The 72,089-nt window shown below is 40.4% G+C and overlaps 1 protein-coding gene across 3 annotated transcripts; it reads left to right on the top strand.

Moving 5' to 3' along the window:
- The first annotated feature begins 26,990 nt into the window (after positions 1–26,990).
- On the top strand, positions 26,991–52,507 carry IDO1 (indoleamine 2,3-dioxygenase 1). 3 transcript variants are annotated; one of them, XM_054499158.2, is made up of 11 exons: positions 26,991–27,006; positions 38,114–38,234; positions 42,036–42,131; positions 42,249–42,368; positions 42,964–43,082; positions 44,159–44,173; positions 46,631–46,730; positions 47,549–47,666; positions 48,800–48,851; positions 49,302–49,450; positions 51,895–52,507. In XM_054499158.2, the coding sequence occupies exons 2-11, from the start codon at positions 38,148–38,150 to the stop codon at positions 52,248–52,250; spliced, it is 1,212 nt and encodes a 403-aa protein (XP_054355133.1). In that variant the 5' UTR covers positions 26,991–27,006; positions 38,114–38,147; the 3' UTR covers positions 52,251–52,507. The 3 variants fall into 3 exon arrangements, with proteins under 3 accessions (XP_054355133.1, XP_054355134.1, XP_054355136.1); XM_054499159.2 differs by lacking the exons at positions 26,991–27,006; positions 44,159–44,173 and having other exon boundaries at positions 38,083–38,234; XM_054499161.2 differs by lacking the exons at positions 26,991–27,006; positions 42,036–42,131; positions 42,249–42,368 and having other exon boundaries at positions 38,083–38,234.
- The last annotated feature ends 19,582 nt before the right edge of the window (positions 52,508–72,089 follow it).

The following is a 72,089-nucleotide window of genomic DNA, read 5'->3' on the forward strand; positions in this document are numbered from 1 at the left end:
TGACTTCAGGAGTGAAGCCGCAGACCTTTGCAATGAGTGTTACTGTTGGAAACAGGCCCCCCAAAATCTGGCCATTAACTGGCCCCAAAACTGGCCATAAACAAAATCTCTGCAGCACAGTGACATGTTCATGATGGCCATAATGCCCACACTGGAAGGTTGTGGGTTTACTCGAATGAGGGCAAGGAATGCCTAGCCCACCCAGGGCAGAAAACTGCTTAAAGGTGTTGTTAAACTACAAGTAATAGCATGAGCGATCTGTGCCTTAAGGACATGCTCCTGCTGCAGATAACTAGCCAAAGCCATCCCTTTATTTTGGCCATCCTTTCACTTCCCATAAGGAATACTTTTAGTTCATCTATAATCTATAGAAACAATGCTTATCACTGGCCTGTTGTCAATAAATACGTGGGTAAATCTCTGTTCAAGGCTCTCAGCTCTGAAGGCTGTGAGACTCCGATTTCCCACTCCAAACCTCTATATTTCTGTATGTGTGTCTTTAATTCCTCTAGTGCCACTGGGTTAGGGTCTCCCTGACTGAGCTGGTCTTGGCATGTTACAGCTCTTAACTGTGGCGTGTCCGGAGTTGTTTGTTCCTCCTGGTGAGTTTGAAGCCACAGATCTTCTCAGTGAATGTTACAGCTCTTAAAGGTGGTGTGTCTGGAGTTGTTTGTTCCTCCTGGTGGGTTTGTGGTCTCACTGACTTCAGGAGTGAAGCCACAGACCTTTGCAGTGAGTGTTACAGCTCATAAAGGTAGTGTGGACCCAAAGAGTGAGCAGCAGCAAGATTTATTGTGAAGAACAAAAGAACAAAGCTTCCACAGCATGGAAGGGGACCTGAGAGGGTTGCCACTGCTGGCTTCAGTGGCCAGCTTTCACTCCGTTGTTTGGCCCTACCCAAGTCCTACTGATTGGTCCATTTTACAGAATGCTGATTGGTCCATTTTTATAGAGTGCTGATTGGTGCATTTACAAACCTTTAGCTAGACACAGAGCACTGATTTGTGTGTTATTACAGAGTGATGATTGGTGCATTTACAAACCTTTAGCTAGACACAGAGCTCTGATTGGTCCATTTTTACAGAGTGCTGATTGGTGCATTTACAAACCTTTAGCTAGACACAGAGCACTGATTTGTGTGTTATTACAGAGTGATGATTGGTGCATTTACAAACCTTTAGCTAGACACAGAGCACTGATTGGTGTGTTTACAATCCTGTAGAAAGACAGAAAAGTTATCCGAGTCCCCACCCAACCCAGAAGCCCATCCGGCTTCACCTCTCAATCCCCCCTCTAAACAGGACAACCCAACTGCTGTTGGGAATTGGGTGATGACCAGTCTAGCTACTTCCTGCTGGATAGTTGCAAAGAAGGTGCCCTGCAGTTGTAGTGTCCTCCAGAAGGGAACTCTTTAGGCCAGTGAAAGGGCCAGTGGGTCAGTCCAAGAGTCCTTGGTAGAAGTTGTTAGTTGAGCTCATTTGGCATTCCATTTGTGAGATCATCTGTAGCTTGATGGCCTTGATCCTAGAGGAAACAAATTTGACAAGGAGGCTAAAAATACAGGGCCTGAAGGTGAGTAACAGCAAGGTGGCTGCCATGGGACCTAGAAAGGGGAGAAGCCATGTTGCCAACCCCAGAGGTTAGTATAAGAATTTGAAAGGCGTTGTCTGATTTCAGAAGCATTTTCTTGTGAATGCCAGGCAGCATCTCATGCTATTCCTGACTGGTTAGTGTAAAAACAACACTCTTCCCTAAGGAGGTGCAGAGTCCTCCTTTCTCAGCAGTGAGGAGGTCTAGGCCTTGGTGGTTTTGGAGAGTCACTGCTACCAAAGAGTCTATTTGGGATTGTAGAGTAAGGATAGATTTCGTTATTTCTTGCAAACCGTCTGAGAAATCCTTTGAGAGTATGCGGTAGTAGGATAATGAAATAGATAAACTAGCTATTCTGGTTCCTGTAGCAGTAGCCATTCCCAACCCTATAAGTAGGGGTATTAGTTGTATGGCTCTGCACTGATGGACTTGAGCTTTGAGGGGTACCGATAGGGTCTGATTTCCTGGGGCAATGTTAATGTTGGGACTTAGAAAGACTAAGGTGCAGGTGCCTGTCCAGTTAGTGGGGAGGCAGATATGGGTCGACGTTCCACATAAGAATATACCTTGGCTGGGTAGACAGAACTGGTTGTGTATGTTAAAAAGGTGTGTGACTTTGTTGTTTTCATTTTCCCATACTCCTAGAGTACTTGCCAAGGTAGCTCTGGTGAGCAGCTGGAAAGGAGGGTTGGGAGCAAACTGAGTGGCTCCCTGTGTTCTATTTTCCCATTGGAGAAAAAACTGTTTTGTATCTACTAGGAACCATTCAAGAGAGTGATTGAAAGAAGGGATGAGAAGGCATTCATTAGTGGTGGGGATGCTGCTGCAAGGGGTCCAGGAGTGAATGTTCATGCAGGGAGTAGGTTTGCCATTATAAAATCTGGACTGTTTCTTAAGCAGGGAGGAGGTGATGATTTTTGGGGGCCCTGAGAAGCGGACAAGCCATCTGAATGGAGCTCTTTGGGTGACTCGGAAGTTACTATGATCAGTTGGGGCTTGAAGTTGTAGAGTGTAATTACACTGATGGGGTAGTAGGTGCCCCAGGGGCGGCCTGATAACAGGTTGCGTTGGATGCATAAAGGGGCTTGGAAAGTTAAGATGGTATTCGTAGTAACAGGGCCGTGTATGGGCTTTTCATTGCTTGTGTAATAGGTGAGTTTGGAAATGTAAGAATGTAAAAGTTGGATTGCACATCTTGTTAGGGTATTCTTGGCCCTATCAGAGATGGGGAAGTTGGCTAATGATTGCATATTTAGAAGTCAGAAAGGGTCTTTTCCTTCATAGTGAGGGTGGTAGGTTAAGTTGGTAAAGACCCAATTTTTTGTGGGAATGGGAGTGGCAACGTAAGCAGAGGTTGATAGAGAGATACAAAGCCAACAGTCATTTGCCAGGGAAGGATTGGACTGGTTTAACAGAGAGTGGGTTAAGTTGAGAGTCTTGTAGACGCAATTAGGAGCTAGTGGAAAGGGAGGGGTGATTGTATGAAGTATCCAAGGAAGCAGGAGGGATAGGTAAGCAAAGAGTAAATAGGAAGGTAAAGAGGGTGCTCTGGAAGACGAGATCATTTTATCCAGGCTGAGTTAAAAGTAGGAGTAAATTACTGTCAGAAGGAAGGAAGATAGAAATAAGGTTGATGTGATTAGGATTTTCATCCCAGCACGAACTACAGTATATAGCCCTATCACAAAGAGTATGGTTAGTATGCTGCTTAATAATATAATGAAATAGTAAAAGGATTCCATTAAAGGGATAAGGAGTGGTGTTAAAGATAAAGATTATGTAGGTTTTCACTTATCTTTTTTAAGGAGGATGGAGTTTTTCTTCAGGATCAGTGGTAGGAGCCTTTTTAGTCTGGGATGTTTCCTTCTGAAACAGGAGATGCAAGTCCTCCAATGGTTCTCAGGTTTATCGAGGCTGGTCTGGCTGATCTTGGGACTCCTGAGCTGACAGTCCTATAGGTTCCTCAGGGGGTGTCCAAAATTTAACTCGGGTATGGTGAATCCAAGACTCCACTCCTGCCACCTTAACTGCAGTGGGGGTAGAGAGGATTACCGAGTATGGTCCTTCCCACAGAGTCCATAGATGGGGAGGTAGAGGGGAAAGATTTGACCTACACTAGATCTCCTGGTTGAAACAACTCTGTTCCCTTTTCTCTGTGACATCCTTCAGGTAGGTTTTTAAGGTTTTGTTGATATTTTGCTGAGGAAGTTATATCTTTGACCAAGCTGGCCATTTTCTGATCAAGTAGGAGGTCATTTGTGAGAAAAGGTCGTCCATACAGCATTTCATATGGACTGAGCCCCATTTTGTGGGGAGAATTTTGGATTCTCAACAAGGCCATGAGCAAAAGAGTAGGCCATAGGAGATGAGTTTCTTGTGTTAGTTTCCTTAAGTGCCTCTTGAGTGTTTCATTGGCCTTCTCAATCTTGCCTGAGGATTGTGGCCTCCAGGCGCAGTGAAGGTGATATTCTATCCCAGCGCCCTGGAAATTCCCTGAGTTATTGTGGCTTTAAAAGCTGGACCATTGTCAGTCTGTAATCTTTGAGGAAGCCCAAATCTAGGAATTATTTCATGAGTTAGGACTTTAATCACTTCCTGAGCCTTCTCTGTCTTGCAGGGGAAAGCTTCTATCCAATTTGTAAAAGTATCAACACAGACAAACAAGTTTTGAAATCCCTTTGACTTAAGCATATGGGTGAAGTCTAACTGCCAGTCCTCTCCAGGATAGTGACCTATTGTTTGCTCCCCCAAAGGGGGCTTATGATGCACCAAGGGATTACCCCTTTGGCACATCTCACAGGCTTTGACTACCTGTCAGATAGTCCGGAGGAAATTTGGCCCTGTAAATAGGGATTTGGCCATTTGATGAGTGTTTTCAATACCCATATGAAAAGTTTGGTGGAGGGTTTTTAAGTATTTTCCACTGGCTGGCTTTGGGTATAAGTACCTTTCCTCCTTCTGTCATTAACCATCCTAAGGGGAGAAAACTATGCCTCCGCGAAAGTCCCCATTCTGCTTCAGTTGGGGAATACTGGGGCTTAATCTCTTGGAGAGGGTTGTTCCATACCAAGGGTCCTTCTGTAGGTATTTCTAATGGGAGGTTCTTCCTGGCAGCAATTTTGGCCTCAGCATCTGCCCAACGGTGTCCTTCTGCCTTTTCTCCTTCATCTTTCTGATAGCTTTGGAAGTATAAGACTGCCACCTCCTTGGGTTTTTGCACTGTGTGCAGTAACTCCATAATTTCCTCGTGGTATTTAATGGGGGTTCCCCCAGAGGTTGGGAACTCTCTTTCTTTCCATATTGCAGCATGGGCATGTAGGATTAGATAAGCATGCTTGCTATCTGTATACACATTTATTCTTTTTCTCTTTCCCAGTTCTAAGGCTCAGGTAAGTGCCACTAGTTTTGCTAACTGGGTGCTGGTCCCAGGGGGCAGAGGCTTACTTTCAAGTTTGGTTACATCACTAGCTATGGCATAACCTGTCCTTCATATCCCATTCTCCACAAATGAACTTCCATTGGTATATAGGTTAAGGTCAGGATTAGCTAAGGGGACTTCTAAGAGATCATCTTGGGTGGCATAAATCAGGACTATGATTTGTTGGCAGTCATGCTCGATGGATTCCCCATCCTCTGGGAGAAAGGTGGCAGGGTTGAGGGCCATGCACATATGTATTTGAAGCACAGGTCCCTCAAGAAGTACCGCCTGGTATCTAAGTAAAGGTTGTCTGATAGCCATAAACTTCCTGTGGCACCTAGTGTGCCATTTACATCATGAGTAGTCCAGACAATGAGATCCTTTCCTTGTATTATTTTGATAGCCTCTGACACTAAGACGGCCACTGCCACAACTACCCATAAACAGTGAGGCCAGCCTTTTGCTACTGCATCAATTTCCTTACTTAGGTATGCCACTGGTTGTGGGGTTGTCCCACGAGTCTGAGTAAGGACTCCAAGAGCTATCCCTGCTCTCTCTCTGACATATAAAGAGAAGTTTTGTCCTGTGGGAAGGCTTAAAGATGTAGCTTGTACTAGGGCCTGCTTTAAGGTTTTGAAGACTGTTTCTGCCCCTGGTTCCCATTCTACTAGATAAGTATTTGCCCTCTGGGTCTCCTTGATTAGAGTATAGAGGGGCCCGGCTATCTCACTGTATCCGGGGATCCATAGTCGGCAAATCCCCATGATTCCAAGGAACCTCCACCACTGTTTTAATGTCTTAGGGTGAGGATAAGCCAGTCTAGGCTGTATTCATTCCTTGCTGAGCACCCTGGTCCCTCTGGCTAAGATTAGGCCTAGATATTTGACCTGCTGTAGGCAAAGCTGGGCCTTTGACCTAGATGCCTTGTACCCTTGATTAACTAGAAAGTTCAAGAGATCTAGAGTAGTCTGCTGATATGAGGCTTCTGAACTGGTAGCCAAAAGTAAATAATCCACATACTGAAGGACCAGATTGCCTGGACTTAAGAAGTGGCCTAGATCTTGGGCCAGTGCCTGACCAAACAGATGAGGGCTATTCCTAAACCCTTGGGGCAAGACTGTCCATGTAAGTTGGGATGTGTGGTCTGTGGGATCCTCAAAGGCAAAGAGAAACTGGGAGTCAGAGTGCAGAGGAATACAGAAGAAGGCATCCTTGAGGTTCAGAACCGTGAATGATTCTGCTTCTTCTGGTATTTGAGAGAGCAGGGTATAGGGGTTGGGTACGACTGGATACAGAGGAATTACTGCCTCATCGATTAGTCTAAGATCTTGCACTAGTCTCCACTGACCATTCAGTTTTTGTACTCCTAGAATTGGGGTGTTGCAGGGACTGCTGCATTTCCTTACTAAGCCTTGAGCTTTTAAATGTTTAACAATATCCTATAATCCTTTATGAGCTTCAGGCCTTAAGGGATACTGCCTTTGATAAGGAAAAGTGGTGGGGTCTTTTAGTCTGATTTGGAATGGGTGGGAATTTTTGCCCTTCCAAATTGTCTTTCCAATGCCCAGACTTCAGGTTTGATTCCCTCCTCAAGTAAGGGACAACAAATGGGTAACTTGTTCCCCATATTCATGTAGATAATAGCTCCAGCTTTGGCTAATATATCCCTCCCTAATAAGGGTGTGGGGCTTTCAGGCATGACAAGAAAGGCATGTGAAAAGAGCAAAGTCTCCCAATTACAACTGAGGAGTTGGGAGAAATACCTGGTTACAGGCTGTCCCAGGATTCCTCAGATGGTAACGGACCTTGAGAAGAGTCATCCAGGACAGGAGATTAACACTGAGAAGGCCACGCCAGTGTCCAGGAAGAAGTCAATTTCCTGGCTCTCAATGGTTAAATGTACCCGGGGCTCAGTGAGGGTGATGATATGAGCTGATGCTTGCCCCAGACACCCTCAGTCCTGTTGTTGGATCATCTGGTTGGAGGCTTCTGGCCCAGAGAACCTTTGTTCTCTGGGGCAGTGTGCCTTCCAGTGATTGCCTTGGCATAGTGGACATGGGCGAAGGGGCAGCTTGTTTCTCATTGGACAATCTTTTTTAAGGTGTCCTTGTACACCACACTGATAACAAGCCTTACTGGGTGATTGGCCTGCTCCATTTTCTGTCCCTTCTGAACCACCAAGGTTTGTTTGTCTGAGGGCCATGACTAAGGCTGCGGCCTTTCTCTGATTTTGCTTTTCCTTTTGTGCCTGTTCCTGTTGGTCCCTATTATAGAACACCGAGGTTGCCTGGTTTATTAATACCTCCAGATTTTGTTCAGGGCCCAGGGCTCACTTTTGGAGCTTTCTTCTGATATCTGCAGCTGATTGGGTAATAAACTTATCTTTTAGAATCAACTGACCCTTGAGTGAGTCAGGTGACAGGGGAGTATATTTTCTTAAGGCCTCCAGTAGCTGCTCGAGGAAGTCAGAAGGATTTTCTTCCTTTCTCTTAGTTATGGTGGACATCATTGAATAATTCATGGGCTTTTTCCTAATTCTCCTTAGTCCTTCTAGAACACAGGTCAACAGATGTTTGCAACTCCAGTCCCCATGATCTGAGTCGAGGTCCCAGTGGGAATCCATACTGGGGATGGCTTGCTGACTGGTAGGGAATTTGTCCCTTTCTTCAGCTGTCATTCTATCATTTACTTGACTAAGATACCAGGTATCTCCAAACTCACGGGCTGCAGCTAAAGCCTCATTCTTTTCATTAAAGGCCAGGGTTTGAGTTAACAATAGCATGACATCTCTCCAAATGAGATTGAAGGTTTGCCCTAGACCCTGTAGGACATCTATATACCTATCAGGATCATCTGAAAACTTCCCCAGGTCTGCCTTGATCTGCTTTAAATCAGAGAGGGAGAAGGGGACATGTACTGGCATTAGGTGAAACTCCCCCCCCCCCAGCTTGAAGGGGACATAACCGATAGCCTGGGGGGTTTTGTGGTCCTTTGGTGATTTCTTTGCTTACTTCCTTCTGGGCAAGGGAGATTAGAGGAGGCTTATCATTAATAGGAAGGGAAGCTATAGGGAAGCTAGGATATGGGGGTAAGCTGAGAGGTCCTCCTGTGGGATGTAAATTGCAAGCTTGGTGTAGTTTTGTATTCTTCAATGAAAAGAAAACTTGGACATAAGGTATTTCACTTTATCACCTTCCCTCTTACAGAAAAGGTCAAGCTGCAGGACAGTATTATAATTTATACTTCCCTTAGGTGGCCATTTTTCCCCATCAGAGAGAGAATATTGGGGCCAGGCCATAGTGCAGAAAAAAATGAGCCACCTCTTTTTCAGGGTTTGTGGGTCAAATTGGTCCCAATGACTTAGGATGCATTTCAAGGGTGAGCCTGTTGATGCCTGAGTGTTTCCCATCTGAAAGACAAAACCGCCCATGGCTTTGGTTTGTTTGTTTCTCCCCCCCACACAAGAACCCACAACGGTCCCTGGACCCTGCTGATTGGAATAGTTGCACTCACCGACACAGCAGCAGAAAGACTAGTTTTCCTCCTAGACCACAAGGAGGACCGAGGATGGTCAGATTTAGTGGCCCTTACTGATGCATCCTTGAAAGCCTGCACCCTTTCCTGTCCTCCTAGACCACAAAGAGGATGAAGAAAAATCGGATTTAGTGGCCCTTACCAACACATTCTTGAAAACCTGTTAGAGTCCTAAGCATTCTCCTGTTGGTATGGGGACTTTACTTGTGTCCTATAAAGATGTTATGACCCAAAAATGAAGTGGAGGGCCATATCCTGAGGGAGGGAAGGGATCTCTAGAGTTGGAAGAGTTATGCCTTTTGTCCCCACTTATATGAATAGGAAGGATATAATTTCTGAGGCTCCCCATATCCTAGCTTCAGAAATAGCTTTTGTTAGGCCTGCTTATCTGAGGAGGGATCCTAAAATTCCAGCTAGTCCCCCCTACAATGAAGCTTTGGGCAAAAATTATGTCTTTCTGATTGGTGAGCCCAGGTGCCTAAAGAAGGTAACAGAGTCCTGAAGTTTATACTAGAAATCATTCTTACAGGAGAAACTAGAAAAGCACCAGAGACAGGGAGTGGTTTTTAGCAGCAGGACTATCCTTGGAGAAAAGAGGCAAGAGGAAGTTTGTCTGACAGGCATTAGGACCCAGGAGGCAAGGGTCAGGATAGATAGGATAGATAGGCGAGTCTCGCTTGGGTGACATGACTTTGAGAGTTCTGCTCATGGCCGCAAGGTCAACCAACTTCTTGTCGGGACCCTGGAGCTGAATGGCTTTCCTCTCTGTCCACCCTCAGCTCAGCCGAGAAGTACAGGAAAAGTGGAAGTTGGTTCCAGGCAAACCAATGCTCCAACTCCGAAGAGTCGGGGGTTGTTAGAGAGCCCTTTCCCAGAAAGCCTGACACCTGTGTCTTTAGTCCAGTGGCTGTGCTAGTTGCTTTTAACTGACCGACAGGTGTTCGGTATTTAGCCCCCAAATTCTAAGGAAAAATAGGGCAGAATAGCAAGCGAAAGGGGTCCGATGGTACTCACTGCTTGGCGATATGCAATAGTCCCTTCGTGGTTGCCAAAATGTGTCTGGAATTGGCTCCTTCCAGTGGGATCTTGGTCTCACTGACATCAAGAATGAAGCTGCGGACCCTCGCGGTGAGTGTTATGGTTCTTAAAGATAGTGTGTTCGGAGTTTGTTCCTTCAGATGTTCAGATGTGTCTGGAGTTTCTTCCTTTCAGTGGGTTTGTGGTCTTGCTGACTTCAGGAGTGAAGCCGCAGACCTTCGTAGTGAGTGTTACAGCTCATAAGGGTAGTGTGGACCCAAAGAGTGAGCAGCAGCAAGATTTATTGTGAAGAGCAAAAGAACAAAGCTTCCACAGCATGGAAGGGGACCCGAGCAGGTTGCTGCTGCTGGCTCGGGTGGCCAGCTTTTATTCCCTTATTTGGCCCTACCCACCTCCTGCTGATTGTCCATTTTACAGAGCACTGATTGGTCCATTTTATGGAGTGCTGATTGGTTCATTTTAACAGTGTGCTGATTGGTTCATTTTAACAGAGTGCTGATTGGTGCATTTACAAACCTTTAGCTAGACACAGAGCACTTATTGGTGCGTTTTTACAGAGTGCTGATTGGTGTGTTTACAAACCTTTAGCTAGATACAGAGCACTGACTGGTGTGTTTACAATCCTTTAGCTAGACAGAAAAGTTCTCCAAGTCCCCACCCAACCCAGAAGCCCAGCCAGCTTCACCTCTCATCATTAAATATCATTAAATAGGAGGTATTATGTAGAGTCCTTGGAAAAATCTTACCAGACCAATAATAGAATCTGAAACCACCTTAATGAGCTTAAAAGTAAATCTTGAAAAAAATAAAAGTTAGCCATTAGGAGCTTAACTTCATGCAGGAAAAACAGTCTAACACCTTTCAAAGGAATACATTAATATTCAGCAGTCAACAACACAAATTTGCAATATCCAGCATTCAATGAAATGTTATGTCTAACAGAGAAGCAAAAAAGTGTGACTTATACACAAAAAATAGAATTTTTTCATAAATGACAAAAATGGTAGAATAGATGAAGACTTTCAAACAACTATCATAAATATTATACATATGCTCAATATTTTAAAAATATGAACATGGGCCAGGTGCAGTGGCTAACACCTATAATCCCAGCACTTTGAGAGGCCAAGGCAGGTGGATCACCTGAGGTTGGGAGTTCAAGACAAGCCTGACCAACATGGAGAAGCCCTGTCTCTACTAAAAATACAAAATTAGCTGGGTGTGGTGGTGCATGCCTGTATTCCCAGCTACTTGGGAGGCTGAGGCAGGAGAATTGCTTGAACCCAGGAGGTGGAGGTTGTCATGAGCTGAGATCATGCCATTGCACTCCAACCTGGGCAGGAAAAGCAAAACTCCATCTCAAAAAAAAAAAAAATACCTCTCTCTCTCTCTCCCTCTCTCTCTCTATATATATATATATGAACATGATCATGAGATAAATGGAAAAAAATCCATCAAATGGAACTTCTAGTGATTAGAAAATAAAACATTTAAAATAACTAAGGAAGATTAACAACATATTAGAAACTGTAGGAAAAAATATATGGGAACTTGAAGATATGGCCATAAAAATGACCCAAAATGAAACACACAGAGAGGAAAAGAAACAATAAAAGAATGACCTAATGTTGTGTCTTAGTCTGTTTTGTGCTGTAACAGAATACCAATCACCAGGTAATTTATGAAGGAAAAAAAGGTATTTTTCACTCTTTTGGAGGCTGGGAAGTCCAAGATGGTGGGGCCTGCATCTTGCTAGGGCCTTTGTGCTGTCATAACATGGTGGAATGCACCTCATGGCAAGAGAAAGAGCAAGAGAGAGCCAAACTTACTTTTATTACAAAACCACTCTCACAATAACAAACCCACTCACATAGGATGATGATATTAATTTATTTATGAGGGCAGATCCCTCACAACCTAATTACCTATTAAACTCAACACTGTTGCATATGTTTTCAACATGTGAACTTTGGGGAACAAGTTCAAATCATCGCAGTCATTAACCTCTAGGACAACATCAAGTAATCAAACTTGAGTAACTGGAGTCCTTGAGGCAGAGGAGGGGAAACAGGAAACATATTTGATGCAATACTGGCTGAAAATTTCCCAGCATTTGAACTACAAACTCCACATTCAAGAACCTCAGTGAATTCCAAGAAGAATAACCACAGAGAAAAATTTTCACCTCAGCCTATCATAATCCAATTGCTGAAAACAAGTGATAGGAAAATGTTAAAATAAGTCAAAAATGAAAATTCACCTTGCTTCCAAATTGCAAATACAAGAATGACAGCAAATTTCTGTTTAGAAAACCATGAATGCCAGAGATGGGAAAAGACAACTATATGAAATCTTAATGGCTAAAAGGAAAATAACTGCCAATCTAAAATTTCATGTTGCAGCCAAAGGCATCTCTTTTAAAAAGTGCACCAAATCATTTACTTTTATGCTTGTGGGCCATATAATCTCTATTGCAACTCTTCAACTCTGTCATCATAATATTTAAAAAGCCACAGACAATACAGAAATAAATGAATGTGGCTGTGTTAAAAAAAAATACAAATAGTAGCCAAGATTTGGTCTGTGAGATGCACTTCCCAAATTTTTCAATTATAAAACAGATATTATCAAAATGAATTAAGAAAAGCAAGACAAAATTGCATGTTTTCTACAAAAAAAAAACCCCTATTTTAAATATAAAGACAGAGAAAGAATGAAAGTAAAAAGATGGAAAAATATACACCACGCAAACAAAAATAATGAACAGTGGTGGCTATATTCATGGCACACAAAGTGAACTTAAAGACAAGAATATTTCAAGAAGTACTTCTGCAATCATAAAGGGATAAATTTATCAAGCAGCCATAATAATGCAAAATGTGCATGCAACTAATAACAAAGCTCCAACATGCATGAAATGAAAACAAAGAGAACTGAAAAGAGAAATAGACAAATTCACAATACTTAGAGATTAATTCCCACATTCTCTCCCAGGAATTAGTAGAAAAAATAGAAAAAAATAACCAAATATGTAGAACATTTGAAAAACATTATCAGCCAGGTGGAGTGGCTCATGCCTGTAAGCCCAGCATTTTGGGAGGCTAAGGCAGGTGGATCACCTGAGGTCAGGAGTTTGAGACCAGCCTGGCCAACATGGTGAAACCCCGTCTTTACTAAAAATACAAAAATTAGCTGGGCATGGTGGCAAGGGCCTGTAATCCCAGCTACTCAGGAGGTTAGGTAGGAGGATTGCTTGAATCTGGGAGGTGGAGGTGGCAGTGAGCCGAGATCACACCATTGCAACCCTGCCTGGGTGACACAGCGAGATTCCATCTCAGAAAAAAAAAAAAAAGGAAAACATTACCAACCAACTTAAACTAAGTGGCATGGAATGAATTAACAATAAGACATTGCATGGATTTAAAAATAAACTTCTTTCTCAGTGTATAACACAACATGTACCATGAAAGACCACATTATGTGCCAAAAAGAAAGATTCAATATCTTTAAAAGGATTCAAATCATACTATGTTTTCTGACTGCAATGTATGAAAAAACTCAAAATATTTTAAAGAAAATCACACAATCCTAAATAAATTACAGCTCGAAATAGAAATCACCAGGAAACCTGGCAACCATTTTAACTGAATAAAACTGAATATACAAGATAGCAAAATTTGAGGCATGTAGGTAAAATAGTCCTTGAAAGAAATTTAGTTTTAAATGCTTATATTAGAAAAAAAATGCCTCAGATAAATGACCAAGATATAGTCTTAAAAATATAGGAAAAGAAGAGCAAAATAAATTGAAGTGAGCACAAGAAAGAAAATAGTGACAAATAAAAATTAATAAACTAGAGTGTGCTCAATAGAAAAAAATAGTGAAACCAAAAGTTGGTTCTTCATCATGGACTTGATAAATGTTTAGCCAAATTAATTAGGGGAAAAAAAAGCAAGAAGATGCAGAATTGCCAATATCAGAAAATGGAGAAGGGACATTATTTCACATCTTACAGATAGTAAAAAAAGATAATAAATATCATAAAATGTTATGCTAATAAATGTGACAACATAAATGTGACACCAAAAGCCACAAATTAACAAAGCCAATTCAGAAGAAAAAGATTATTTGAGTAGCCACTTACTTAATAAATAAATTAAAATCAGTTCAAAATGCCAGCTAGGAAACTCCAGACCCAGGCAGGTGGCTTTATGAATGAATTCCAACATTTATGGAAGTGATAATACCAATTCTACAAAAAATCCTGCCAGAAAATTATGTTAAATGGAAAATAATGATGTGTTTTTTGTTCCCTTTGACTAATAAATTTTGAATAATGTAAATGATGTTGAGGTTAAGGTATGACTACTTTTGGCCCATGTGAAACTTAATGAGAATACGAAAAGGCACTCACTGCAAAGAACAACCATATATGGCTTCAGCATAAACAGCCTTGGAGAAAGCTTTTTTTTTTTTTTTTTTTTTGAAACAGACTCTTTCTCTGTCGCCCAGACTGGAGTGCAGTGGCGTGATCAGCTCATTGCAACCTACGCCTCCCCAGTTCAAGAGATTCTCCTGCCTCAGCCTCCTGAGTAGCTGGGATTACAGGTGCCTGCCACCACACCCGGCTAATTTTTTGTATTTTTAGTAGAGATGGGGTTTCACCATGTTAGCCAGGCTGATCTGGAAATCCTGACCTCAGGTGATCCACCCACCTAGGCCTTCCAAAGTGCTGGGATTGCAGGCGTGAGCCACCACGCCCGGTCGAAAGCATTTTTTAAATGGATGATTTGTTCAATGGACTTTCTACAAATTCCATGTTCACACTATTAATAGGAACAAGGTTATTTGTATTGAATGTTGCAGTGAGGTTTTCCATGAATTCTGTCTGAGACTCTGTACAAAGTTCTAACAGTATTGTACAGTTGTAGAGTTGAAAAGTTGTAACAGAGTTGTATAGTCCTATATGTTGTAAAGTCTGTACAGGAAGCTCCAACAAATGTAGCATTAGCATTTTCTCTGAAACTTATGATAATATGTTATTTGCACTTTTAAAAAACTTTTTGTAACAAATTTTTTGTAATAGCTTCTTCCACAATTTCATAATTTAGCCAGTATTCATCAAATGATGTGTCAAGATCAACTATAGAACTCAAAAATCAGAAAGAAGTGTTTGAAGCATCATTACAATGGAACAAAATAGAAAACCTTAATAATGTATGTAAACTAAGGTTTACAATCACCACAGTGGTAAAGCAAATGTTAAACATTTTTGTCTGTGAATATCAACTTTTCCATGCTGGGTCAAAAGTTTAGGATCATTTTCAATTTGTCTACCTGTGAGGTGCTCATCATATGATTTTGAAACACAGACAAGAAACGTTAATCTCTGAATTTCAAGAGTTAAGAATTTTTATTAATTTTTGTCAATAATTCATACTTTAAAAATTCTTGCCAAACTTCTTTAATGTATGGGCAATATAGTTTGAGACATTCATTGAATTGCTGGGTAGATTCAAATCATACATAGTGTAATACTTCGTGGTTTCAGAATCTCCATTACAAAACAAAACTGCCCATCATCTTTTAAAACAGGTCCTTCATGCCCAACATCTTTTAAAAGAGGTCCTTACAGACTGCATAATGAAAATGTTCACATTTGTATATTTGCTGAAAATGTTAAAACACTGTCCATAATATATCATTTCTTTTTAGTAAGCTTCTCACTATAGTGTTTGCTCTTAAACACACTTTTGTTTATTTATTTATTTTTATTTTATTTTATTTTTTGAAACAGAATCTCACGGTCACCCCAGCTGGAGTGCAGTGGCATGCTGTTGGCTCACTGCAACCTCTGCCTCCCAGGTTCAAGTGATTCTCCTGCCTCAGCCTCCCCAGTAGCTGGGATTACAGGTGCCCACCATCACACCCGGTTAATTTTTGTATTTTTAGTAGAAATGGGGTTTCCCCATGTTGGCCAGGCTGGTCTCAAACTCCTGACCTCAAGTGATCCATCCACCTTGGCCTCCCAGCGTGCTGGGATTATAGGTATGAGTCATCCCGCCCAGCCTTAAAAATGCTTTTGAACTGCATAAGTGGTTGAGCACTTGTCTTACCATGCTCTAAGAGATACAGTAAAGATACACTGATTTGATGACTAAATCCAAAGTAGGCCGGGCATGGTGTCGGGCACCTGTAATCCCAGCTACTTGGGAGGCTGAGGCAGGAGAATCACTTGAACCCAGGAGGCAGAGGTTGCAGTGAGCTGAGATCACACCATTGCGTTCCAGCCTGGGCAACAAGAGCAAGACTCCATCTCAAAAAAAACAAATCTCACCATTAACAAATAAAATCCGCCAGGTTGTGGAGGCCTGTAATCTTAACACTTTGGGAGGCCAAGGTCAGAGGATAGCTTGAGGCCAGGAATTCAAGATCAGCCTGTGCAACGTGGTGAGACCCCATCTTTATTTAAAACAAAACAGGCTGGGCGCGGTGGCTCACGTCTGTAATCCCAGTACTTTGGGAGGCCAAGGTAGGCGGATCACCTGAGGTCGGGAGTTCGAGACCAGCCTGACCAACACGGAGAAACCCTGTCTCTATTAAAAATACAAAATTAGCCAGGCATGGAGGTGCAGGACTGTAATCCCAGCTACTCAGGAGGCTGAGGCAGGAGAATTGCTTGAACCCAGGAGGTGGAGCTTGCAGTGAGCCAAGATCACGCCACTGCACTCCAGCCCGGGTGACACAGCAAGACACCGTCTCAAAAAAATAAATAAATAAAATAAACAAAACAAAACAAAACAAAAAACAAGTAAACACAGATAACTATACAATGTTCATATTTGTTGCACCAAAAGAAGAATACTCCTGCATAAACAAGAAAACATTTGGGTTCATTGCTGATGCCCTGTTACAAATTGGTCCCCCACTCAGCAGGTGTGGCTAGAATAAAATAATACCACGCTTGTATTCCTCAGACAAAACTACTTTTCTCAATCTTTTTCTGAATGGTAAAATCCCATGACCTGTGAAGATCAAATCCTGCCAGATATCAGGTACAATGGGGTTTTATTCTGCTCTAAGAAAAAAAATGGGGCTGCTAAGGAGCATGTTAGCTTCATTATAGTCAGAATCCACAAGATGGCGCTTGAGTCTAAAGAACAGGTCTTAGTGCCCTTGTATCCTTCAAACCAGGCCTCCAAAAATCTTTCCTACTGGGACAGTGCATTTTTAGCACTTCATTACTATTAAGCTCTATTTATCTCAATTAAATTAGAAAAAAAAATCTGGATATTTTGCAGCATCTATCTTGGGATACATTCCCACCAAATTTATGAGAGATTTTTAGGTTTATGAAGAAAAAAAAATGATGATATTCATCATCAGGGATTTCGGAAATGCTTAACATAAGTCCTTACTCTTTCATGATACACCTTCCTATCAGTACTTTTGTTCCTCAACTCTTATATCAGATAATTCCAAACCCTAATGGACCCTTCACTGTTCTCAGAGTTCTCACCCAAAGAACTGCTTTCAAGTATTTTTGCCACTGGAGATACGTGCTTCAGAGTGATCAAAACTACTCATTGTATATTAGGAAGACTGGGGTGATCAGGGTGGTTCTGTGATACATTTCCCAAGGAAGGAAGGGAGGAGCAGGCATGAGTTTCTTTTACAGGGTCTCAGGAGTCAGAGACAGTGATCAGGTAGCACTAGATCTTCAAAAACATTGAGGATGGTGGCTACATTAACCATTTCTGGAAGCTCTACTTAATCATGGGGTTCACTTGGCACCATTATGTTGAATATTATCTTCCCTATCATAAAGGATATCACAGTCTGACTTTACTTTGAGTCTATAAGCAGCTAAATGTTTTTACCTCAAGCCTTAAATAGCCTGACAGTTTCAATCTGTAGTCTTTTATTAGCTTTCTATGTATTGCTATCACAACAACTGCAATTTAAAAGATACATTTTTACATATATTTATAGATACGGCTAACGATATAGGCATAGATATATGTATAATAAATAAATCCATATGATCCACTTCAAATTTGAAACCATGTAATTTTCCTTCTGACCAAGGCTCGTTCAGACAAGTGGGACAAGATCCATTTGCAGCTATGTTCCTGTGACCCATTTCACCAGGTAAGGTTTGTGTCTGTAAGCAACTCCATGTTATGTGCGCTCTCAGATTCACAGAGAGGATTTGGGAGCATTATTGGGCTCTCAGAATTTTTAGTTTTTTGAAAAGGAAAGGTTTAAGGGGCAAGTTTTATTTGGTCTGTGGTTTCCATCAAGACTTGGATTGTCCAAGCTCATGCAAAATCTCTTTGGCTGATAAAATTCTTTAGCCTCAGGGTCAGACTATTTTCCTAACAAGTCCTGGGTAAAATTGTTTCACTGTCCTCTGAATTGATAACTGATAAGGGATTATGACATGTTAGTGAGGTTGTTGAGTGCTCCAACACTTGATGGTCACTGGTATACCAAATGTTTTACAAAAAATAAATAGGGTTTTGTTTTAAAACTCACTCCCCTAAATTACTAGGAATGATAGACTAGGTAGATTTCCATGCTGTCCTATTCCCTGCTGGTTCAAAGTCCCCTGAATTAGTCATGTGGCAAAACCGAAGATTATTATGCCCTACTTGCCATCTGGCATGTTAAACTTACGTAAGTTCTCTAAGTTATTAATGTTTATAAAAATATTTTGCATAATTTGACCTGCCAAACAATAGGAGACTCTTCCCCAGACAACACCAGCAATAATTTATTCCCTCATTTAGAAAAGCGCATATATGCAAATGACTGTGGCTATTGTTAATTGTCGTTTAACAAGGTATATAGGCCTCCTTTTCATTAGCCAGCACAGCTGCCCCCAGAGAGAATTTTACTTACCTGTTTGCACAGGTAAGTAAGTTACTTATTTGCACAGGTAATTATTTTCATAGTTACTTATTTGCACAAGTAACTTATCTATTTGCACAGATAAGTTAAGTTTATAAAAATGAATTGAGATCTACGTTATACTAGGTGTACTTTTCTGTATGCATATTTTACTCCAAGAAAAAACATAGTGTGGAGATGTGGAAATGTTTAAAAAATGCTGAGGAGAATAATTGTATATAATCAATTTGAAAGGTGATTCTGAAACTTCTGGTATAGTTTAAGATATACATACCAAAACCGAGGAATTCCCCTTTTTTGGAAGTAAACCATAGGAGTTTTATTCATACATTTTGACCACAGCCATAATAAGTAAAAATATTTTACGTGGGTCCCAGTACATGCCCATACACATTTGCACATTAGTAAATCAAAAGCTCTATTAAATTATAGTTACCTTTGTATGTCTGGTATACCCTGAAATTTTGTATTGTATTCTATTCCATTTAGCTCTTCAAAAAAATGTTCGTCTCAATATACTGCAGGAATTTTATTATTTATTAATGGGTCTCAACCACCTGTAATCACCCAGTGGGTTCACCTTGTCCACTGCCTAGACAGAGCCGATTTCTCAAGACAGGGGAATTACAATAGACAAACAGTAATTCACATAGAGCCAGCTGTGCAGGAGACCAGAATTTTGTTATTATTCAAATCTCCATTTTTTTAAAAAAAATTTTTGTTATTACTCCAAATTTTGTTATTACTCAAGTCTCCCAGAGCATTCTGGGAGCAGAGTTTTTAAGGACAGCTTGGTGGGTGAGGGGAAGCCAAGAAGCCAGGAGTGCTGATTGGTCAGGGATGAAATCATAGGGAGTCGGAGCTGTCTTCTTGCTCTTATTCGGTTCCTGGGTGAGGGCCACAAGATCAGATGAGCGATCTGGGTGGTGACAGCTGATCCATCAAGCGCAGGGTCTGCAAAATATCTCAAGCACTGATCTTAGGAGCAGTTTAGGGAGGTTTGGAATCCTGTAGCTCCAGTTGCATGACTCTTAAACCATAATTTCTAATCTTATGGCTAATGTTGGGCCTACAAAGGCAATCTAGTTCTCAAGCAAGAAGGAGGTCTGCCTTGGGAAAGGGCCGTTATCGTCTTTGCCTTTTCTGTGCTTTTGTTTTTGCTTTTTTGTTTTTTGTTTTGTTTGTTTGTTTGTTTTGAGATGGAGTCGCACTCTGTCACCCAGGCTGGAGTGCAGTGGCGCAATCTTGGCTCACTGCAACCTCTGCCTCCCGCGTTCAAGCGATTCTCCTGCCTCAGCCTCCTGAGTAGCTGAGATTACAGGCATGCACCACCACGCCTGGCTAATTTTTTTATTTTTAGTAGAGACGGGGTTTCACTATGTTGGCCAGGCTGGTCTCAAACTCCTGACCTCAAGTGATCCACTCGCCTAGGCCTCCCAAAGTGCTGGGATTACAGGCGTGAGCAACCGCACCCGGACTCATCTTTGTTTTTTTTTTTTTTTTTTTTTTATTTTTAATGATCTGATGTCTTTTTATTTTTTTATTTTTTTTTTATTTATTTTTTATTTTTTTCTTTTAAACTATAAAGTATATGCTAAGTTTCTCCCAAAGTTAATTCATCCTACTCCCAGGAATGAACAAGGACAGCTTGGAGGTTAGAAGCAAGATGGAGTCAGTTAAGCTAGATCTCTTTCACTGTGTCAGTCACAATTTTGCAAAGGTGGTTCACCTCTAGTTGGACAAAATTCATAGTTTGGAAAACATTGCTGTAAACATGTATATATTTACTGCAGCATTATTAATAGGAACAAAAAAGTAGAACCACATAAATGTTTGAATATAGATATAAATTATAATATATTCATGCAATGAAATAAATTCAAAAATAAAAAAGAATGCTTTGGAGTTACATTCATTAACTTGAAACATAATACTGAAAGAAAAATACATCCAGAGAATATATATTTGAAATCTGTAAAACAATACTATATAGTTTTTATAGATTCATATCTGCAGTAGCAAGAGAATAAAATTATGTATGGGAATAAGACATTGAAATCACAATAATGCTTTCTTTTATGGAGCAAGGGAGATACATGGGGCTTCAGTTGTGATTGTAATGATTTGTCTCTAATAGGTCTGCAGTGTTCTGAAAGCGTGTAATCTTTCATGTCTTAAAAATATATCTGAAGCCATATGACATTCTATTTTTGCTATTCTATATTGTTCTTTTTGCTAATTTGAAACTATTCATAATTTGGAAAAGAGTAATAAAATGTGGCCAGGCACAGTGGCTCATGCCTGTAATCCCAGCACCTGGAGAGGCCAAGGTGGGTGGATGGCTTGAGCCCAGGAGTTGGAGACCAGCCTGGGCAGCATGGCGAAGGCCCATCTCTACAAGAAATAGAAAAATTAGCCAGGCATGGTGGCACGTGCCTGTAGTCCCAGCTACTCGGGAGGCTGAGGCAGAAGAATAGCTTGAGCCCAGGAAGCAGAGGTGGCAGTGAGCCGAGATCGCACCACTGCACTTCAGCCTGGGCTACAGGAGTGAAACCCTCTCTCAAAATAAAATAAAATAAAATAAAATATTAAAATGTCCTGATTAAATGGGTACCAGAAATATCATTAGCATTAAGAATTACCATAAAGCTTCGGAATTTGGTTCTAGACAAGTTGTTTTTTGTTTTGTTTTGTTTTTGTCGTTGTTGTTTTGTTTTTTTTTTTTTTTTTTTTTTTTTTTTGACAGAATCTCACTCTGTTGCCCAGGCTGGAGTGCAGTGGCGCGATCTCGGCTCTCCACAAACTCCACCTCCCAGGTTCAAGCGATTCTCCTGCCCAGCCTCCCAAGTACCTAGGATTACAGGCGCCCGCCACCAAACTCAGCTAATTTTGTTTTTTTATTAGAGACTTGGTTTCTTCATGTTGGTCAGGCTGGTCTCAAACTCCCAACCTCAGGTGATCTGCCCGCCTCAGCCTCCCAACATGCTGGGATTACAGGCATGAGCTATTGCGCCAAGCTGAAAACAACTTTTTGTTGGTTTAGTAATATCCATCCCATCCGCCATCGGCGCATTCCAGGAGGGATTTATTTGTTCTCATTTATGGGAATTAATGCAAGCATGGACTCATATAGTGAAAAGTGCTAAGGAATCATAACCCACAGCCATGATTCTCACTCAGCTTGTTCTTCAGAAAGGCAACAATCAAGAAGAGAAGGGAATTTGCTAGCATCCGTGGGATGAGAATGGGGAGGAATTATTTGTTCTAGCAACACAGTCTCATCTGGCCCTACCTAAGTTTTAGCTCAAGAAGTTTCTTATTACTAGATCCTCTTTTACAGGTAAGGATAAAAGGATTATAATGTCTCAGTCCCAGGAAAATATAGGGGAAATAACATTTAGAAGTTTTAACTTGGCTGGGTGTGGTGGCTCATGGATATAATCCCAGCACTTTGGGAGGCTGAGGCAGGTGGATCACCTGAAGTCAGGAGTTTGAGACCAGCCTGGCCAACATGATGAAAACCTTTCATTACTAAGAATACAAAGATAAGCCAGGTGTGGTGTGGGTGCCCTACTAAAAATAAAAATTAAAAAAAATTAGCTGAGTGTGGTGGCGGGCACCTGTAATCCCAGCTACTCGGGAGGCTGAGGCAGGAGAATCGCTTGAATCGGGTAGGCAGAGGTTGCAGTGAGCTGAGATCATGCCATTGCACTCAGCCTGGGCAACAAGAGTGAAACTCTGTCCCAAAAAAAAAAAAATAAAAAAAGTTTTAACTTTATTAACATTGCTGGTGGAAAAACCCTGGTAAACACTTTCTTAATTAAAATATATATATATGGATACATAATAGTTGTACATATTTGTGGGGCACCTGTGATATTTGGATACAAGCATACAATGTGTTATGATCACAACTGGCTAATCGGGATATCCATCACCTCAGACATTGATCGTTTCTGAGTATTCAGAGTGAACATCACAAATCTACTCTTCTAGTTATTTTGAAATATACAATAAATTAATTGTTAACTATAATTAGTTAACAATTATAGCTATATAATTATATAGTTATATAGTCCTACTGTGCTACCAAACCCTGGATCTCATTTCTTTTCTTTTCTTTTTTTTTTTTTTTTTTTGAGACGAAGTCTCACTCTGTCACCCAGGCTGGAGTGCAGCTGCATGATCTCAGCTCACTGTAACCTCTGTCTCCTGGGTTCAAACGATTCTCCTGTCTCAGCCTCCCAAGTAGCTGGGACTACAGGGGCCTGCAACCATGCCCCCCTAATTTTTTGTATTTTTAGTAGAGGCAGGACTTCACCATGTTGGCCAGGCTAGGCTCGAACTCTATATCTCATTTCTTATATCTAATTGTATTTTGGGGCCCATTAACCATCCCCTTTGTCCCCACTCCCCACTCTCCTTCCCAGCTTCTGGGAATCATTATTCTATTCACTACCTCCATCATAGAAATTTTTCTCAGTCCCATATATGAGTGAGAACATGTGACATTTGTCTTTTTTTTTCTTGGCTTATTTCACTCAACATAATGTCATCCAGTTACATCCATGTTGTTGCCAAAGACAAGATTTTTTTCTTCTTATGAGGGAATAATAGTCTATTGTGCATATACACCACATTTTCTTTTTTTTTCTTTACACCACATTTCTTCTATCCATTCATCTATTGATGGACACTTAGGTTGATTCCATATCTTAGCTATTGTGAACAGTGCTGCAATAAATATAAAAGTGCAGATATTTCTTCAATACGCTGATGTCTTTTCTTTTGAATATATATCCAGTAGTGAAATTGCTAGACCATATAGTAGTTCTAATGTTAGTATTTTGAGGAACCCTCATATTGCTTTCCACAGTTGCTGTACTAATTTACATCTGCACCAACAGCGCAGGAACACTCCCGTCTCCACATTCTCTCCAGCTTTTGTTATTTTCTATCTTTTTTATAATAGCCATTTTAACTGGGGTGAGATAGCTCACTGTGGTTTTGATTTATATTTTCCTGATGACTAGTGATATTGAACACTTTTTCATTTACCGGTTGGCTATGTGTATATCTTCTTTTGAAGTGTGTCTATTCTGATATTTTGCCCATTTTAATGATTTTTTTACTATTGTCTTATTTGAGCTCCTTATACATTCTAGTTATTAGTCCCTTGTCAGTTGTATAGTTTGCAAGTATTTTCTCCCATTCTGTAAGTTGTCTCTTCACTTTATTGTTGTTTCTTTTGCTGTGCAGATTTTTTTTTTTTTTTTTTTTTTGACAGTCTCACTCAGTCACCCAAGCTGGAGTGCAGTGGCATGATCTCGGCTCACTGCAACCTCCGTCTCCCGGGTTCAAGCAAGTCTCCTGCATCAGCCCCCCTAGTAGCTGGGATTACATGGGTACGCTATCATGCCCAGCTAATTTTTGTATTTTTAGTAGAGACGGGGTTTCAGTATGTTGGCCAGGCTGGTCTCGAACTCCTGGCCTCAGGTGATCCGCCCGCCTCGGCCTCCCGAAGTGCCGGGATTACAGGCATGAGCCACTGCACCCAACCTTGATTTTCATTTTAAGATTAATTTTTCTCTTTAGTGTCAGATTGGATAATTTCTACTGATTTGTATTCAAGTATACTGTCTCTCTCCTCTGTCATTTTCATTCTGATAATGAGCCAATAAAGTACATTTTCACTTTGAAGTATTGTATTTATTTTGTACTCTATATTGTAATTTTGCAGTTGGTTTAATTTCTTTGATGTTAATGTCTTTTTATTACTTTTAAAGCATAGTCCCATTTACCTAATGGAAGATGGTTATAACATGTATAATATTCTCAGGATTGATACCTATTGATTGCATTTTTCCTTGAATTTAGGTCAGGTTTTCATGGTTCTCCAAATGCCATGTTAATATTGGATTATACCTTTAGCTTTTTTTTTTTTTTTTTGAGGTGGAGTTTCGCTCTTGTTGCCCAGGCTGGAGTGCAATGGTGCGATCTCAGCTCACTGCAACCTCTGCCTCCTGGGTTCAAGTGATTCTCTTGCCTCAGCCTCCCGAGTAGCTAGGATTACAGGCATGCACCACCATGTATGGCTAATTTTATATTTTTAGTAGAGATGGGGTTTCTCCATGTTGGTCAGACCTGTCTTGAGTTCCCGACCTCAGGTGATCAGCCCGCCTCGGCCTCCCAAAGTGCTGGGATTACAGGCGTGAGCCATGGCGCCGAGCCTATCTTTAGCATTTTTAATACTACTATCCTTCTAAAATTTTCTAGTGAATGCTGATTTTTAGAATTTGTTTTAGCAGGCAATCAGGCTATTTAGTTTCAGACCACAGTTATTAGCCAAAAGCCTGAGAAGCAATCAGACCACAGTTCTGTCTTGTCCTCTATGGACAGCAATTTACAGTGAGTTCAGCTTTCAAAGCTTTTTCTATGCTATTTGGGTCAGGGACCAGGCAGACCCAAATAGCATAGAAGTACTCAAGGTTTAGTCTGAGACTTGAGCAGTCATTTATGTTATAGTTCATTTCTTGAAATATAGACTACTCTTCTTTGAGTCTGTTCTGTTTACACACAATTTAGAATAAAGCCCAAAACTTATATTAGTTCATAGTAGAATTAGGGGATGCCATTTTTTAGTGCTCTCCTGTTTTTTTATTTCTCCCACATGCTTGAATGCCCTGGGGCCCTTTTTCCAGTTTCTTTGTTCAGAAAGATGTGATAATTCAGAGCTTTAGCCTTCTGCACTGATGTGCGATCATGCGCAACCGGAGTCAGCTTTAGAGTGAAGTGTTGATATAAGACAGAGGGAAATACTGGGCGTTCTTCCCACATTCTTCAGACATTTGTCCTAGTTCCTTCTCCTAGTCCCTCTGACCAAGAGTCCTTCTTTCGGGGCCTTAGGTACCTGTGCCACCACCTGTGTGGCAGAGCAATGCCACAGCTATGGACCTGGCTTCAGAGTGGAGCCAGGAGAGAAAAGAGATGAAAAAGAAAAATAGAGATCTTCTCCCATATCTAATATGCAAGAATAACTTTTTTCAGTCATTTTGCTAGAAAGAAGACCTTTTTACTCAGTACCTATTGCACTCTTCTAGGATTTAGACCAGTTTGAGGTCATAATCAGGAAAGGAAGAAAAAAAAATTGCAAACCTCAACCTCCTATGTGTTAGTATTCAAATTTTGACTTTAATCCTTAAATCCACCTGATATTGTTTACTTTAAGATTTACCAGTAGTTTACCTTTGTATTTTGTCCAGAGGATCTAATTGTGATCAACAGGAAAATAGACTATAGCCAGTTAACTCCATCTTTACTGCAACATGCAAATATTAAATAAAAAATAAATGAAAAGCAAAAAGCAAAGAATTGCCAGTGTATTGTTCTATCTGTGGAAGCCATCTTTTAAAAAGTCGTATGAACTACTCTATTTTAGAATAGTATCTTACAAAGATCTGTACAGAACTGTTGAGCCTGAGTAATCAATTCTCCAAAATATAGCACCCTGGTATGATGACTATTTTATTTTATTATTTTATTTTATTTTATTTTATTTTAGTGAGACAGAGTTTCGCTCTTGTCTCCCAGGCTGGAGTGCAGTGGTGCAATATTGGCTCACTGCAACCTCCACCTCCCAGGTTCAAGTGATTCTCCTGCCTCAGCCTCCTGAGTAGCTGGGATTACAGGCACGCACCACCACGCCTGGCTAATTTTTGTATTTTTATAGAGACAGGGTTTCACCATGTTGGCTAGGCTGGTCTCGAACTCCTGACCTCAGGTGATCCTCCTGCCTTGGCCTCCCAAAGCACTGGGATTACAGGAGTGAGATAGCTTGCCTGGCCCAATGATTATTTTAAATTAAAATAATTTAAAAGCCCTTGGCGACCAACACACACTGGAAGTAAATGTTCTCTGGAGTTACTTTGTCTGCCTAAAGTCTGGAACTACCAAAGAATAAAACAATCACCACTGGTCCTTTTTCTGTGTTTGCATTAACTTAATTCGTATCAAAGGAAGAAAGACACACCTGGACAGACTTTTGTCACAAACCATTGCCTTCTATTTCAGTCTAATTCAGTATTTCAAAGAAAATCATTTCACAGCCATTGTCTGCTCTGCAGGCTCAACAGACCTTGTTCCAGGCCTTTTTAAGTTCTCCAGGTCCATTCATTTCCACTAAAAACTCATTTTCTATACCCCAAATTGTCACATTTACCCCACTTCTTCTTCCCTATGAAAAGTGGCATATAAGCATCTCTACCCCCATTGGGTTATTGGGTAACCGTTCTCCTACAATCCCCCATGCTATGCACATTAACATAAAATTTGCGTGCCTTTTCTCCTATTAATCTGCTTGTTGTCATTTGATTTTCAATGAAACTTCAGAGGGCAAAAGGAAAGTTTTCCCTCAGCTCCAACAGTTTTGGCCCAGTGAACAGGACAACCAAAGCTGCTTTGCTCTTCCGAAAATTGCAGTCAGGGAACCCGGGACCCGGCAAGCCAGCAGAAATGTAAGAAATTCTTTCCAGTCAGAATCTTGGTCTCTGTTTGTCTTTGGAATCTGGATGAGCAGATAGTAAAAAAATCAAGTTTGTCTCTCTTTCCATATATAATATTAACAGGAGAAAATCATTTTTGACTGGTCTTGGGTGTAGCAACTCTGGTGTATTTTATTGTATAGATATTCATACTGTCTTATCTTTTTTCTCCCAGAAATAGATTTTGTTTCTCCATTGTCTTTGTCTTTATGTGTTGTTTTGTCATAAAGATGGGTGTCATAGGATAGAACATGGATCTAAAGTCTCTATAAGCCCCTTGTCTCAGCTGGTCCCCGAGAGACTGGTGATGTTTACAGTTTCATCATACCTATGCACAATTGTACAACTGTGCTGTGAGTCCCTGAAATAAAAACTGGATGAGGGTCCTCTTATATCTTGTTTTGTGTTTTTGAGAACTTGACTTGTTATCAGTGGGAGCACTCGTTCTTGTTTTTCACCGTCTGGGGAGTATGATTTTTGGGACATAACTGGTGGCCAGTCTGAAAGGGCCAGAACCCTAGACACCTAAGATATTAAGCAGCACACTCTTAGGTCTGAATATGCCAGACTCTCAGGGGACTTTGTCCTATCTATAAGGGGCCTTTGTTGTCTCAACACATGTTACCTGGTTAGTTCTGGAAAAGTCCATACCCAGGAGGGTCTGCTGGTGCAACAGATTAAGGGGTCTGTGACTGGCACACCCCACAACTTTGTGGGATAGTGTGGCACTGCTGCACACACAGATAGCACCCTGCGCCATCTGTGGTAACGAGTCTTTTGCTACCTTAGCCTATTTCTGAGAGTGAATTTTTGGGGAATCATGAGGGCTACATCATCTGAACCGATTTTTAAAATGCCACTTACATTCATAGTGTTGTAAACTTGGAAAGTTACCTCTGGGACTTTCCATGAAAAAAACTGATTGGCTTCAGTTGCTTTGCAATAAAGAAACTGGCTATATTTAAATGAAAACTTTTTAGAGGGCTCTTGCCTTAATCAGCTGTGTTATTGGTACTTATATAAGAAACAAAAGAAATGTAGCCTTAGAAACTCCTTTGGCAAGATTTCAAAAAGGCAGAAAGCAGATTGTAAATGTACTTAAAATCTTTTTGCTTCAAACTGCCTGCTTTGGGTTCCCCACTGAACCTGCAAAAAGATACCCCAGCTTGTAGTGTAGGGGTAGGGTTCTACTCTTCACTGCTGTGATCTGGGCTTGGATTCCCATTCAGGAAATCAGACCCTTAGAGATCTAGATCTTTGCAACGCAGGAGAAAAAGAAAAATGTACAACTATTAGCTTGAATTATTTGTTTTGAATTTATGTTTGTGTGACTCTCAACTATTTGGACAGTTACATTACCATTTGATAATTGATCTTTTTCCTTTTATGGACCATTTTTACTTTTCTGTTATTGAAGTCTCTTTAGGGGCTGGCTCCAGATCTTGTGAGGACTTCCTCTTCATGCCACTTTGAGGTGCCTCATATCTGTCCTTTGTTACCTCATAAAGGATTTACTGGCTTTGGTTCTGAATCACTCAGTAGATACCTTTGGTTAGAAAGGAGAAAAAAAGTTCAAAAACAAGGAATACTGGTTTTTTGTCCCAGATGAAATCTGATAATAATAAATTCCAATTTTTAAAAAAAGAACTCTAAAGTCAGAAAACAGCTTAACTAAAAGCTGATATTCAGGCTATAATTTTTACTTTATTTTATTTATTTTTTAAATTTATGATGATGATGATGATTATTATTATTTTGAGACAAAGTCTCACTCTGTATCCCAGGCTGGAGTGCAGTGGCATGATCTCGGCTCACTGCAACCTCTGCCTCCCAGTGATTCTCAAGTGATTCTCCTGCCTCAGCTTCCCAAGTAGCTGAGATTACGGGCACCCGCCACCATGTCAAGCTAATTTTTGTAGTTTTAGTAGAGATAAGGTTTTGCCATGTTGGCCAGGCTGGTCTCAAACTCCTGACCCAGGTGATCCACCCACCTCAGCCTTCCAAAGTGCTGGGATTACAGGCGTGATCCACCTTGCCAGGCCGTACTTTGTTTTATTTTTTACAAAGACTTTTCCCTTTTGGATCTTCTTTCTACCCTGTGTTGGTTTTTGTTTTGTTTTGTTTTGGGTTTTTTTTTTGTTTTTCCAGTCAACTGAAGCTCTTTTTAAAAATTATACATTTGGTCCTTCTTTTTGCTTCCTTTCTTATTAGAATTATTTTTACTGAGAAAAAAAAGTAAAATTTCATTGGTCTTTTTGGAAAAGCTTAAAATATTCCCAATGGGCTTCTCTAAGAGTTGTTTTCCCATTTACTTCTACTTCACCTTTCTTTTGCCACCTTTAATATTACATTAAGGGATCTAACCAGGACTTTGACTCTCATGAGGGGACCCTGTGACCCTTTGAAGAACACACAAAAAAGGTGGCACTGGCCTCTTGGGGCAGGAGGATGTTCCCTGTCTCCATTACAGAGCTCCAAGAGGTGTAGGCAGGTTCCTCTCAGGTCTAAAGCTTTGCTCTCTGTTGTGTTAAGCCCCCTGATGTCTGGCTTTTGGATATATACCTGTGTGTTCTGTATTTTATGTCTGCATATATTTATATTTCTATACATATGCTTGTATATTGTCTAATGGTAACAAATTGACTTGAAAATAAAAACACATATAAATTAAATAAATAGGTTCAATGCTTTTCAAATTCACATGACCTTAAGAATCTTTGCTAAATAAAACTTTTAAAATTATTGGTAAAATAAAATAAAAATGTCTTCAGAATTTAATTTATACATTTTTGCCTGGGGCTACTGCTCAGGCACGTTTGGACTGTCTCTGCTAAATGTAGTAAGGTCATAAAACTATCTCTTCTGTGATATTTTTGGTACTTCTTTGATTCGTCTGTGAGCTAAAGCTACTACAGCTGGTGGCTGGGCTCCCCCAAAGCCTTGCACACATCTTACTGTGGGCCTATGTTTTTGGTTTTGAGTTTCTAGGTCTTGGGACCTAGAAAGATTGCCATGATGAAGCCTGAAGATATATGTGTGTCCACAGCACCTGGGCTACCAGCTGCAGGGCAGAGTCAAACTCAGTAGGGCCCTATCTTCCCAGATCCAGCTCTTCCTCTTGGTCATGCTGGGAGGGGTCAGATCCTCCAGACAGCATCTTCATAGTTCTGTCGTCTGTCCCGGGCTTTACTTGGTGTATAAATCCAGGACCCAGATGGACCCTCCTTTTCATAACCATCGTGGGTGCCCATGGGCATTTGGATCCAGGACAACCTCGAGGATAGAGTATTGGGGAGGATATCTGTGCCCAGTATCTTAAAGGCCTTGCTCAAGATGAAATTGGCTGATTTAGGGTTGACCTGGTTTAGCTGGGGGAAAAAAAACAGACCAGGCACAGTGGCTCACTCCTGTAATGCCAGCACCTTGGGCGGCCAAGGCGGGCGGATCACAAGGTCAGGAGTTCGAGACCAGCCTGGCCAATATGGTGAAACCCCATCTCAACTAAAAATACAAAAATTAGCCGGGCACAGTGGCGGGCACCTGTAGTCCCAGCTACTCGGGAGGCTGAGGCAGGGGAATGGAGTGAACCCAGGAGGCAGAGCTTGCGGTGAGCCAAGACTGCGCCACTGCACTCCAGCCTGGGCGACAGAGCAAGACTGCATCAAAAAAAAAAAAAAAGAAACCCAAACAAACAAAAAGCTTAAGCTTAAATGGCTACTATTGTTTTTCATGAGCAATTCAGACATAATTGTTAACAATGAGTAAATTAGGTAAACAAATAGAGTAAATGTTTACAAATAAATTTATCATAGTTTCAAAAATCTTTTTGGTAATTGACACTCTTAAAGTCTTAAAGTCATGTTATGTTAAATTAAGTAATAGTTAATTGTGAAATATCTGAGTTATTTCTAAGTTAAAATACTGACACATCAATTATTAAGCATAAGTTTAAGTTTGAATACTCTGATAGCTTATTTTGATGTGATATAGAAAAGATAAATATATTTGAATCTCTTGATAAACATGAGAAATTGAGGAAATATTTTTAAGAATTATAAAATGGTTTTCATTTACAAATACTGATATGAAAGAGTTCCTTCCTAGATTTTCACTAAAAATTAAGATACTAAGAGTTAAATTATAATTAATATATGTAATTAAAACCACTAAAAATAAGGTAAACAATTTTGTATGCAAAGTGTATACAGAAAAAGGCAAGATACGTTTTCGGTGAGAACGCTTATAAGGAAGGCATGAGTATGTGGTTTTGTTAAAGGAAAAGTAATTTTGTCTAGTTTAGAGGTTACTTAAAGGTTGTTTCAGACCAGGCACAGTGGCTCATATCTATAATCCCAACACTTCGGGAGGCCAAAGTGGGAGAATTTCTTGAGGCCAGCCTGGGCAACAGAGGGAGACCCTGTCTCCACAAAAAAAAAAAAAATTCTTTTTAATTAGCTAGGTGTGGTGGTTCACACCTGTGGTCTCAGCTACTGTGGAGGCTGAGGGCTGAGATGGGAGGATCACTTGAGCCTGGGAGGTCAAGGCTGCTGTGAGCCATGATCAGGCCATTGCACTACAGCCTGAGTGACAAGACCCTGTCTCTAAAAAATAAAAATAAATAAAAAATAAATAAAGGTTGTTTCAGACTAAGTGAATGGAGGAAAAAATGATATAGGTAAAACTAAATGGATATAAAGACTTTTTAAAAAGTAGAAGAGTAGGAAAAAATTATAATAGGTTATAGAATGTTTATGAAAATTTTATCTTGTGTGCAAAGCTGACTGATATCAGAGAAATTTGTTTATACGTTTTCATAAAAATTAGCTTTAGTATTTAAAGTACACAAAGACAAAGCTAGTGGTTGATTTTCTCTTTTAAATAATATTTTTGCATAGGATTAATAAAAAGAAAAGATTTTTGTATATGTTCTGAGTAAAATGCAAACAAAAAAAAAAAAGCAAGAGAGAGAAACAGATTTTGTGTGCCTCACGTCTTGTCATGCTTCTTCAGAAAGTGTTTTGATTATTTGCAAAACCGAGTCTCTTATCAATCAAACAGCAAACGTTTTTGCTTTTTGAAATCTTCTAATTATCACTTTGGCTAAATGAATGACTATTATTTTTTCATTGGACTTATGATCCTATTTTGATCAAGTATTTGAAACCTTTAACAATTTGAGAGGCTTCTCACAATTATATTTCAAAATCTAAAATTAAGTATTTTTGACCTCAAACTAACTTTGAGATATTCCAAAAAGCTGCTGAAGCTTCCAAAAGAAATAATAAACAAGCTTGTTTGATATGTTCATTATGTAAAAAGATTTTCACATAAGAAATAATGTTTAACCTTTTCAAAATTATATTTGTATTGTCATGTTATTAGTATTTGCTCCAAAATTATATGAGATTCCTAAAAATTGGATTTGTTTTGTTATATGTTATTAGTCATAATTATGAGTATTATGTTAAATTGTTGTAGGTCATAAAAGGAGAAAATGACCTAGTTTTCTTGTTAATTCCCTCTTTAACCATGGCCATTTTTAGTCTTGCTCACAGTTAATTTTTTTATGCTGATCCTTTTTTTCTGAAAGCTCTTTGCAAATCCTAAAGTGTTGTGTCTTCAAGAAAGCTCATGGAAAGGACTGCAACAAGTACTCTTGGCCGGGCGCAGTGGCTCATGCCTGTAATCCCAGCACTTTGGTAGGCAGAGGTGAGTGGATCACCTGAGGTCAGGTGTTCGAGACCAGCCTGACCAACATGGTGAAACCCTGTCTCTGCTAAAATAAAAAAATTAGGCCAGCATGGTGGCAGGCGCCTGTAATCTCAGCTACCAGGAGGCTGAGGCAGGAGAATCACTTGAACCCAGGAGGTGGAGGTTGCAGTGAGCCGAGATCATGCCATTGCATTCCAGCCTGGCCAAGAGCAAAATTCCATCTCAAAAACAAACAAACAAACGAATAAACAAAAACAAAAAACAAAACAAAAAAACAAGTACTCTTGAATGCAAGTTTCTTATAATTTTAAGATTGTATTATAGTACTGAGTAAACAATTTCAGAACTCTAATTTTTAAAAAGTCATAAAATTGTTAACATCAAGCAAAACAAGAACTAATTACATTGGACTAATGTAATTTTAATAACTTTTTTGTTTAAAATATTGCTGATTCTTTTTATGTTTTGCTTTACAGAGTTAAGGAAAATGTTTGTTCTCTTAAGCTTTACAGAAATGCGTAAAGTATACTTTTTTGAACAAAACTGAAACATTCACTTTTCTGTCTACCTGATCGATCCTGAATTTGGAAACTATTTATGAGAATTTCTATTTTATGGCAAAATAGTTATTTGAATAAGTTCAATAAGAATCTGTTCCCTTTTGCCACAGAACACAGTTGGAGATTCTGGTTATTTTACCAAGGCTTTGACTGAAATGCCATATTTTCAGATATGACCAGACAGCTTTAAGAAACTGAGGCTGATATTATGAAGCCCATAGGAGCTTTTGGAAAAACTAGTCTAATATCTTAAATACACGGTTCACATGGTGGGCTTGTGGTAAGTAAGAATGTTACTTTCTGACATCCCAGGAACCTCAAGTTATTTGGGGGACCTTGAGAAAAGATAAATTCACTAATTTGTACAGGTATTACTGACACAATCTAAGAGCAAATCCAATCCTTGGCTTGGCTTCCTAGCCTGAAGAGGTTTCTAGAAGTTTAATCTGAGATTCCTTACGAAAAGTTCCAGCAAAGTGAACTTAAAAAGAGCCTGTGTTACAAATTGATATTCTTACTGCACTTTATGCAAATAATCAGGCCAAGTACAATAAGACGAAAATTTAATATGCAAATAAAATGGCTTTACTTTTGTTTATCTTTGGTGGAAATGGGGGACTGAAGAGAGAAAAATCATGTTTCAGGAAAGAAAAAACCAAAAAAACAATAATTAGATTCCAGTTCATTGTTTGTTTTTTCTTTCTTTCTCAGATTTTTTTTATTTGCCTGTAATCTAAACTAAATCTTAAATTGTTAGTCCTATCAAAATCTGTCTTTGAATCTCCAGGCAAGCATTTTTAATTTTCCTCCTACATTTCTGACTTGGAATCACTAAATGTTAAAATTCCCTTTTTCCTAAGACTCTCAAAGCTGATACTAGCCAACTTGGCTTTGAAGGAAAATCACTGCAACATTTTATAAATGGACAAACTTTGCACACAAGCTACAATCCAGGAAAATCTGTCAGATTGCTACTGATATTCTCAGCTGTCCTCCAGACTTCAGAAGAAACTAGTTTGTAAACTACTCCAAAGATTAACCTTTGTTTTTCTTCCAATTCTGTAAAAATGGCTCTTACTATAGATCTTTTTGTCTGCATTATATATAGAGTCATAGCTTTAAGATCCCATCTACAAAGCCATCTCCTGAAATAAGACAAAACTGGCCTTTTCCCAGAAGTGAGAAGATTAATTAGACTGGCCTTTTCCCAGAAGTGAGAAGACTGGTTTAATGAGCTCCTTTGCCATTCAGCTACTAACTCAGTTTTTCTCTCTACAACTACCAACTCAACTTTTTGGGTATGAAACACTAGGAAAGTTTCAAACAGGGGAATACTGGGGCTCAGAAAAGGACACCCAAAAATATGGCACTCTGATATGCCAGTTACTTCAAATTAAAGGCTCCTGGAAGCCAGTAGACACTGGAAGAAGTTGTTCCCTGAAGTTCTCTTACCTGCCTTAAGTCCAGATCTGCCAAAGAAGAAAACAATTACCTCTGGTCCCTTTTCTGTGTTTTCATTAACTTAACTCCTGTTACAGGAAGAATGACTAAAGTTTGTCAACACACCTGGACAGACTTTTGTCACAAATCATTTTCTTCTATTTCAGTCCAGTTCAGTATTTTATTTTTTATTTTATTTTATTTTATTTATTTTTGAGACGGAGTCGCCTTCTGTCACACAGCAGGCTGAAGTGTAGTGGCACAATCTCTGCTCACTGCAACCTCTACCTCCCTGGTTCAAGCGATTCTCCTGCCTCAGCCTCCCGAGTAGCTGTGATTACAGGCGCACACCACCATGCCCAGCTAATTTTTTTGTTATTTTTAGTAGAGACGGGGTTTCACCTTGGCCACACTGGTCTCGAGCTCCTGACCTCAGGCAGTCCACCCACCTCAGCCTCCCAAAATGCTGGGATTACAGGCGTGAGCCACCGCGCACGGCGCCTGGTTATTTTTTAGTGATTTTTAGATATCTATAAAAACAATATCAGTACTTTGAGGCCTAAGATGATGTTTTCTTCCTTAAGGGAGTATTTAATTTTGTTTTGTTCTGGCAACTAAAGGCCTTAATTAGCAAAATCTGAATCACCTTAATTCCCTTTCAGAGATATCATGAAAGTTTCCTCATAAGCCAATTATAAAAGTAAAATTAGTTACTACAAGCAAAGTTTTTAAAAAATTCCTGACTCTATTAAGTGCCCAGAAAAATGTGAATGTAATTGATTTGCATGAAAAATGCTGGGAAACATAATCACATAAATGTTAATGGTGAATTCAGTGATGTTGGTATTTCCATGAGTTTTTTCATTCTCCCTGCATGCTGTAAATTATTTTTTTAAATGAAAATTCTTTTATTAAAAAAAGTTGCATTTTATAAATTAGTATAACATAATGGTAAAGAGAAATGTGAATGTATTAGAAAAGATGCTCCATTGAGAGGAGACACATTTGTATTTATCATGACCTTGAATGAAGGTCCCTCTGCAGATCTTATCATAATAGTCCTAGTGTCAATGAAGTCCCCTGTGAAACTGGATAACAGGATTTTAAGGTAGAGATGTTCATCAGGCAGATGGAAATGTAGTCTATAGCTGTGAAGATAAGTCAGGCAATACAATAATTATAGGGAAAAAATAATGTAAGCTATCAAAGAAAGATGTATACAAGGGAGACAGAGTCACATAAAGTCTCAGATGTAGGAGGCCATAGAGCAAAAGGCTGAGTTCTGGCTTTCAGGAGTTTTCTAACATAATGACCTGATCACCAGTTAAAAGCTAAGGAGAAAGATGAAGAATCAGTATGAGATCATAAAATTATGATGCTCTTCTAAAAATATGTGAAATGAGGTTTTTAGGGAAGTGTAGGTATGGCTGAAGAAAATCAAGGTGAATGAAGACAAGATCAATTGAGAATGTAGTTTCAGAAATAGCAAAGAAGCCAAAGTTTGAGGAAGTTAAGTGGCTAGGGATAAAATTGAGGCACTAAAGCATTATTGGTTCTGCAGTCAAGGGTAGGATAGATTTTTTTTTTTTTTTTTTTGAGGTGGAGTCTCACTCTGTTGCCCAGGCTGGAGTGCAATGGCGCAATCTTGGCTCAATGCAACCTCTGCCTCTCGGGCTCAAGCAATTCTCCTGCTTCAGCCTCCCAAGTAGCTGGGATTACAGGCACATGCCACCATGCCCAGCTAATTTTTGTATTTTCAGTAGGGACTGGGTTTCACCATGTTGCCCAGGCTGGTCTTCAACTCCTGACCTCAAGTGATCCGCCCTCCTCAGCTTCCCAAAGTGCTGAGATTACAGGCGCGAGCCACCACGCCGGGGGGTAAGACAGATTTAGTGAGATTACTGGATAAACAGAATCAAGAAAATCTTTGTCAAAAACTTATGCTTCTTAAAAACTTAATCCTGGGACAGAATCATCTAAAACTTCGTTCCTTGTCTTCACTTTGACTCACCCATAAAAACTTCAAGTACAAAGAATGAAAAATCTTCAGGTACAAAGAATGAAAAATAACCACATATTTTCTAATGCTCAATATTTTATTTGTCTTGTTGTTTTCTATATAGATATGATAGGTCTTCATGATTTTTTGTTTGTTATCCTTGAACTGATTCCCAAAGTATTAGCCTCATGAATCATGTATTCACAAGAAACACAGTCATTGTATTCTCTTTGCCGTATAATTTTGGTTTCAGTTTTCCTTACATTTCCTATTCAAGCAACATTTTCCTGTAAAACAACATGTTGAAAAAAACAGCCATAATTTAGTAGAGAATAGCGCGAGAGCTATTCTAGACTGTAACGAAAGCCATATGCTTTCACAATTTAACTTATTTCAAGTACTAATAAGCTGATGACAAAACAGCAATGTCTTTTAGTTTACTCACACGAACTATTTCTCTTTTCTCCTTTTGATCATCTAGAGGAACTGGCTACTTGGTTTCTTCTTTAGCTTCCTTGTTCTCATTAAGATTGAACAATGCCTCTAAAGTGAACCACAGACTTGCATGCAAGCTGAAAACCTTTACCAAATGCAGTCTTAATTTGTACTTTGAGAAAAACATTTTCAAGGTATTTTATCCTTTTCTCCAACTTTTGACATATTACAAAGTACCCAAATATGCCAGACCGTTGCCTCATCAGCCCCTGGCAGTCAGGTACAGTTAGATGCAAAGCAATCTTCCTAAAAGTTACTTATTAGAGATGTGAGAAGGGCAAACGCTATCATTGGAAAAACTGACAAAAGTCTCAATAGGAAAAATAAGGAAGTGGAGAGTTACTAAGTTTGTAATTTTTCATGTGCTTCTATTTTTTTCCTACTTCAGAGCCATTGACTAATAGTTGAGTATAACACAGGTTGTGTTTCCGGGCTGCTGAAACATGGCACTATTATTTTCAAAGAACCGTGGAAGCCTAAAAGAAAGCCAATGAGAAATAACTAAATGAGAGTTTAGGATTGTAGCCTTCATTTTCATTCAAAGATTTAAAAGTTTCCATAAAGTAAAATGTTCTTCTCCGGCCACCTGTTTTTATAGTTCTGTGTTTTTCTTCAGGCCTTTCTGGCTTCCCATATGGCAGTAAGAAAATGATGTGCTTAATGATTACAAATTTCCTATGGAATACAAACTTTCAGTTTCTACATATGATGCACAGAGATGCTTTTGTGGTTTTATTGGTTTTCATATTACAAACAAAGAAACTAGAAAATGAAACCATTCCAAAAGTGGAAGTAATTTCTCACTGCCCCTGTGATAAATTGTTGTCATTGGCTGTGGCAGCAACTATTATAAGATGCTCTAAAAACTCTTCAGACACTGAAGGGCACCAGAGGAGCAGACTACAAGAATGGCACACGCTATGGAAAACTCCTGGACAATCAGTAAAGAGTACCATATTGATGAAGAAGTGGGCTTTGCTCTGCCAAATCCACAGGTAAGAGAAGGCAGTAAAATGTGGGAAAATGCATTCTTCTTCTCATTCCTTACCTGGCCAAGTTAACTTCTACTGAACAACTGTGGTTCAGTAACTTCTAGTAAACAAACACATAAAGCAGTGTAAAAATTAGAGAGCTGTAATAACTGCATCTCACTTAATTTGTCTTACATTTTCTCCCTGGAAATGGAGTCATCTATGCATTTCTTACTTACCTAACATGGATATGGAGAGTGGTGAGAAAGGAAACTATAGAAAGTATATCAGCTTTACATAAGAATTATACAGTAAAATACAAGCAATGAGGTTATTACAGTTGTATTTTGAGAAAAGGTGTTTTGAAAAAGCCAGAGTATTAAATGAGCTATGAGTCAAACAGAAATCCCTTTCTTTTAGGGATATAACTTAAATTATGCAAAACATGTGTTTCTAATTTGATGGGGTTTATGAGATTGCACATCAAGCGCCTTCCATGTTATATTATCATTGCTTGCTATTTACTGAGCATAAGATTCAAGTGAGAGTCTGAACTACCTTTTTTCTTGTTTGCAAGTTTTACCTATAAAGTGCAAGGTATGTAGAAAAAAGGTTTGCCTTAAAAACTACATTTTCTCGTCTGTCTTCTAATGAATGCTATGTAAACCAATTTATCATCAAACAGCATTTTTCTAAGCAATTTACAAATTAACCCTTTCCATTCTCATAGCCATCCCAAAAGGTATGTATGTTATTTATTTATTTATTTATTATTATTATTATTATTATTATTATTTTGAGATGGAGTCTCGCTCTGTCACCTGGGCTGGAGTGCAGTGGCACGATCTCAGCTCACTGCAACCTCTGCCTCCCAGGTTCAAGCGATTCTCCTGCCTCAGCCTCCCAAGTAGCTGGGATTATAGGCACCTGCCACCACACCCAGCTACTTTTTTGTATTTTTAGTAGAGACGGGGTTTCACCATGTTGGCCAGGCTGTTCTCGAACTCCTGACCTCAGGTGATCCACCGGTCTTGGCCTCCCAAAGTGCTGGGATTATAGGCGTGAGCCACTGCACCCGGCCAGAAATGTATGTTATTATCCTCATGTTCCTAATGAGAAGTATAAGGCATGCAGAATGTAATTATCAAACTACGTAGCTAGCAAGTGCCAGAGGCCAGTATGAGCCTAAGCAGCCTGTCTCCAGAGTCTATGATCTTAAAACCATTATTCCACACTGCGTCTCTTAAGAAGGGATAATAAGACATTGCTTATTTTCTTTCTTTCAATCTTCAGTTTAACAAGGTACATGGGATTCCAGGAGAAGATTTCTATGAACAAATTATAATAATTCTGTAGACGAGTATATTTTTGTTTGTAGCTGAGTTACAGTCCACATACTGGAGAGCACCTTTAAACACAGCAAATGTTTAGTCAGAGATTCCAATCTAACTGTGCTTAGAAATGAAATCCTATAAACAGTTTGGTGATACTGGCAAATTTAAAGCATCTACCTCCTTCCAATCTAATTTTCCTCTTCAGATTGTTAATTAAAGAAAATGAAAAGTATGCTTTAATTTTATTGCCAAAAGCACTAGTTTGCTTTATTCATGCAAATAAATAATACTCAAACTTGCTATTTGCCCACATATCTACAAAAATGCCAAAACTACTAAACTTTGTATCACGGGTTTCTTTTCTCAGAGATTCGATTCTCCTTAAAATGCAACAACTGTGATAATTATGAATACCTGTAGAACAGATGCCAAGGGGTAAGGCAAAACCCCAAAAGAAAACAAACAAAACTCTTCCTTGGCTACTTAAAAAAAAGATTCTTGGCTGGGGACGGGTGGCTCACGCCTGTAATCCCAGCACTTTGGGAGACCGAGGCAGGTGGATCACGAGGTCAGGAGTTTGAGACCAGCCTGGCCAATGTGGTGAAACCCCGTCTCTACTAAAAAAATACAAAAATTCGCCGGGCATAGTGGCATACACCTGTAATCCTCGCTACTCAGGAGGCTGAGGCAGGAGAATTGCTTGAACGTGGGAGTCGGAGGTTGCAGTGAGCTGAGATCACGCCGCTGCACTCCAGCCTGGGTAACAGAGCAAGACTCCATCTCAGAAAATAATAATAATAATAATTCTGAGAAGGTGCAGTGGCTTACACCTGTACTCCCAGCACTTTGGGAGGCTAAGGTGGGTGGATCACTTGAGGTCAGGAGTTTGAGACCAGCCTGGCCAACATGGTGAAACCCCCAACTCTACTAAAAATGCAAAAAAAAATTACCCAGCGTGTTGGTGTGACCGTAGTCCCAGCTACTTGAGAGGCTAAGGCAGGAGAATTGTTTGAACCTGGGAGGCGGAGGTTACAGTGAACTGAAATTGCGCCACTGTACTCCAGCCTGGGTGACAGAGTGAGGCCCTGTCTGAAAACAATAACAATAATAATAATTCTGCTAGCTGAGATGCTGCAGAAGCTAGATTCACTGTCCCGGAAACATGAAAAAAAATTATTGGTTACTTTTATTTCTTCACTGAAGATCTTTCCTAGAAATTATGAACCAAAAAATGTCTATTTTATCTCTCATAGTCTATCCGCTTCTTAGTCCAAAGGAAAATAATATGTTTTCTGATTCCATATAGATACAAGGCACAATCTCTAATCTAGCAGAATTTGAATGATCCTCAGTATGATTCATTATTAATTTATATTATACCATTTAGGGATCCTCTGAACCAGAGCATATTACTGATTAAATTTTATACTTGTTGAAAGTGCTGTCAAATAAAATGGTAATCATCATGCAGAACAAAAAAGTATTCTGTTATTTGGGGAAAATCACAGCAACCAAAAAAATAAGATGTACTAGATGGTGAAACACAGAATAAAAACAACAAAAATACATTTATTACCTTTCTTTTGAAAGTTGGAAACTTGACAATAAACTCAATATACAAAAATCGTTATGTAAACTGTATAAGCCTGGGTTTCCTTATTTACGATACAGAGATAACTTCTTGGGCCATTACAATAATTAAATATATATATTTTATATATATGAAATTATTGAGCAGAGTTCCTAGTCCACTACTGACATTTAACACATCTCATTTTTCTTCCATTCAAAGAACTTAAAATCTAGCCAAGATAAACCAAAGTAGGCCAGGCACAGTGGCTCATGCCTGTAATCCCAGCATTTTGGGAGCCCGAGGCAGGCAGATCACCTGAAGTCAGGAGATGGAGACCAACTTGGCCAACATGGCAAAACCCCATCTCTACTAAAAATACATCTCTACTAAAAATTAGCCGGGCATGGTGGCTCATGCCTGTAATCCCAGCTACTTGGGAGGCTGAGGCAGAATTGCTTGAACCCAGGAGGTGGAGGTTGTAGTGAGCCAAGATTGTGCCACTGCACTCCAGACTGGGCAACAGAGTGAGACTCCAATTCAAAAAAGAAAAGAAAAGAAAAACCAAAGTAGCAGATAATAATTGTTTAACAATATGAAAAGGCATAATCCGTATAATTTATAATGAAGGAGATTGATTTCAAATAGAGTAGTCAGGAGGATTTTAGTGAAACCTTTGAGGTGAACTTTGAAAAGCTGCAAATGGCAGTGTTTGAAGAGAGAGGAAGAGGTGGAACACAGAGAGGGTCTTCAGCCCTGCGTGTGCAGATGACAAGACAGAGGCTGGTGTTTCCAGATAGGTAAGCCATATGCCAGGGCAACATTGCACAAAATGGATGTGGAGGCAAGGCATACTATCAGTGGGAAGCCAAATCTACAATAACTGCTACTAGTAAATAAAGATCTTTTTTTTTTTTCAAGGAAAATCTACCTGATTTTTATAATGACTGGATGTTCATTGCTAAACATCTGCCTGATCTCATAGAGTCTGGCCAACTTCGAGAAAGAGTTGAGAAGGTTTGACATATGTATCACATTTGTCTTCTTGTATAGCTCCTTAACATTGTTAACTTGGTTTTGAAGCATAAAACATTACCGAGATTGATTTGAGTCAATTGCTCCATTTGTTTTCAGTTAAACATGCTCAGCATTGATCATCTCACAGACCACAAGTCACAGCGCCTTGCACGTCTAGTTCTGGGATGCATCACCATGGCATATGTGTGGGGCAAAGGTCATGGAGATGTCCGTAAGGTTTGGAGATTTTCTCAGATTTCTTATGCTATGTGACAGATTTTCATCTAATTTACATTTAACTTTCCAAAAATTTTCTAAAAGGGTTATAACTGCATCATGCAAAGTTTAAATCACAGGACAAAATGATAAAGAAAATATGCCCTGGCTTGACATGTCAACTGTTATCATTATTATATTTTTAGTCTTTTACTTTATTTTTCATCCTGTATTTTATCTGGCAACCCTAATTACATAAAACCAATACAGACTGCAATATCTAACCTTTAAAACACACATGGGCCTCCCAGCACTTTGGGAGGCCAAGGCTGGAGGATCACCGGACGTCAGGGGTTCAAGACCAACTTGGCTAACATGGTGAAACCCAATCTCTACTAAAAATACAAAAAATAGCCTGGCGTGGTGGCAGGTGCCTATAATCCCAGCTACTCGGGAGGCTGAGGTGGGAGAATCGCTTGAACCTGGGAGGTGGAGGTTGCAGTGAGCCGAGATCCTGCCACTGCACTCCAGCCAGGGTGACAGGAGCAAGACTCCATCTCAAAAAAAAACAAAAAATAAACAACAACAAAAAACCTAACTACTGTATTTTAATCAGGTCTTGCCAAGAAATATTGCTGTTCCTTACTGCCAACTCTCCAAGAAACTGGAACTGCCTCCTATTCTGGTTTATGCAGACTGTGTCTTGGCGAACTGGAAGAAAAAGGATCCTAATAAGTATGTAAACAGTGATAACAACAGGAATTTTTGGAGTGTGTGCCGATTAAATAAAACAGGGGTTGCTGTGTCTACCACTACAAATGTACACATATGTGACAGGTGTATAGTTAACACAGTAAAATGCACAAATCTGAAGTGTTCAGCTTGAATTTAACTATTATGTACATACATACACTCACCATTCTCAGTAAGATACAGAATATTTTTATCACCTCAGAAAATTTCTTTGTGCCTCTTTCAATTCCCTTTCCTGCCACAGACAAATATATTCTTATTTGCCTTATCAAAAATTAGATGATTTTTGTTATTGGGTTTCATATCAATGAAACCACAGAGTATAGACTCTTGTGTCTGGCTTCTTTTGATGAGCATGTTTTTCAGATTCTATTAATTTAATTTTTTAGCAGCCAATTGTGGTTAAGAGTCAACACATCTTTAATTACAGGCAGCAATAACTGGTTTTTCAGAGCAGTCTGCTCAGGATATAGGTGATTTTTACCCATTTAAGCATAAGATCTGCTACAATAAAGGAAAGGGAGAACCAAAGCCCACGTCTCTGGGTGTGTGCCTGTAGAAAAATATTCTGCAAATGGGAATATCATAAAATGAAAGGATTTGATCTAGAAAGTTTCTTCTTATTAAAAATTAGTTTTTTTAAAAAAAATTCACCGGGAATGGTGGCATATGTCTGTGGTCCCAGCTACACATGGAGTTAAGGCAGGAGGATCTCTGGAGCCCAAGAAGTTGAGGCTGCAGTGAGCCATGTTCGTGCCACTGCACACCAGCCTGGGTGATAGAATGAGACCCTGTCTCAAAAAAATAAAAATAAAACAACTAGTTTTGACTGTCCATGTGTGTTCCTTGCATATTTAATTATTTAATTCATTTGTAAGTTATTAAGTTAAATGTAATGCCTACTGAAGAAATATTTTAATAAACTGTTTCTTTTTACCTATGTCTTACCTCTGATAGTAGTATTCAATCAAATAGCAACAACTCATCATTATTTGATGTTAAATTGGTTTTCTTTCTCTCTTCCAACTGGTCCATTGCTTCATGGCTGCTTTCATAAGGCCCCTGACTTATGAGTAAGTGTCTGATTCTTGTTTGATTCTAAGAATTATTTGTTACTTATAGTTGAATGTAGGTTTATCAATAGACTCCAAATGCATTTTTAAATGATTAATTGAATTCAGCCAAAAAATAATTTAAGTGATTATTTAGAGAACAAATAATCTCAGTCTTTAATTGTATCTATGATTGTGTTACCACTATGTCTATCTGATATTATAGCTATAGATATATACAAGAATACTACTCAAATACATCTATAGGAAATTAATATGCAAACATACAAAATGCACATACATCTGTGTATCTATGACTTAATAACTCCTATGTCCATAACTAGTTACCAGTGTCAATAAGTAACCATATACCAACGTATTCTTTTTGACCCAATCCTTACTACTTTTGACCTATAATATATACTAAACATGGGCTAAGAGATGGAAAACCTGGGCTGGGCACATGGCTCACACCTGTAATCCCTGCACTTTGGGAGGCCAAGGCAGGCGGATCACCTGAGGTCAGGAGTTCGAGACCAGCCTGGCCAACATGGTGAAACCTCGTCTCTACTAAAAATACAAAAAATTAGCCGGGCCTGGTGGCGGGCGCCTGTAATCTCAGCTACTCAGGAGGCTGAGGCGGGAGAATCAATTGAACCCAGGAGGTGGAGGTTGCAGTGAGCAGAAATCATGCCACTGCATTCCAGCCTGGGTGACAAAGCAAGAATCCATCTCAAAAAAAAAAAGATGGAAAAACTAAGGTAAATATCATCAGTATAAACCCACCTTGGTGAAGCTAGACTAATGAAGAAGAAAGGCAGTATATGAAAATTATGTAAATTGCCATATGATTAAGATAAGGCATAAGAAGATAAAGTATTGGGATCCCTAACCAAATAAAAGGAGTGATGGGGGAACCCTTGAAGCAAGTTATTTGAGGAATTACCTAGAGGAAAAAGGTGAGAGTATTCATAGTGGAAGAAACAGCAAAAGTGAGGCCTTGAAGTGACAAACATCTTGGTGCATTATCAAAGCTGAAGGATGGCTAATGTCACTGATAATAAATGATAAAAATAACAGTGTGAGAAAAATTAATTTTTTTTTTAAAGATGGCTGGGCAAAGCGGGTGGATCACCTGAGGTTAGGCATTCGAGACCAGCCTGGCCAACATAGCGAAAACCCTCTTCTTCTGAAAATGCAAAAATTAGCGGGGCATGGTGGCACATGCCTGTGATCTCAGCTACTCGGGAGACTGAAGCAGGAGAATAGCTTGAACCCAGGAGGCGGATGTGGCAGTGAGACGAGATTGTGCCATTGCACTCCAGCCTGGGCGACAGAGCAAGACTCCATCTCAAAAAAAAAAAAAAAAAAAGATTATGTAGGATTTTATTAGCTATGATAAGGAGTTAAAACAGTATCTTAAGGGAGAAACTGGAAGGTTTTTAAAAAGGAGGATGACATCAGCAGTCAGTCCCACTTTACAGATGAGAACACCAAGGCAGATAATGTCATATCTTGCTCAAGGTCACACAGCAAGTAAGTTGCAGAGATGGTCTGGCTTCAGATACCATGAATTTAACCACCACAAAACTCATAGATATACAGACACTAAGACTATGTTTGCACCAATGCCCAAACTTCAATTAAAAAGAAAAATAGGGTCTAATCAGTTATTTGAATTTCTCAGTCAATTCCTTTGTAAGGCAGATAAACCACTGAGAAATTGAATTAGGCTCACAAATTAAAATATGAATATGAATATAATTATTTAAACAAAAGACTACCTCTTAAAACTCTACCTCACGGATATCTCTGTAAACATAGAGTATATACGTATGGTAATATAAATGCCTGTGAGAAGTTAACGGGATAATAGAAACAGAACTAGTTTGAAAATTTCTAGTTCTGAGTATTTTTGTTGTTGTTGTTTTGTTTTGTTTGTTTGTTTTCTGAGACGAGTCTCGCTCTTGTCGCCCAGGCTGGAGTGCAATGGAGCGATCTTGGCTCACTGCAACCTCCGCCTCCTGTGTTCAAGTGATTCTCCTGCCTCAGCCTCCTGAGTAGCTGGGATTACAGGCGCCCACCACCACGCCCACCTGATTTTTGTATTCTTAGTAGAGACGGGGTTTCACCACATTGGCCAGGCTGGTCTCGAACTCCTGACCTCAGGTTATCCACCCGCCTTGGCCTCTTAAAGTGCTGGAATTACAGGTGTGAACCACCATGCCCGGCCCTAGTTCTGAGTTCTAATATGAAATTTTAGGTCTCAGTTTAGTCTACTTACTACTAATTATATGATTTTAGACAATGGGCCTAAAAATGGAGTCTTAATATTCCCAACTACAAAATGGAGATAGTAAGGCCTGCCACACCTCTCTCATAAAAATATGTTGAAACTAAAATAGCATAAATAAAAATGTCAAAAAATATCCCATAATTTTTGCTAAACTTCTTGCCGTCCTTATCCAATTTCCTCAGGAACATGGACGTTTTGTTCTCATTTCGTGATGGAGACTGCAGTAAAGGATTCTTCCTGGTCTCTCTATTGGTGGAAATAGCAGCTGCTTCTGCAATCAAAGTACGTCTATCCTCACTTCAAAATGTGTATGTCAATTTACGTAAGCAGAGCAATCACTTCGGAGCCTAAACTATACTAAGCATGAGTTAACTTTATCCTTAACAAGTACAACATGGGACCATTTAATTGGGGGTAAAGGATCAATTATTTATTTTTGTGTATTACCTAAAATATAAAATCTCAGAGCCATATACTTAAAATACAACTTGAAACCTCTGTAGGAAATAAAAATTTTCAATAAAATCTGGCTTTGGAACTATGATACAGTGTCATAAATTCAATAGTCTTGATTATCAAAAATAGAAATGAAACATATACAACTATATAAATATCTCTAAATTAAATGCTATGTGAATAAAACCAAATCCAAGCTTCTATAAATATAAGGAAATTAGTCAAATAGAGTGTCCAGCCCAGGAAAGAAATGTAAAAATCCCAAATTTAATTTATAGATTAAGACTGGGGAATTTGGCAGGGCACAGTGGCTCACACCTGTAATCCCAGCACTTTGGGAGGCTGAAGTAGGCGGATCACTTGAAGTCAGGAGTTCAAGACCAGCCTGGCCAACATGCCGAAACCCCGTCTCTACTAAAAATATAAAAATTAGCCAGGCATGGTGGCAGGCACCTGTAGTCCCAGATACTCAGGAAGCTGAGGCAGGAGAATGGCATGAACCCTGGAGGCAGAGCTTGCAGTGAGCTGAGATCGTGCCACTGCACCCCAGCCTGGACGACTGAGCGAGACTCTGTCTCAAAAAAAAAAAGAAAGAAAGAAAGAAAACCTTAAATGTTTGTGTTTTGTTTGTTTGTTTGTTTTAGGTAATTCCTACCGTATTCAAGGCAATGCAAATGCAAGAACGGGACACTTTGCTTAAGGCGCTGTTGGAAATAGCTTCTTCCCTGGAGAAAGCCCTTCAGGTGTTTCACCAAATCCATGGCAAGTGTTGTATGCAGTGCAATAGTCTAGGCTGACAAGTCAAATGTTCCAGGTGTAGAATAGTTGAAAAAAGGGAAGCAAAAAGCAACTATCACTTAGTATGTTTTCACTTTAGGTATTTTATCTTACTAAACCATTACACTTTCTATGTGGTAGGTTTCATTATCTCCATTTTACAAGTAAAGTCATCTAAATTCAGAAAGACAGGATAAATGACTTCAGATTCCACAGGCAGTGAAGCCAGAGTTCCAAGCTGGGTCTATTTAACACTAAGGAACTTCCTTGCCTCCCACTAAAAACCTTAGAGAAACTTTCTACATGGGAGGGTGGTTTTAAGTTCCGAAAAAAAAAAAAAAAATAGCTTCTGCTTGATAAGAACTCTTTCCTAATTCTGTTTTTTTACAAATTAAGAAACAACACAGAAAAGTCATTGAGCTCAAAAGTTGTTGCAAAATTAACAGCTAAAAAACTACCCACAAAAAAACACACAAAAAAGTGCATAAGCAGTAATTTGCAATAGGAAATCTTCCCTACTGAACAGACTCAACAAATACTTGATTGTTTCTCTCTGGGTTTTGAGTTATTGCTATTTAGTCCTTGGCAAGAAGCTAGATTTTCAAATCAAGTAGGGTAGGAGGCTGAGTGCGGTGGCTCATATGTGTAGTTTCCAGCTACTTGGGAGGCTGAGGTGGGAAGATTGCTTGAGCCCAGGAGTTGGGGCTGCAGTGAGCTATGATCACTACATTCCAGCCTGAGTGATGAAGTGAGACCCTGTCCCCAAACGATTTTTTAAAATTTTAAAAATAGAGAGGGAGATCTAGTTTCTGGGGTTTTGTTTTGGTTTGTTTTGATTTGTTTTTTTTTGTCTTTGGTTTGTTTCTTTATGTAAACAGTTTACCTGTTACGTCAGTAAGCACGTAAAGTAGTGCTAAATAAATAGTTACAGTTTAATGGGCTTCCTGGAAGAGGGCAGGAGAGTGAACGCTTATCTGCAGGGGCTTTGTTTAGCACAGACTGACCTAACGCCTTTTCCTGCAGCCTGTGCCAAAATCCATTGTCAGTTGTACAGGACACCTTGATTTCCCTGTATACCTCTGATGCTGCTTAATTAAACACATTCCATCTTTTTACAGATCATGTGAACCCAAAAGCATTTTTCAATGTTCTTCGCATATATTTGTCTGGGTATGTAGTCTTATGTTTGAATTTGTTTGCTCTCACTTAACAAAGAACACCACCAAATTCTCTTGGATGGTCCCTAATATCCATTGGGTTTGGCTAACAATTTACATCCAAAAATTCACGCGGTAGAAAAATACTGGACTGTTCTGTTATCATTTGGCCAGGAATGTACTGGAGTGGGGGACCGGAAAGCTAGTTATTTTAAAAAGAGTGGTCTGTGCTAGTACAAAGGTAAGATTCCATTCCTAGAATATTTATGCCAAATCTGCTCAGGATTATATTATTTATTATTCTCATGCTTGAAAATGAGCAGGGGCAAGGAGGCATGAAAAAAGGATCATGAAATCCATCTCTTGTCACCTTCTATTCACCACTAGTGCAAGATTTGATACCTGAAAATTAGCAATTAATCTAAAGAATGATTTTTCTTTTTTTCTTTCTTTCCTCTGATAGCTGGAAAGGCAACCCCAAGCTATCAGACGGTCTGGTGTATGAAGGGTTCTGGAAAGACCCAAAGGAGTTTGCAGGGGGCAGTGCAGGCCAAAGCAGCGTCTTTCAGTGCTTTGACGTCCTGCTGGGCATCCAGCAGACTGCTGGTGGAGGTGAGTGGAAAATAACAAGAAATAATCATCTCTTATGTGAATACAATAGTATTTGGATATCTACAAAGCACCTTCCCATCAGCATCTCATCTGAGCTTATCTGATAGTTTTAGCAGAATCAGGCAAGTAGGGATTTGGTTGCCATGATCCCATTTTAAAAATGAAGATGCAGAAACTTAATGAAAGTCAGTGACAGGTTCCTTGTCAACCAGCTAGAAAGTGGCAGAGCTGGCCGAGTGTGGTGACTCAAGCCTGTACTCCTAGCACTTTGGGAGACCTAGGCAGGTGGATCACCTGAGGTCAGGAGTTTGAGACCAGCCTGACCAACATGGTGAAACCTCGTCTCTACTAAAAATACAAAAACTAACCGAGTGTGGTGGTGGGTGCCTCTAATCCCAGCTACTCGGGAGACTGAGGCAGGAGAATCGCCTGAATCCGGCGGGCAGAGGTTGCAGTGAGCCAAGATCGTGCCACTGTACTCCAGCCTGGGCGAAACAGCGAAACTCCATCTCAAAATAAAAATAAATAAAAGGCCAGGCGCAGTGGCTCACGCCTGTAATCCCAGCACTTTGGGAGGCCAGGGCAGGCGGATCACAAGATCAGGAGATTGAGACCATCCTGGCTAACATGGTGAAACCCTGTCTCTACTAAAAATACAAAAAAGTAGCTGGGCGTGGTGGTGGGTGCCTGTAGTCCCAGCTACTCAGGAGGCTGAGGCAGGAGAATGGCGTGAACCCGGGAGGCAGAGCTTGCAGTGAACTGAGATGGCGCCACTGCACTCCCGCCTGGGCAAGAGTGCGAGACTCCATCTCAAAAAAAATAAATAAATAAAAACAAAAACAAAAATAAAATAAAATAGAGTGGCAGAACTTTCCTTACACCCAAGTTCCATCTGAACATGACTATAAAGACTGGTTGACTCTGGTGAAGCCAATATCACATGCTCTGAAAATGTATGATCAGACTCAGAAAGAGACAGTCACCTGCAAATGAGACAGGGCTGTTAGTGGGGAGATAAAGACCTCTGTGACAAGCAGAGTCTGGGCCCTGCTCTTGTTCGGCTGTCCTGTGGCCCCAGCCACCCAGAGCAATGCCTGCACCAAAGTTTAAAGATGAACCACATTCATTGTATGCCTTCTAGGGGCTTAGCTGGAGGAGAGGAATAAGCTCCAAGAAGAACTTCTTTATAATTTTCTCTGTTTTGTTAAACTTCTGTTTAACAGTCAAAGGGGAAAGCATCGGGCTGGGTAAAAACATGAGTTTTTCTTAATTTGAGCACTTACTTTTAAATTTTTTAATCATATTTAATTTTTTATTTTAGATTCAGGGGATACATGTGCACGCTTATTACACAGGTATAACGGGTGATGCTGATGTTTGGGCTTCTAATGATCCCCTCACCCAAGTATAGAACATAGTGCCCAATAGGTAGTTTTTCAACCTTTGCTTTCCTTCCTCCCTCCCTCCCCTATTTGAAATCCTCACTGTCTATTGTTCCTATCTTTCTGTCCATGTGTACTCAATATTTAACTCCCACTTATTGGTGAGAACATGTGGTATTTGGTTTTCTGTTTCTGCATTACTTCACTTAGGCTAACTTAAGCTAGTGGCCTCCAGCTGCATCCATGTTGCTGTGAAGCACTTGATTTCATTCTTTTTCATGGCTGTGTAGTATTCCATGGTGTATATGTACCACATTTTCTTTGTCCCATCTACCATTGATGGGCACCTGGGTTCATTCCATGTCTTTGCTATTGTTGAACACTCATTTAAACACAATGTCTTAAACTCTGTTAAGAATCAGTCATAATCTGTCAAATGCAGATTATATATGCCCCTTGTCTATACCATCAGCTTCTTACAGTAGAAAAGAGGGAAAGAAACTGCAAACAAAGGCCAGGCACGGTGGCTCATGCCTGTAATCCCAGCACTTTGGGAGGCTGAGGCAGGCGGATCATCTGAGGTCAGGAGTTTGAGACCAGCCTGACCAACATGGAGAAACCCTGTCTCTACTAAAAATACAAAATTAGCTGGGCATGGTGGCACATGCCTGAAATCCCAGCTACTCGGGAGGCTGAGGCAGGAGAATTGCTTGAGCCTGGGAGGCGGAGGTTGCAGTGAGCCGAGATCGTGCCACTGCACTCCAGCCTGGCCAACAAAGCGAGACTCTGTCTCCAAAAAAAACAAAAAAGTGCAAACAAAAATACTTATTGTGAGAAAATGAGTTTAGCTCATTCAGTTTTCAAAATCAATAATATTTTACAATAATTATGATTGCTAGTAGCAAGACTAATAGCCAAACATTAGCCTTCAAATAGAATGACCTTGACCTTAGTGAATGCTATATTGGTGATCTCCTGCCCACTCTGACCTCATTCTGCCTTTCTCTCCTGGATTGGGGAATGCTGTGACCTCCGTATTTCCTCTTTCTCTTGTTCCTATAGGACATGCTGCTCAGTTCCTCCAGGACATGAGAACATATATGCCACCAGCTCACAGGAACTTCCTCTGCTCATTAGAGTCAAATCCCTCAGTCCGTGAGTTTGTCCTTTCAAAAGGTGATGCTGGCCTGTGGGAAGCTTATGACGCCTGTGTGAAAGCTCTGGTCTCCCTGAGGAGCTACCATCTACAAATCGTGACTAAGTACATCCTGATTCCTGCAAGCCAGCAGCCAAAGAAGAACGAGACCTCTGAAGACCCTTCAAAACTGGAAGCCAAAGGAACTGGAGGCACTGATTTAATGAATTTCCTAAAGACTGTAAGAAGTACAACTGAGAAATCCCTTTTGAAGGAAGGTTAATGTAACCCAACAAGAGCACATTTTATCATAGCAGAGACATCTGCATATATTCCTGTCATTACCCATTGTAACAGAGCCACAAACTAACACTATGCAATGTTTTACCAATAATGCAATACAAAATACCTCAAAATACCTGTGCATTTCTTGTAGGAAAACAACAAAAGGTAATTATGTGTAATTATAGTAGAAGTTTTGTAATCTGTATCTTATCGGAATAAAATGACATTCAATAAATAAAAATGCATAAGATATAATAAATGTTGCTTCATTTATAACCATAATAAAATATTTCTTTAGATGAGACCTACTCTAAACTGCTTTCAGCAGGGCTAATAGACTCCTATACTTTCCCTATGTTAATGTGAGACTTTTTCATAATTACCTGTCTACTTGTCTGTATTCTCGTTACATGATAAGCTTCTTGATGTCAGGGACACTCTGCATTGTTTACCTGATTTATACATCCCAGCTTTTTTTTTTTTTTTTTTTGAGACAGGGTCTCACTCTGTCACCCAGGCTGGAGTGCAGTGGCATGATCTCAGCAGCATGATCTCAGTTGGGAGGCCAAAGTGCTGGGATTATAGCATCCCTCCCAAAGTGCTGGGATGCAGCCAGGTGTGGTGGCTCATGCCTGTAACCCCATGTGATTATGAAAGATATGATTTGGCCTCCCAACATGCTGGGATTACAGGTATGAGCCACCCCACCCAGCTGCATCCCAGCTTTTAGTAGACACTTTAGTAGCAAATTTATGTTCAATAAATACATAAAAGAATAAATGAATGTGTGAATAAATTAACCTGGGCTAACAAGAAGAGTTCACCTTTGAAATAAAACTTCTCCTGAGAGATCTGAATTATTGGGCACTCACATTCTGGCATGTATATATTTAATAATAGAACCCTAAGAAGCTAGAGCCTGAGAGGAGCTTAAGAATTATCAAAGAAAAGCTCTTCATTTTAAAGATGGCAACACTGAGGCACAGAAGGGTGAAATAACTTACCGATGGCCACACAATTAGTTGGTTAACGATGGGAGAAAAAAATTTTGATGACTCACGTCTTTGTTCTTTTTGCTCTACTTGGAGTGGACTAGGTTGAAGGAAAAGATAATTTTGGAAGGGAAAGGGGAGGAAATGAAATGACTAGGCAGGAACTCATGAGATCGTAAATGGTCAGTCAGAAATCAAGTATATTATAGAAGATGAGAGGATGGGGCTGGGCGTGGTGGCTCACGCCTGTAATCCCAGCACTTTGGGAGGCCAAGGTGAGTGGATCACGAGGTCAGGAGATCAAGACCATCTGGCTAACACGGTGAAACCCCGTCTCTACTAAAAATACAAAAAAATTAGCCAGACGTGGTGGTGGGCGCCTGTAGTCTCAGCTACTCGGGAGGCTGAGGCAGGAGAATGGCATGAACCCGGGAGGCGGAGCTTGCAGTGAGCCGAGATCATGCCACTTACTCTAGCCTGGGCGACAGAGCGAGACTTCCCCTCAAAAAAAAAAAAAAAAAAAAAAAGATGAGAGGAGGAAAAAGCACCATGGTCTTATGGGTGTGGAATTAGCAAGCACTTCGAAGTTATGAAAACCTCAGTTCTGAGGAGCTCTGAGCTCTTTTAAATACACAGGAATTTAAACAAGTATACCCAAATAGGTTTGAGGAAGGAATGTAGTCATATACTTCTAAAAACCAAACTTCTAAAAACTATTTTAATATTGTTTCTTAAATACACTGTAATGCAGTGAAATCAAGTGAAATCTTCCTGCTCACAGCAAACTTTCACTAGATTCCATAGAAAATGCACCAAATGTCAATGATAACGGTATTTATCAGGCCGGACACATTTTCTTCTTTATGCTTCTGTCAATGTTTCTGCAATGAGGACATATAATTCTATAATGAAAAAAGTAAACGTGCATCATGCACATATACCTGCCAAATACATATGTGTGTGCACATGCATGTAAGTTTTGTTTTTCCTTTTTTTTTTTTCCTGAGACAGAGTCTCACTCTGTCACCCAGGCTGGAGTGCAGTGGTGTGATCTGGGCTCACTGCAACCTCCACCTCCTGGGTTCAAGCAATTCTCCTGCCTCAACCTCCTGAGTAGCTGGGAATTACAGGCGCCCACCACCAAGCCCAGCTAATTTTTGTATTTTTAGTAGAGACAGGTTTTCACCATGTTGGCCAGGCTGGTCTGAAAGTCCTGACCTCAGAAGATCCGCCCATCTCGACCTCCCAAAGTGCTGGGATTACAGGTGTGAGCCACCGTGCCTGGCCTGTGTGTAAGTTTTAAGGGATAACCAGAATGACCATCACATTCTTGGAGTTAAATGTGGTACAGAAATCTCTAACCCGACAGTCAGGAGACCAGGACATGGGTTCCATTTGGACATCTTTCAGCTTTGTGACCATTTTATGTATGCAAAATAAGCATAACAACACTAGCCCTGCCTTATTCACAAGGTTACTGTGAGGCCTGAATGGAATATGGTGTTGAAGTATTAGGAAGCTATAAAGTACTACTAGCATAGGTAAGTAACTTGCTAAGGCTCTTTTTTTTTTTTTCTTTGAGGAGTCTTGCTCTGTCCTCCAGGCTGGAGTGCAATGGTGCGATCTGGGCTCACTGCAACTTCTGCCTCCCAGGTTCCAACAATTCTCCTGCCTTAGCCTCCTGAGTACCTGAGACTACACGTGCCCACCACCATGGCCAGCTAATTTTTTGTATTGTTAGTAGAGACGGGGTTTCACCATGTTGGCCAGGCTGGTCTCATTCTCCTGACCTCAGGTGATCCACCCACCTCAGCCTCCCAAAGTGCTGTGATTATAGGAGTGGGCCACTGTGCCTGGCCTGCTAAGGATCTTTTATTGGCTCCAGGTGAAGATGCTATCTATCTTGTGTTCTCCCACCTGCAGCACTGATGGCCCACAACCCTGGAAAGGCTAAACTTCAGGCACATCAGGTATTTCTCTCTTCCAGATTTGGTTTCACCTAATTAGTATTGACATGCAGAGAGTCTCTGGTTGCTAAAGAAAGACCCTGCAGTCATGCCTTCTCCTTTAGAACATCACCTTTATTCTGATAATAAGGGAGAGAGGGAAAGGAAGGAAGTAAGGAGCATCGTCATAAAAATTGGACCCACTGCTGCCTTGTAGGTGAGAGAGGGACTGACACTGGGCTCCATGTGCTGCTACAGAGGGTGTGAACACTAGCTTCAGAGTCTCCAGAGTCTTCTGTGTTTCCACATAATAGAAACCAAGGGCCAGGCACGGTGGCTCACACCTGTAATCGCAGCACTATGGGAGGCTGAAGCGGGTGGATCATGAGGTCAGAAGTTCGAGACCAGCCTGACCAACATGGTGAAACCCTGTCTCTACTAAAATACAAAATTTAGCCATGCATGGTGGCGTGTGCCTGTAATCCCAGCTACTCAGGAGGCTAAAGGAGGAGAATCGCTTGAACCTGGGAGGCAGAGGTTGCAGTGAGCCAAGATCGTGCCACTGCACTCCAGCCTGGGTGACAGAGTGAGACTCTGTCTCAAAAAAAAAAAAAAAATAGAAACCAAGATTCCTGAATTACCCCAATTAAATCATCTCTGGAGTGGGAAAGGCACAACAAAATGCTTGGTATGTTTCATGAGAAGCCCTGCTGCTTCTGCCCACCACTCGCACCCACCCCCAATCCCAGGCATTTTCTGCACATCGCAGTGAGTGCTCCTCCAGGGGTAGGGTGGGATCACCAGATGGTGAAGGTGGTATCCTATCACAGGAGATGGTTTTAACGAGATGTTATGTATTTTAAGTAACATGGTTCCTATTTGAATGAAATTAAAGATAATTCTATCCCAGTCTGTGTCATGGGAAAAACAGAAATTCATAGTGGTGGTGGGGTACGCAGGCTCGTGCCTATAATCCCTGCACTTTGGGAGGCTGAGGCGGCAGATAACTTGAGGTCAGGAGTTCGAGACCAGCCTGGCCAACACAGTGAAACCCCATCTCTGCTAAAAATACAAAAAGTAGCAGGGAGTGGTGGCAGGTGCCTGTAATCCCAGCTACTCAGGAGGCTGAGGCAGGAGAATCGCTTGAACCCAGGAGGCAGAGGTTGTAGTGAGTCAAGATCATCCCACTGCACTCCAGTCTGGGAGACAGAGTGAGACTCCTCAGAAAAAAAAAAAAAAAAAGAATGAAAGAAAGAAATTCATGGTGGTGTATTTCTTCACATGGTTGTTTTCCATAAGTAAGGATAATTTAGCTTAAAATATGTATCGTTTTCATAGCAAGGTTCAAAAAAGTATTCTTTAGCCCTTGCCTTCTATAATTCAGTTTTGCATATTAAATGTTGAAGTTATTTATGTATCATTTAATCCTATTTTTTCACTCTACTATATTAAATATAATCTCACAAGGAAATAAGATATATTTTTCTCAGTTCACGCCACTCTGAACTTCTCATGCCGTTTAAACAAGAGCTAGTGCGGTCATGCAGTTGTAATGGTCGGAAATTAAAGTTTGCTCATTTTCACATAACTGTTTTATGTCAATAAACAATAAACAATTGAAAGGTTAGAAGTTCACACAAGCCAAAAATTTTTCATATAAACATACACTTAATGGTTTATAAGATTCTTGCCAAATATGAGACAAAATGGCCCACACAGGCAAAAATGCCATCTCTAGATCCTCTGGGAAATAGCAAACTTATATTTAGAATTCACACCATCAATTACTCCTCCTAATGGTCTTTATATATAGTCATTTAATCTTCAAAGAAATTCTATATATTATTACTCTCCTCATTTTACAGATGAGGAAATTGAGATGCCAGAGGCCAAGAAATTTGTTCAAGAATATAACAAGGAAGAGACAATGCTAGGGTATAAATTTGCATAGTCAGGCTCTAAAGATGAGCTCTTAATTACTATAATATATAGGAGGCAACGTATCCAGCTTCTGTGGGAATACCTCTAGAGAAGGGGATGTCAATAACACATATACGGCTCAACTCCCTTTTGCACAGACACTCACTCTTTTAGTTGCTTGACGTTTAAATATCAATAAAACACTTTTTCTAATCTCAATTAGCATACAGAGACAAGACATCATATTGTGTTTCTTTGGGGGTGATTACCTCTGTAATCGTTAGACTAACAAGAAAATTGTGTGTGATAGAGGCATAAAATAGAAAATGATTCTTTCTGTTTGAAAAGTTGAGGAATGTTTTTTACAGGAGGTAAGTTTGACACTTAACTTTAAAGTTGAATTGATTGGTACCTTCATTGAAAATTTTCTCCTGAATGACCAGCATTAAATAAATAAGCAAACATATAACTTTGCTTGTTGACCTAGCCTCATATATAACGCAAGAAGTAAACATAAAAATATAAATGTTGTAAATGAGCATCAGAATCATCTACTATATGGAATCTTCTGGGAGAGCTACTTTTTAAAACTATAAATTAATGATGATCGCTAATAATTACTTAATTCTTTCATATGCCTCTTACTGTCCAAAAAGTATCATACACATTAATCACTTGATCAAAACAATGAATCTAGAGACAGGTACTATTACTAGTACTTCTTTTTCCTATATGGGAATTGATACCCAATGGAGTTCAGTAGTTTTCAAGAGCCACACAGCTATGACAAAGTGAAAGATTGAACCCAGGCAATCTGACTACAGAATATTTCAAACCGCTACACAATACAATCTCCTCTCTTGGAAAATGTTCTTTTACAGGGGAACTAGGTTCCTTTTGAACTTTGCTATCACAGTATTGGATAATTGACTGCACGAGTCTCGCCTCAAATTCCCAACTCATGCATGACTTTTTATTATTTTGTAGCAATAAAAGAGCAGTGGAGGTGGGGTGGAAGAAGACTTATTTTTGTCTTTGTTACTGCTATGTGGAGCAAGGGCCCAAGCTTTTAAAAACAAGAGCTCAGAGACATGGCCCTGGCCTTGGAAGATGCCCTGGAGATACTGAGGTGGTTGTACTTTTGCCAAAGGAGTGGCAGCCAGAGAACTGAGCCCAATGAATGCAAAGGCTGGTGCCTGGAAATATTGTGACTTGCCACAGAAAGAAGATGGAGAATTTTAAAGTTGGAAATCTGCCTGGTAAAGGATCATTTGCTGGTGTCTGCAAAGTTGAGTCCATACACACTGGTTTGGAAATTTCGGTCCAGATGATACTTAAGGAAGCAGTAAGAATACAGAGAGTCCACAATGAGATGAAAATGCACTGCCAGTTGAAACATCCTCCTACACTGGAGCTTTATGAATATTTTAAAGACAAGGATTGGATTAGACTTGATATTAGAAATGTAGCATAATACAGAAGGCAAAGGACACCTAAAGAACAGAATAAAAACCTTCTTAGGAAATGAAGCTTGACACTTCACCCACCAGGCCATCACAAGAATGTTGCATTTTCATTATTATGGTAAGTACACTGGTAACCTCTTTTCTAACCTCGTATGCATAATGTAAACATCAAGACTGACAACTTGGGGCTAGCAACTCAATTGGAAAATCACTGTTCTCTATTGTAAAATTCCTAATTATGTTTCCCTAGAAATTGCAAAGTGCACATGTACTTGCATTTAATGTTTGGTCCGTGGGCTGAATGCTTTGTGCATTACTTTTTTGTTGTTGTTGTTGTTGTTGTTTTTTGAGACAGAGTCTCACTCTATTGCCAGGCTGGAGTGCAGTGGCATGATCTTGGCTCACTGCAACCTCTGCCTCCCACATTGAAGCAATTCTTCTGCCACAGCCTTCCAAGTAACTGGCATTACAGGTGCTCACCACCACACCCAGCTAATTTTTGTACTTTTAGTAGAGACGGGGTTTCACCATGTTGGCCAGGCTGGCCTCAAACTCCTGACCTCAAGTGATCCACCTGCTTTGACCTCCCAAAGTGCTGGGATTACAGGCCTGAGCCACCTTGCCCAGCCTGTGCATTACTTTTGAGGACACATTTGACAATGGCACAGTCAAGAACACTAAATAAAGTAGTATTGGCAGATTATGAAATAGCAATTGTTTTGGAAGACAGCAAAACCTGAAGTATTTTCAGACATGTACATTATGAAGTATTATACCTTCTTTGTGCGCAAGTTAAAATCAGTCATAACTGAAAATCAAAAGGGCAATAATGAACATACTTCATCCAGAAGAGGTATCCACAAAACTTCTGAAAGAGGTCTAAGTATATCCAGGGATGGAGATATGATTACAATGTATTATCCAAATGATGGAAGTTTTCTCTTTCTGATAGAATGCATCCACCTACTAACATCAGTAAGTACAGGTTTAACAATTTACCAGAAACGTACTGGAGGGAATATGAATATGCTTCCAGATTTATTCCACCTACAGGATCTGTCTCTATTTTACAAGGTCATCTATTTTACAAGGTACTGTAAATGCATTTTGATGAAAAAAATTACCCTGCTATTATTGATTTTGAGGTCTGGTATTATGATAGAGCAAAAACTATCCAAAAGAGATTTAATTCAAGTCATTGCAAAATCTTGGAAAATGTGTGAGAAATCTTACACATGGAAAGGAGGAAGTAAAGTTGGTAGCTTGAAAATGTGTTCCACTGTGAACAATTCTCTGCAAACCTATCCCCAAGTCAAGGAGGCTGACAGGCTGAAGAAAGAGGCTGGCAAATCTAGTTTCTCAGAAAAAGAAAAAGTAATAGGGACGTACGAACAGAAGCCATATATCTGCCCTGAGATGAGATGGTGGATCCTCACACTGTTACCCCCAGACCCAGGGCTTATATACCATAGGGAAAGACAATTGCAGTAATTTGCTTAACGGCAGGATTTACGGCAAGTACATGCTCTTAAGAGTAGATTAAGTAGTAACCTTAGAGGCATTCCTAGAACTGGAGTTAATCAGAAGTCAACACAATGGGTTAGCATCCAAGATGGAGTTGCTTTAGCCTCCACAAAGAGAAAATGAAGATATATTTGGTCCATGCTAATTAGGGTTGTTCCATTTGTTTGAAACTGAAATCTATAATTTCCAAAGAAGAAAATAAATGTGGAAGTCGTCCTTCCTTTTTGGTATTTATAGACAATCTGGAAGTGGTAGGCCCCTAAGGCCTTATCACCTCCTCCTTCTGTGGGTCAAATTTTACAGTGAGAGGAAAGACATCTTTGAAAAGAATAATCATGACTAGTTTAATCATGACTAGTTCATCTTCTCTGCAATAGATACCCATATTTAACGTTTATCTATTGTTATATTACAAAGAATATGATTGCACAGCTACAACTTTGGGACAAACTCCTTTTCTGCCACTTTCAATGATCGTCTTCCAAAATCAGAACAGCTTTTGAATTCTATTTTGTGAAAAATGTTGTTTGAGTGACACAGTAAACCCTGTGGAGCTCTGTGGATGCAGTTGAATGATGGCTCCAGTTTATCATGCAGGCAGGATTATATTCCAACAGTTATATTTCACAGAAAGGCAAAATAACTAGGTACAGAGAAAACGAAAAATTTCCAGTTTACATCAAACAGAAATTGCAGTGTCTTTCATCTCTTTAAAGTTTTCTAATCAAAATTCTAGTTTTCATCAATTAAAACTTTATTTAGGTAGATACATTTAATAAATAACTTTTTGTTGGCTTAAAGGGAATGACTTTTATGTAATGTAACTGTCTATTTCAGGAAGCTTTTCTACGAGAATTTAAAACTACACCAAAATATCTTTTTTTTTTTTTTTGAGACAAGGTGTCATGTCGTCGCTCAGGCTGGAGTGCAGTGGTGTGATCCTAGCTCACTGTAGCCTCAAATTTCTGGGCTCAACTGATCCTGCTACCTCAGTCCCCCATGTAGCTAGGACTACAGGCCTGCACCACCACATCTGGCTAATTTTTTATATTTTTGTAGAGAAATGGTCTGGCTATGTTGCCCCGGCTGGTCCCAAACTCCTGGTCTCAGGTGATCCTCCTGCGTCAACCTCCCAAAGTGTTGGGATTACAGGTGTGAGCAACCTTGCCATCTCAAAACATGTGTATTTTAATGAGACAACAAAGATCAAGGGAACTTTAGTCCTTACAATGTAATGATCAAAAAGTGAAATATATAATCAACATAACATTGCTTGTAGACCATGCAAACAAACTTATTGCATTTGTATATTTGTAATGAACTGTTTTATAATAACAAAATGTAAAATGTGTATTTTATTTGTGCTTTTATTGTTTTCCTACTTCTTAGACATGTTAAGAACTATGGAAAAAGATATGGGAGTTTGTGAAAATTTAAATAATTCATATTTATATTACAGGAAACAGATATTAGAATGTGTTTGTTTTATATTTCTTTTGTAGCAGAATTTTCTAGCCAGGCATTGTGGCTTACACCTGTAATTCCAGCACTTTGGGAGGCTGAGGTGGGACAATCACTTGAGCCCAAGAGTTTGAAATCAGCGAGGGCAACATAGTGAGACTCTATCTCTACAAAAAATTCTGTATCTATATCTATATCTATATAAAGGAATTTTGTGAGGAAAACTATATATTTTATATATAAGTGAATTTTCTCAGGAAATATATCTGTAAATGAATTTTATAAAATATAACATCACTTTATCCTTGATTTATTTCATTTAATAATTATTTTAAAGTAATATACTAATAAACTCATTTTAAAAACTGCTATGACCATAAAACTATTAGAGATAACATGAGAGAAAATCTAGGTGACCTTGGGTTTGGAGATAACTTTTTATATACAACACCAAAGGCACAATCAATGAAGAAAAATGACAAGCTCTATATCACATATCAATATTAAAATGTGATCTGTGAAAGGCATCGTCAAGAGAAGAAAAAGACAAGCCACAGACTGGGAGAAAATATTTGCAAAAGACATATGTGATAAAAGACTATCAAAATATACAAATAATTCTTGAAACTCAAAAATAAGAAAATGAACAACCCAGTTAAATAATGGGCAAAAGATCTGAACAGAAACCTCATCAAAGAAGAAACACAGTGGTAAGCATATGAAAATATGACCTACATCATATGCCATTAGGAAATTGCAAATTAAAACAATGAGATACAACTACATTTTTACATTGGTGAAAATCCCAAACACTGACAGCACTCAGTGCTGGTGAGGATATGGTGCAGTAGAAATCCACACTCACACCAGGCACGGTGGCTCATGCCTGTAATCCCAGCACTTTGGGAGGCTGAGGCGGGTGGATCACGAGGTCAGGAGTTCAATATCAGCCTGACCAACATGGTGAAACACCGGCTCTACTAAAAATACAAAAATTAGCTGGGTGTGGTGGCGGGCGCCTGCTACTTGGGAGGCTGAGGCAGGAGAATCGCTTGAACCCAGGAGGTGGAGGTTGCAGTGAACCGAGATGGCGCCACTGCACACTAGTCTGGGTGACAGAGCAAGACTCCATCTCAAAAAAAAAAAAAGAGGCTGGGAGCGGTGGCTCACACCTGTAATCCCAGCACTTTGGGAGACTGAGGTAGGCGGATCACTTGAGGTCAGGAGTTGGAGACCAGCCTTGCCAACATGACAAAACCCTGTCTCTACTAAAAACACAAAAATTAGCCAGGAGTATTGGCACATGCCTGTAGTCCCAGTTACTTGGGAGGCTGAGACAGGAGAATTGCTTGAAGCCGGGAAGCGGAGGCTGCAGTGAGCCGATATTGCACCACTGTACTCCAGCCTGAACGACAGGGCAAGACTCTGTCTCAAAAAAATAAAAAAGAAAGAAAGAAAAAAGAAAATGCCGTGATTGCGGTCTTTACGTATTTATTTATTATTAAGTACAGCAAAATAAGGAAGGATAGACGTCATGGAAAATGTCAAGAAAATAAAAGAGTTAAAAAAAAAAAAAGTAGGCTGCAATGCCAGATGCCTGAAAAGTTAATCAACGAAAGGACTTAAATGTCCCCATTGAATTTAGGAACAAAGAAGTAATTAATGAACTGGACAAAAACACTCAATGTACCAGTGTTAACGATTTAGAAACTGAAACTAAGTATATCTGATGTTGCTTTTAGGAAACAAATAAATCAGGCCCCAAAAAGTTCAACTGTGACCATATTTTCTTTCCTTTTTCTAATTTCTCCTTGGCCCATTTCCAAAAAGCCCTAATACCCCGACTGATAGAAATGGATACCTTGCTGTGCACTGGTACTACTGTGATTCATGGAAAGCTGATCATGGAACCCAAGACACCAAAATTCCCAGCCTTACTGTTAGGAAAGAAAGTTTCTGAGCACAATAGTCTGTAGCCAACTTCCTCTTAGTAAGAAAGAGGCCAGGCAGGGCTTCATGCAGGGTACAGCCTTGTGTTCCTTACTGCCGGGTAAGTTTCTGGGGCTGGGAGTAAAGCAGTGTGACCGAAAGCAGTACAAAGTTCTACCCGACATGCAGATCCCGGTCCTACAAATATGAGGTCCATAATGAGGCTGAGAGATCATTCATCCAACAAATATTTATTGAGTACCAGACATTGGGCTCGCGGCTAAAGGAAAATACAAAGCTGAGTTGGATATGGGTTCTGTTTTCAAGGAGCTTATAATCTAATAGGAAAGATGAGGTTACTAAATTAGTAACAATCAGACCAGATAGAACTGGAAGTGTGATGTAAATGAGGTACAGATTGATCGTAGAATTCTGCAGAAAGAAAACAATTCTGAAGAAGTGTTTATGGAAGTATTAGCAGTTGAGACATATCTTAAAAGATAAGTGGGGTTCCTGTTGGAAACATTCAAAACTCTCTCTTCTAGCTATTTTAAAATATGCAATATATTATTAACTATAGTCACCTTACTGTGCTATAGAACACTAGAACTTATTCCTACTATCTAACTATAATTTTGTACCCACTAACAAACCTCTCCCTGTCCCTCCTCCCCCTATTCATCCCACCCTCTGGTAACCACTATTCTACTCTCTGCTTCCCAAAACAAAGAAATGATCACTGTTTGGGTGATGGAGATGTCAATTACCCTGATTTGATCATTACACATTGCATACATGTATAGAAATATCACATGCAACTCTTAAGTATATACCATTCTTATGTACCAAATACAAATAAAATTGAAAAAAAAAAAAACTTTGGCTGGGCGTGGTAGGTCATGCCAGCACTTTGGGAGGCTGAGGCAGGTGGATCACCTGAGGTCAGGAGTTCCAGACCAGCCTGGCCAACATGGTGAAACACCATCTCTTCTAAAAAACACAAAAATTAGCCTGGTGTGGTGGCAGGGGCCTGTAATCCTAGCTACTCAGGAGGCTGAGGCAGGAGAAATGCTTGAACCTGGAAGGCAGAGGCTACAGTGAGCCAAGATCACGCCACTGCACTTCAGCCTGGGTGACAAAGCAAGACTCCGTCTCAAAAAAAAAAAAAAAAAAGCCTCCCGAGTAATGGACTACAGGCATGTGCCAATATTCGCGGCTCTCTTTTTAAAAATGAGAAGTAGAAGTAGAGTAGTGTTTAGTCATGGTGACTGTCAAGAAAGTATTTTGGAAAAATACTATGAATAACTAGACCAAAGAAACCAAATACCAGTTGTTTCAGTAGCAGTAAATCATTTTTGAGGGCTTGAGCAAAGGTCTTGCTAGAAAGGTGCTTAGGGGTCAGATTTTGGACATAATGCCAGGCCAAGAAAATTTGCACTTTATTTCATTAACAATGGGGAGCTCTTGAAAGTTTTATTGGCAGGACCTGAGATAGTTACAGACGCACAAGTAACATGGGTCTAGACCTTGGGAACAAGAAAAGTCAAGATTGAGTATGCAGACTTGGGAACCGAGTATAATTAATGGTTAAGATTAAATAAAAATACATAAGAACACTGAGATAGAGAAATGGCTCATTAATGCTGCAAATGTCTACATGTTTAGGGATGAAATAGAAAAAGAAGTCAGAAAAATACAGTTCAAACAATAGGAAAGAAAACCAGAAATGCATGATTCTAAGAAAGGAATGGGGGGACATGGTGGCTCACATCTGTAATCCCAGCACTTTGGGAGGCCGAGGCAGAAGGATAGCTATAGCCCAGGAGTTCAAGACCACCCAGAGCAACACAGCAAAACCCCATCTCTACAAAAAACAAAAATAAAAATTAGCCAAGCATGGTGGTACACAGTTGTAGTCCCAGCTACTCACTCAAGAGGCTGAGGCAGAAGGATCACTTGAGCCCAGGAGGTGAAGGATACAGTAAGCTATGATTGCACCATTGTACTCCAGCCTGGCTGAGAGAATGAGAGCTTGTTTCCAAAAATAAAAAATAAGAAAGAATTTTTAGAATGAGGGGAAAACAACATGGAACATGAGAAAAATAACATTCCCTGTTATACGGTAGGTGCTTCGCTTATAGTTTCTCATTAATTCATCATGTAATGTCTCTGGGATAAACATTATGGATCTCCTGCAGAAACAGAAGCTCAGAATTTTATGCCAGGTGTTGAGAGGCCATGTAGCTAATAGATGATAGAACACAGACTTACACTCTGGTAGTCCTGAGTTAACAGTAGAAAAGTCCTGGGCTGGGTGTGGTGGTTCACGCCTGTAATCCCAGCATTTTGGGAGGTTGAGGCAGGCAGATCACCTGAGGTCAGGAGTTTGAGACCAGCCTGGCCAACATGACGAAAGCCCGTCTCTACCAAAAACACAATTACCTAGCGTGGTGGCGTGCACTTGTAGTCCCAACTACTCAGGAGGCTGAGGCAGAAGAATTGCTTGAACCTGGGAGGTAGAGGTTTCAGTGAGGCAAGATCAAGCCACGACACTCCAGCCTGGGTGACAGACTGAGACTCTGTATAACAAACAAACAAACAAAATCAGTAGGAAAGTCCTAGACTGAGAGGCATCAAATCAGGATTCTACTCCAACTCTGATGCCAGCTTCCAGGAATACACTTGATAAGTTGTTTCATTCCCATAAATCTTGGGTGATTCGTGTTTAATGAGAGCATTGAACTGTATCATTTATTCTATAATGACTCAGTTCTAATATTTCACAATTCTATGGTTGTATAATATTACAGTAAATTCTTGAGACGGTGCAGAGGGAATGGATTAAAAAAACCACATGACTGACATAAAAAATAACGGGGCCATCTTTTCATCTGAGATTGAAGGAAAGAACAAGAGGACAATTAAACATGCAGAGTCTGAGAACTTGCATTTAGGAGGCATAAGATGCTGAACTGCAAAATTGGTTAGATATTGGGCTGAAGAGAATTGAGAATTTTTTAATAATAAAAACTCTTGGCAGGGGGCAGTGGCTCACGCCTGTAATCCCAGCAGTTTGGGAGGCTAAGGTGGGTGGATCACTTGAGGTCAGGAGTTTGAGACCAGCCTGACTAACGTGGGGAAACCCCGTCTTTAAGAAAAATGCAAAAAATATTAGCTGGGTGTGGTAGTACAAGCCTGTAATCCCAGCTACTTGAGAGGCTTAGGCAGGAGGATCACTTGAGCCCAGGTGGTGGAGGTTGCAGTAAGCCGAGATTGTGCCACTGCACTCCAGTCTGGATGACAGAGGGACACTATTTCAAAAAACAAACAAACAAACAAACAAACAAACACTCTTAAGAAATTAGGTGTAGAAAGAATGTTCCTCAATACAATAAAGGCCATATTTAAGAAACCTATAGCTGGCCGGGTGCGGTGGCTCATGCCTGTAATCCCAGAACTTTGGGAGGCCAAGGCGGGCAGATCACGAGGTCAGGAGATCGAGACCATCCTGGCTAACACAGTGAAACCCTGTCTCTACTAAAAATACAAAAAATTAGCTGGGCGAGGTGGCTGGCGCCTGTAGTCCCAGCTACTTGGGAGGCTGAGGCAGGAGAAAGGCGTGAACCCCATGGGGTGGAGCCTGCAGTGAGCTGAGATCGTGCCACTGCACTCCAGCCTGGGCAACAGCGAGACTCCATCTCAAAAAAAAAAAAAAAAAAAGAACCTATAGCTAACATCATACTGAATGGTGAACAGTTGAATGCTTTCCTCTAAGAACTGGAACAAGACAAGGATGCCAACTCTCACCACTCTTACTCAACATAGTACTTTAAGTCCTAGCCAGAGCAATCAAATAGGGGAAGTGGATAATTGAGAATGGCTCGAGAGGTGCTGTGGCTCAGTCCTGTTGTCCTGGCACATAAGGAGCTGAGGCCAGGCATTCAAGAATGGCTCCTAGATGTCTCATAAGGAACCATAAATCAAACAACCTTCAAAACTGAAACCTGCGTGAGAACTGTTGCATTAGTTAATTTGGGAACTTCCTGCTTTTAGCTTTCATATTTATCTTAGAGAAAGGGAGGAAGGAGAGATGTGTATGGATACATAAGCATTCAAATACATTTGTTTATAATCTTATGACCAGAATTCAGATCCAATGAAAAAAAAGGTAGGGTCTTCGGAATTTCCTCAGTGCAGATCTATGACCTGAATATTATTACACAAGGATCCACACTAAACACTGGGATTACAGGCAAGAACCACCACACCCAGCCCAGGACTTTCCTGCTGTTAACTCAGGACTACCACAATGTGAGTCTCTGTTCTGTAATGCCCAACCTTGTTTTTACTAACCCTGTTTTTAGACTCCCCATTTTCCTTTAATCACCTAGCCTTGTTTCCACCTGAATTGACTCTTCCTTAGCTAAGTGAGCCAGACAGACTCCATCTTGGCTCTTTCACTGGTAGCCCCTTCCTCAAGGACTTTACTTGTGCAAGCTGACTCCCAGCACATCCAAAAATGCAATTAACTGATAAGATACTGTGGCAAGCTATATCCACAATTCCCAGGAATTCATCTGATTGATAACACCCAAAGCCCCGAGTCTTATCACCTTGTAATAGTCTTAAAGCCCCTGCACCTGGAACTGTTTACTTTCCTGTAACCATTTATCCTTTTAACTTTTTGCCTACTTTATTTCTGTAAAATTGTTTTAACTAGATCCCCCTCCCCTTTCTAAACCAAAGTATAAAAGAAAAACTAGCCCCTTCTTTGGGGCCAAGAGAATTTTGAGCATTAGCCGTCTCTCAGTCGCCGGCTAATAAAGGACTCTTAATTCATCTCAAAGTGTGGTGTTTTTCTAACTCGCTCAGGTACAACATTTAGAGGCCCCAGCGAGATATTAACGCCACTGGGTGAGAGCCGGTCTTGCTCCAGGCTCCCCCAGAAGGACAGCTGGCTTGGAGGGGGGTGTGCCACCTGAGAAAAGAATTTTCAGGTCCCTGAAGAGTGACCGTCTTGCAGAGGAGAGTGGATCGAATACCGTGTGGGTGCCCTAAAATTCAACATCTGAGTCCTCAGCTTCTGACTCCGGGGTCAGGTAGGTCAGATTTGACTTCGATTCTGGTAAGAGGGAAGTGGCCCTGAAGAGGGCATCCCTCTTTTGACTCAGCCCGTTACTCTAGGATGCTAGAGGGTTGAGCCTTGATTTTCTGGTAGGCGCCTTTGTGTTTTGGTTTGGGTGGGAAGAGGTCCTGACGGGGGCCCTCCCTTGACTTAGTTCACATCCCAGGATGCTGGGGAACTGAGCCTTGGTTTCTGGCAGACCGGTCTCTCTCTCTCTCTCTCCCTTTTTCTATCTCTCATCCTTCTTTTGTTCAGGTTTCTTGGAGAATCTCCGGGAAAGAAGAAAAAAAAACTGTTATAAATTCTGTGTGAATGGTGTGTGGATGGAGGAGAACAAGGGCTTGCGCTTATCCTCCAGTTTGTAGCTCCACGGCGAAAGCTACAGAGCTTGAGTGGGCCCTCACCTGCGGTGCTGTGGCGACCTCATAAGGCTTAAGGCAGCATCAGACATAGCTCGATCCAAGCCGGGGGTTTATACCGGCCTGCCAATGCTAAGAGGAGCCCAAGTCCCCTCGGGGGAGCAGCCAGGCGGGCATCTGAATGATCCCATCATGGGACCCCCTCCCCTTGTCTGTCTAATAAAAAATAAATAGGAAAACTGTTATAACTGTTTACATGCCCTAGGGTCAATTGTTTTTTTTTATGTTTATTGTTTTGTTCAGTGTCTATTGTCTTGTTTAGTGGTTGTCAAGGTTTTGCATGTCAAGACGTCGGTATTGCCCAAGACATCTGGGTAAAAACTTCTTCAGGGTCCTTAGTGCTGATTTTTTGTCACAAGAGGGTAAATTTCTCATCGATCATTTAGGCTGGCCACCACAGTCCTGTCTTTTCTGCCAGAGGCAAGTCAGATGTTACGAGAACGAATGTGAAAAACATTCGCCTGATTGGGATTTCTGGCACCATGAAGGTTGTGGGTATTTAGATTGTCATACCCCACGTCCAAGTGATTGGACCTCCTCTAAACTAAACCGGTGGTGGGTTCAAAACAGCCACCCTGCAGATTTCCTTGCTCACCTCTTTTGTCATGCTGTAACTTTTCCTGTGCCCTTAAATAGAACACTGTGTAGGGAAACCTACGCCCATGCTGCTTTACTTCATTTAGATTCCTACTCTGTTCCTCTGTGGCTGCTCTCTCATCTTAAGGATGATCCGAGTGGTCCTTTTCCTCCTTGTCCCTGCCCCCTACCCCACACGTCTCATTTGGCAGTGCGACAGCAAGTTCAGCGTCTCCAGGAATTGGCTCTGCTCTCACTCCTTGAACCCTTAAAAAAAAAAAGAGCTGAATTTGAGCTATTTGCCTTTGAGTCATGGAGACATCAAAGGTATTTAGAGTACAGGTCTAGAGGAAAAAGGAGAAGGGAGAACGCCTAGATCCAACTGACCCAGGAGATCTTGGGCTGGCCTGTAGTCCTCCTCCCTCAATCTTAAAGCTACAGTAATGTGGCAAGTGGTATTAGCTGTTGTGGTTTTTCTGTTCTTTCTGGTTATGTTAATTCTGTTTTTCCGATACTCCAGCCCCCCAGGGAGTGAGTTTTTCTGTCCATGTTGGATCTGATATCTCTGCTCAAATTCTGTTAAATTGCCCTTTTAAAAAAAAAAAAATAATAATAATAAAAATGGGAAACACTTCCTCCTGGCCTTGTAAGGGTTGGAGCCCTCTCCAATGTATGCTACAGAATTTTTCTCTCAGTTTTTCAGAGAATTGTGGAGTCTGCCTTAAAAAAGGCAAGCTCCAGACACTCTGCGAGATAGAATGGCCAAAGTTGGGAGTTAGGTGGCCCCCTGAAGGGTCATTGAATCCTACGATTGTTCAAGCTGTGTGGCTGGTTGTTACTGAAACTCCTGGCCATCCTGATCACTTTCCCTACACTGATCAATGGTTGAGTTTGGTCAGAAGCCCCACCTCCATGGCTCCGCTCATGCGTCATTCATAATTCTACCTCCAAAGTCCTCCTGAGCCAGGCCGCGTTTTCGCCTCGACCCTCAGCCGGCTCGGCTCCCTCTGTACTGCCTCCCTCTGAAGAAGAGGAGAGTCTCCCTCACCCAGTCCCACTGCCTTACAACCAGCCTGCTCCCTTAGGGTCGTCCCATGTCTCCTCGACGACATCCCCTGTGGGCTCTCCACTCGTTGCCTCTTGACTGAGGCCACGCGGGAGGAAATAGCCCCTCTACTACTACCATTGAGAGAGGCACAAGTCCCTCTGGGTGACGAGCGCTCAGCCCCTTTCTTGGTTTCTGTCCCTTTTTCTACTTCTGACTTGTATAATTGGAAAACCCATAATCCTCCCTTCTCTGAAAAGCCCCAGGTTTTGACCTCTCTGATGGAGTCCGTACTCCGGACTCACCGGCCCACCTGGAATGATTGCCAACAGCTCCTTTTAACCCTTTTTCGCCTCTGAAGAGAGGAAACATATCCAAAGAGAGGCCAAAAAGTACTTCCTCACATCAGCCAATAGACCAGAGGAAGAAGCTAGAGACCTCCTTGAGGAGGTCTTTCCCTCTACCTGGCCTAACTGGGACCCAAATTCCTCAAGTGGAAGGAGAGCTTTGGACGATTTTCACAGGTATCTCCTCGCAGGTATTAAGGGAGCCACTTGGAAACCCATAAACTTGTCTAAGACGACCAAGGTTGTCCAGGGGCCCGATGAGTCACCAGGAGAGTTTTTAGAGTGCCTCCAGGTGGCTTATCGGATTTACACCCCTTTTGACCCAGCAGCCGCTGAAAACAGCTGTGCTCTTAATTTGGCATTTGTGGCCCAGGCAGCCCCAGAATATTAAAAGAAAACTCCAAAAACTAGAGAGATTTGCTGGAATGAATATCAGTCAGCTTTTAGAAATAGCCCAAAAGGTTTCTGACAATCGAGAGTTTAAAAAACAAAAACAAGCAACACAGGCAGCTGAAAAAGCCGCTGATAAAGCATTCAAAAGACAAACAAAAATCTTAGTGGCAGCTATCCAAGAGGTACAGGATAAAATGGCCCGTTAATTTGGACAGACACAGAAGAACAGGCTTTTCGAAACCTGAAAAAGGCATTAACTGAAGCCTCTGCTTTAGCCCTACCTAGTATCTCAAAGCCGTTTCACCTATTTGTCCATGAAAGCCAGGGAGTTGCTAAAAGGGCTTGAGACTCCAGACTTTAGGACCCTGGAGATGCCCAGTGGCCTATTTATCTAAGAGACTGGATCCTGTGGCCTCTGGATGGCCAAGTTGTCTGCGAGCTGTAGCAGCTACAGCAAGCCTAGCCCAAGAGGCTGATAAGTTGACTCTGGGCCAAAATTTAACCCTTACAGCTCCTCATGCTGTAGAGACTTTACTTCGAAGTGCTTCTGGAGAATGGATGTCAAATGCTTGCATCCTGCAGTATCAGAGTTTACTGTTAGATCAGCCTCGTTTGACTTTCTCTCCCACAAGGTGTTTAAATCCAGCTACTATCCATGACTGTCAGGAACTGTTAGAAACTACCAAAACTGGCC

Source organism: Pongo pygmaeus, chromosome 7 (genome assembly GCF_028885625.2).
Source record: "Pongo pygmaeus isolate AG05252 chromosome 7, NHGRI_mPonPyg2-v2.0_pri, whole genome shotgun sequence".
NCBI lineage: Eukaryota > Metazoa > Chordata > Mammalia > Primates > Hominidae > Pongo > Pongo pygmaeus.

What these genes read in the sequence shown, in the direction of transcription:
- IDO1 (XM_054499158.2), top strand. Translation starts at nt 38,148, where the DNA reads ATGGCACACGCTATGGAAAACTCCTGGACAATCAGTAAAGAGTACCAT. An exon ending in CTTCGCATATATTTGTCTGG is followed by an intron (nt 48,852 to 49,301) that starts GTATGTAGTCTT and finishes TTCCTCTGATAG; the next exon opens with CTGGAAAGGCAACCCCAAGC. An exon ending in CCAGCAGACTGCTGGTGGAG is followed by an intron (nt 49,451 to 51,894) that starts GTGAGTGGAAAA and finishes TTGTTCCTATAG; the next exon opens with GACATGCTGCTCAGTTCCTC.